This window comes from Pinus tabuliformis, chromosome 1_2 (genome assembly GCF_031772625.1).
Source record: "Pinus tabuliformis cultivar Carrire ecotype Pingquan chromosome 1_2, CPIR1, whole genome shotgun sequence".
NCBI classification, from domain to species: Eukaryota; Viridiplantae; Streptophyta; class Pinopsida; order Pinales; family Pinaceae; genus Pinus; species Pinus tabuliformis.
The window spans coordinates 375167593-375239681 of NC_142298.1; the positions used below are offsets into that span (position 1 = coordinate 375167593).

A 72089-nucleotide genomic window follows, 5' to 3' on the forward strand; every position below is an offset into this window, starting at 1 on the left:
AGTCATATCAATCTCTGTTTGCATCGCTGCTTTGAAGTGTTCTAACATCATATTGCTTATATAAAACAAATCATCAACGTAAAGGCATACAATAAGATTTTTACTTTCATGAGTTTTGGTATACAAAGTTGGCTAATGGATATTTCTACAAAAACTACTTTTTATGAGATAGGTGTTGATGTGAGTATACCAAGCTCTTGGAGATTGCTTCAAACCATACATTGATTTATTCAATATGTATAACTTACGCTCATGTCCTGGAACTTCAAAACCAAGAAGATTCTCCACATAAACTTCTTCTTGCAATATACCATTTAAGAAAGTATATTTTACATCAATTTGATAGACTTTCCGTTTGTGTTGAGTTGTTGTGGAAAAAATAGTTCTCACAGTGTTTAATCTTGCTACTAGAGTAATGGTTTCCCCATAGTCGACACCAAACAATTGTGAGAATCCTTTGGCAACCAGTCTTGCCTTATGTGTCTCAATTTCTCCTTTTTCATTCAGCTTGGTCTTATATACCCATTTTACACCAATCTTGGTTTTGCTTCTTGGGAGATCAACTAGTTCCCAAGTCTGGTTCTTCTTTATGATAACAATTTCTTGGTTCATTGCATCAACCCAATGCTTTTAGTTAATTTCTTATTAAAAATGGGTTGGTTGAGATGAAAGAAATGATTTTTTTTTTTGATAAAACTCATGCTCTTGCTCATATATTTATCTCATGCTTATTGTTTTCTTATTGTCTTTTGAAGATGTTGAATCACTGGTGGATTAACCGCTGGAAGATGTGCCATTTTCAGAGTGGTATGGCTCTTCTTCAACCTGAAGTATTCGTGGTTGTGGTGGATAAATAGGTTGATTTGAAGCGTCATCAACATGATCAGTCTAAGATTTAGTTTAAAAAAATTAACATCTCTTCTTAAAACAAACTTCTTGGTAACTGGGTTGTAAATTTTATAGGTCTTTGACTACTCACTATAGCCTAGGAAAATACATCTTTCACTCCCATCATCATGCTTCTTTATTAGTGGCTCAGGAACATGAGAAAATGCTACTGATCCAACAATTCTAAAGTGAGATACATTTACCTTTTTACCATCCCATGCTTCTTAAGGTACTGTATCTTGGACACTGATTGTTGAAAATCTGTTGAGAACATAGACTATAGTTGAAACTTCTTCAACCGAATAGTTATTTGACAAATTCTTCTCATGAAGCATACATCTGGCCATGTTCATAATTGACTTATGTTTCCTTTCTGCTACACCATTCTATTGTGGAGTATATCTTGTTTTGTTTTGCATGATGATTCCTTGTTGTTGAAAAAAAAATTGAAGTCATTGGAACTATAGTCTCCTCCTTTGTCTAACGTGAGGAATTTTAAAGGCTTTCCACTATGGTTTTCCGCATCTGCGTTGAATTCTTTGAACCTTGAGAATGTATCTAGTTTATTTTTCAGAAAATAAACCCATCTCTTCTTGTTATAATCATCAATGAAGGTCATCAAATAAATACCACCACCAATAAACTATATCTGCATTGGGCCACATATATCTATATGGATTAGCTCTAAAGGCTCTTTTGCTCTAGAGGAAGATGTCGTAAAAATATCTCTTTTGTGCTTTGCTAGAATACAAATTTCGCAGTTACAATTTGTTTTCATTCATAACAGGGAGACCAATGAAAATAGAATGTTTCTGAAGTAGAATTAGACTCTTGAATAGGATGTGGCCATATATAAAATTCCATATCTGAGACTCATCTGTTCTCGACACATTGTGGGAAAAAGACTTTGGGATATTTTGACCTCTAATAGTAAATGGAAACATCCTATTCTTGGTTTTTTCAACCTTTGCTATCATTCCTCTATTGGGTGGGTTGCCATAGATATAAGATGTGTTCCCTTGGAATATTACATTATAACCATGTTCCATCAATTGACCTACACTAATGAGGTTATGCCTCAGATGTGGAACATAATATATATCATGTATGTATTTATGATGATTCTATTTGGTAAGAACATGAACATTACCTTTCTCTTTAATTTAATGTAGGAACGATCTCCAAGAGCAATTTCTGATGTTATGGAAGCATCAAGATAAGATAGAGGATTTTTGTTAACTGGCATACAATTGTTATAGCCACTGTCCAGCAACCAAAGGTCCTCACTATGTGTGTGTTTAGAAAGATGTCATGAAATAAACATTGTCTCAAAGGATTCTCCTTCATTGTTGGAGAGATGGACATTACCTCTTTGCTGATCTAACTGTTTATTTCTGCATTCTTGTTTATAACGCCCAAATTTCTTGCAGTAATAGCATTGAACATTAGATTTTATCCATGTTTTTCTTCTCTATGTTTGGTTTTATGGAGGTCTCCATTGCTCTAATGCATGATGTTGTTCTGATCTTCCTCTACCTTGACTTCTTCCTTGCTTGTTAGTGCCTCTATACCCTCTACCTTTGTCTCTTCCAAGAGGGATTTGTTCTTCGAAATCTTGTTCCATGGAGTCTTCTGCCAAGTTGAGTCTTGTTTCATGTGCAATAAGTGATCTAGTCAAGTATTCTACTTAGAAAGTTGTAAAATATTTGGATTCCAAAATGGCTATTACAATCATGTCATATTTCTTAGTCAGACATTGAATGAATTTTTCAACAATCTTCTTATCTATAATGGTTTCACCAATGAGTTTGAGCTGATTGACTATTCCCATAACTCTAGTCATGAACTAATCAACATTCTCTGTGTGAGTCATCTTAAGAGTTTCAAACTGAGCTCTCAATGTTTGTAATTTAAGAGTCTTCACTGTATCATTACCTTGATGCACAACTTTCAATATTTCCTAAGCTTCTTTTGTTGTGGATGTGATAGTTATCTTGTCGAAGATAGAGTCATTGAATGAGTTCGGTATCCAAAATTTGGCTTTGTGCTCTTTCTTTCGGAGTTCAATATCTACATTCCTTGATTATTGGTCATGGTTGCCCATGATTCTTGGGTTAGCTCTACACAATGAATGAAGAGAAATTATGGAGCAGATATTGTTCATAGAAAATATCAACAATAAATTACGAGTGAAACTCGGCTAAATTAAAATAAAACTAAACTGATTATAACACCTATCAACTAATTAAATCAAATGTGATGACACCAACAATTACGGATGAAGGGTACATGTTCCCATGTACAACTACAAAGTGAGTTGGGAATATCTTTAATTAACTAATGCATACCAACATTGTGAATTATTCATTGTTCCTATGCTAAAAATGTGACGGTAAGGTGCTTATCGAAATAAGAAACTCTAAGTACAGTTCAACCATCTCCACATCCGCCAAAGGCATCCCATGTCCGCGAGATTAAAAGTCAGTGCTACGTTTTTAAGGGTTGATGCATCTGTAACAATGTCCATTGCCACCTAACTTTAATGGACTGTTCTTTCAATCAAAGCTTCATTTTCAACATGTATATCAAAGTAGACATTTAATGACCTCAAGGAATATCTCAAACGTATGTTAGAATATCTTGGAATCAAAAGATCCAAAGAGGGGTTAAATAATTGACTCCTTTCTCTTAATTTTTAGATTCAAGAATATTTCAGAAATCTGCAGTTGACATAAAAATATACCCAAACCAAGATGTATGCCAATCATGATTTATGATTGTAGAGAAAAACCAAAATTTCCCATGGATAGATACATGATACTTTATTGATATTATTAGAGAGAACTTGCAATGAAATGCAAATGGCATTGTTGTAAAACATTGTCATATCTAGATTGAACACACTAACATTGGTTGATCAAGATGTATATATGATTACTCATTGATAAATATATGTGTCATGTTTGTTACACCTTGTTTGTTACAGGTGTATGAGATATCAGTTTTGTAGTGTTTCTTTCACTTGTTTAATGGTTTATCATGAGTAGTTATGGGTTACAAAGGAAAATGAAGTTCATGGTATTCTCTGTGTGAGTCTTATGAGCTCGACCATTAGAATAATGTATCAAATGGCCACTAGTATCATGTTTTGACATGAATATGGATATATAAATCTCTTTTGAGTGTGGGTTTCCCATTTTGATTCACCGTAAAATTGATTTTCATATTTAATGCGCTCAATCGCTTTTGGTATTATTCTTTTTAATATTATTAACAACTTTTATTACTGCAAGGGAGGTGTCTTTGTTTTGTGAGAGGAGGATGGATTCTGATTGTGAGTGGAAATTTCATCATTGAAGAATACACATTTGATAATCAAAACTATATAAAGCATTGTCATGTGGTATGAATGTGTTATCTAGCTAGGAGTCTAATGGTTTAGTTAACGACTTTTTAGCATTTGTCATCATGTTAATTTTGTTATGTTAATTATTTACAAAATTAGGTTACGAAGAGAGATAAAGTATAGCAAAGTCCAAATGTTGTAACTGTTAAGCGTTGTCATGTGGTAAGAATGTGTTATCTAGCTAGGAGTCTAATGGTTTAGTTAATGATATTTTATGATTTGCCATTAACGGAAATTTAAAAAATAGTTGTAGTTCTTAAGAGACAATTGCAACTGCTAGGAAATATTTGCAACCGATTAGCTATATATGTCTAAGAATACTGTCAAATACCTCAGACATAGGTTTTTTAAAACATAATTTTTAGTTTTAATCTATATATATTCCTAAAGTTTCTTTCCATACATAGCCCATTTGGCACAGAAAAGTGAATGGTATTCATGCAAACAATTCTATTATTTGTTAGTCTTAATTTCTTAACAGAATCAATAAGGAAAAAGGGAATTATCATAATTTCAATCCTTTTACCTTTATGGCTAAGCCTTTTACTTTTGTGGCTAATCCTTTTAAACATTACATAATTTTTAATTGACATTTACCTACGTGAGTGGATTACCTCCCTTTATTAAGGATTTCACAACTAATACTTTTCTAGAAAATATACCTTTTATTGGTATTTGGTTTGTGAGCGCTCACCTCTAATGATGCTTTACTATACCATCTATATGTAGAAAATCCTTGTAGATTCAAACTACTTATGTAATATGATAAAAAAAAATACTTGAATCTACTCTACTCATGAGCGGAAATAATTAAAAGATCGTGAAATCATGAAGCATACAAGAGAAAAAATTCAAACAACACATTGCATAATGAATTTCTGGGGAAATCCATAGCTAAAAATCCCCACTATATCTATATTTCATTATCCAAAAAATATGAGATGATTACAATGCTTTGCTCAAACTCAAGCAACCTTTGCACTATCTCTATCTGTCTCAAAATTTCTTAGCTAATTTTCTAGACTTCCAAGATCCTACTTCCTTGTGTTGCTCAATGAAGAATTAGTGCCTATTTAATGGGGAAATTCCTCAACTATGAATTGTGCAATCTTTATAGGCCTTCCTATGATTGCATGCACCATCAGTTTAATTTAGATGATTTTACAACTCATAGTGCAATGTCCCTGAACTCCAATCTTAACTGGGTCTTTCTCTAATCTGATATGCATGAGTTAATTGTGAGTGAATCTTCACTTTACTGATCATTTTAGGTTACACCCCACTACCGCATGTTACACACCACTACAATAACTTACACCACACTACAATTAGTTACACGCCAGTAAAGTAAGTTACATTGTAGTTTAGGCAACACCACACTGTACTTCAAGAAGCACCACACTACACTTGAAGCAACACCACACTACTAGAGCTCCCACTAGTTCCTCAAAAAGTTGGAACTAATTTAACTGACTTTAAATTAGTTAGACTAAACTAATTAATTACAACTAAAAATAAACTCAATCAGGGCTCCCGTAATGTAAGACACACTCTACATGACTCTAGTTACACCCTCAACTTGAATTAAATGAGCCAACTAAGTCAAATTAGCTTAGTTAACTAATACAAGTTGTCATGAGATGTGGAATTATAATTTTATTCCCAATTTAATTCAAGGGAAAAAATAAATTAGGATCTTTCTTGATGTTATTTTTAACATTTCTTATTGTTACTTTTAACACTTCCTCTCAACAAGAAAGGGAATCACATTTATCCCTATCTAGTACCTTTAGAATGTATTGCATGCAACACTTATCACTATTGTTGTTGCTACTGTAATATTTGCAATGGAAAGGAATCCAAAAAATAAATAAAAATAATCACTAAATTAATCTGCAACTGTCTTCTGGGAAGACTGTGGTGCTGTTGACTGTGCTACTGAGCCTCCTACTCTACTGCCAACATTGTTATGCACTCCTCAATATCTGACTGACATTGATATTCCTTCTACTGAATATTTTTGGCCCCCCTGTAGCAAGGTAATGATCAATGAGACAAAACCACCTCAATGGATGCTGCCCAAATTTCTGCAACTCTTGGCACTATTGCTTCACATCGCCCAACCTGACACCAGGAGGTATAACTTCATGCAAAGTGAACTGAGATCTACTCATACAGTTGTTTCTACTATTCTGTTGTTGTTTCTTCACTGTTGGTGCAACTAGAGAAATAATGAGTATGATCTCCCCATATCCTTAAGTATTAGTTTCCATAAGGTTGCTCCCTCTGAGACTAGACTCCCTCTGAATCTTGATCTCCCTGTGCAAAATCTCTCCGCTCCTCAATCTACCAATATCAATGATCACAACTCCCTTTTGTTTCACTAAACATTGGCTCACTTATCTAACCAATAACATCTTTCTAGCTCCATTAAGAAGTCTGCACATAGGGTTTTCTCGATTTTCCCTTAACTAGAGCTTCATTAATCAGCAAGGAAAAATTCGAATTCTTCTCTTCTATTATGATTTTAGCTCTGATACCACGTATAAATTTCTACAAATATAGCTCCTATACCATGTAGAAATTTCTAAAAATTATCTATGATACCATGTAGTAATTTCTACAAATCTAGCTCTAATACCATGTAGCAATTTCTACAAATCTAGCTTCAGTATCATGTAGAAACTTCTACAAATCTAGCTCTATTACAATGTACAAATTTCTACAAATCTAGCTCTGATACTATTTAGAAATTCCTTGTAGATTCAAACTGCTTATGCAATATGCTAAAACAAAATCCTTGAATCTACTCTACTCATGAGCGCAAACAATTAAATGATCGCAAAATCATGAAGCATAGAAGAGAAAGAATTCAATCAACACATTACACAATGATTTCTTGGGGAATGCCACCACTAAAAATATTCGCTATCTCTATATTGCGTTAGTCAGAAAAATGAGAAGATTACAATGCTTTGCTCAAGCTCGAGAATCCTCTGCATTATCTCTATCTGTCCCATAGCTTCCTAGGCTGACTTTGGCCAACACTTAGCCAATTTACTAGACTTCCAAGCTCCTATTTCCTTACATTGTTCGATGAGGAATTAGCCCCTATTTAATGGGGAAATTCCTTAGTTATGAATTATGGAATCCTCATAATCCTTCCTCTGATTTCATGCGCCATTGCTTTAATTTAGATTATTTTACAACTGATAGTAGACTGTCCCTGAAATCCAATATCAACTTAGTCTTTCTATGATATGACCAGCATGATTTAATTCTGAGTGATTCTTTAGTTTAATGATCAATGTAGGTTACACCCCACTACAATAAGTTAGACCTGACTTCAGTAAGTTACATTGTCCTTCAGGAAAAACCATATTGTACTTCAGGAAACACCAAATTTCACTTTAGGTAGCACCACACTACTAGACCTCCCACTAGTTCCTCCAACAGTTGGAACTTGTTTAACTGACTTTAACTTAGCTAGACTGAATTAATTAATTACAACTCAAAATAAACTCAACCAGGGCTCCTATAATGTAGGAGACACTAGACATGACTGTAGTTGGACCCTCAACTTGAATTAACTGATCCAACTAAGTCAAATTAACTTAGTTAACTAATACAAGTTGTCATGGGATGTGGAATTACAATTTTATTCCCAATTTAATTCAAGGACAAAATTAAATTAGGATATTTCTTGATGATATTTTTAACATTTCTTGTTGTTATTTTTAACAGTATATCTCAATTTTCCATCCCTATGGGTTTATCTTAAGTGTTAAGGAAATGAGGGGGTATCACTAGCCCATCATTTAAATTATTTGTATAATTGCTATGCCCAACTGAAGGTTATATCATGGTTTTGACTCTTCTTTTGAACCTTTAACCTTTTCTGACCTCGATGCATTTGTCCTTGATTACAGTGCCCCAACCAACTTCCTCCAACTCGCCCTTGGCCACATGAATTAGCTATAGTGCCCCAACCATCTTCCTCCAGCGTGCCCATGTCCATGTGATCGAAACCAAGGTAATGAGTACTGGGTATTGGTGGATGGTCATGATGATATTCCATGATCTGACAATTTTGACGAATTCTTGCAACCATAAACCCTTGTTGGTTTCATTTTCCAACTCATTTGGACTTGCGAATGTTCTAGAGGTTTCTTCCTAAGAAGCCGTCATTGAACCTCCTTCTCATCTTCTTGTAGCTACCACTATACGGCCTCGTCACCTGCTTTCAGTTTGTCATTACCATGAGTTTAGCGTAGACCTTGTGGTAAGAGTATTTATACTTGATTCTTTCACTCAATCCTATCAATTCCATTTCAGTCTTCTTTGCTCCACGCATTGATTTTGTGCTCTTCTCTATGAGCAGTTGTAGGTATCAAGAGGTGAACAGATAGTGGAGCTTGGTAGAAAGGGTAATTTAGCACTGTAGATGATTCAACCGAGGTGAGGTTATCGGATAATTTCCCCCCTTTTAATGGTTAACATGATTAATCCATAATTTTGAAATTCATTGTTTTTTTTTTTGTTTCTTTCTTCCATTTATCCAACCTATTTACCCTTGATCTCTTATCTTTTAGGTAGCTAAGTCCAAACTATGGCTCCGTCTCGCTGTGGAAATTCTTCTTTCCAGTAGTTACCAGGGTAAGATATTCAGTGATAAAAAAATAATTTTTCCTCCCTTATAACAATTTTTTGTAAGTTTCGAGTGATAGTTTTGAGGTTTAGTTTCCTATAGAGTTCTTTTTCCTTTTCTTTAGTACTCTTGGGGTTATCTATAGATATCTTTTGGTTTTTATTTTCGTTGTTTTTCTAGTTCACTAATGATACTAACTTCCTCATGTCTTACTTGCATACGCAGGACAAAATCACCCTTAATTCTTTTCTAGGCAAGAGTTATATTCCAAAGTTCCATTATTTAGTAGGCATCGATTAGTTTATAATATTTTGGTCACATTCCGTTATTCAGACCGTGAATTTTTATTCATTTCAGTTTTTGTTCTATACGTTCTCACTATAGGTACAATGGTTTCTAACTGAGGTATATTATTGGCTGATGCATCAAATTCATGGCGTTTACCCTCTACCTCTATCTCCTTGCCAGGTTAGTGTTCTAAGCATATTCCTACAGGTTTTTTCCTTTTGTTTCCAAGATGGGGTCGTTTGTTGAAACAAAGGCAAAGCCAATTTCTTTGGATATTCCGTGAAGGAATATCTCTTCTCCTTTTGTTATTATTTATTTTTCATGTCTACTAGTTGTAATGAATATTAACTCAAAGTAAAAACCATTCGGTTTGTACCCTCAACTAATTCATTGTACTGTATTTGTAACCCTAAGAGAGCATTTACAATTTTCAGGGGATTAAATTAATATTGAACTTACAGTCTCCCTTTCAAGAGCTACCTTAATATATCTCCCCTCTATTTGATTAAGCTTGTAGATCAAAAGGAACTGAATCTTTTGAACGAAATGCTTATATTTGTTTATATCCACATGATTGTTCTAATATAGTTTAATTTTTCCAAAATCAGCTTGGTTTTTATTTTTCTGAATATTGTTATCTACTTTGATATATAGTTGGTTTCTAATATTGTGTGTTTAACGACTAGATTCATTATTCATGCAATTGAATTTAAAATTTATTTTAGTTCCTCTGTATTCAGTATGTCCATATATTTATGTCTCTTGAATACTATTTTAGCGTGTGTTGTCTAGAGAATTAATGGTTTTGTAACAATTATGCTCGTATGGGTAAATTATTCATTTAATTTAAAGTTTTATATTAATCTCTTAGCAGTTGATTGTAAACTGATACTCGCCACGATTCTATGTTTTACGAGGTGTGTTTTCTGTAGGGCCATCCATTGATCGCCGCAATTATAATCAAGAAGAACCATACTCATTTCGACAATGCATTTGATAACAAATTAGTCTCTTTCGATGATGAATCCACTTATATGGTTCTTTCATGTACTTAGAAAATCAGTTTTGGCATTTCCAAATTTGTGTGCATATTTTAAATCTTTAATTCTTCTTAGTGTTCCTCCACTATTCTAACTTGTAGTCTAATATATGTTTTTCTCTCAGCCGCAATCATTAGAAAAATGAAAGTAGTTATATGTTAACTTGAGGTTCACTGGGTGTCATGCTTTACCATTAATCGTTTGCCTAGATAATGATTTGTTAACTGGTAACCTGTGATATTCCTAGTTCTCACATAGTCACAAGAAAGTGAGTGAGACTCTCTTCCTGTCAATCTATGAAATTAGTCTGGTAATGTGTTAAAAACTTTCCCTCCTTTAGTACTTCATTATCTATAAATTTATACCTATGTTTATGACTTAATACGTTACAAGAAACTAAATCGATATAGTGCTTTAGATAATGATAATTTCTAATAATACATATCCATCACATATTATTTCATAATTCACAAGTAATCTCAGTGATACACTAGAGAAGAATCATAAGATACAATATTTTTCTTTTCCAATAAATTCGTAATTAATTAATAATTCACTAGTTAGAAGAGTTTATGTACAAAGATATTTAGTATAGTTATAAATAACCCAGTGAATTTCACCTGGTAAACTTACAGTTTCCAATCATAATTCAAAACTTAATACATGCACAAAGTTAAAAATAATAAATGTTGAACTAAATTTTCTAGGAATCACCAAAATTTCAACAGTAAAAATCTTACTCAACTATAACTGTATGAGTGTACAAATCCATTCACTAGAGAAACCCTTATAGCTTCGTTCATGCACCATTAATGCATCTTTACTAGGAAGAAACATTGTCCACCCAACCTTGAACTGATTCTTCAGTTCCCCCTGAGTAGAGATCTATGGCAAAAGGAATCAATAACCCCTTATTATTCTAGATAATGTATTTTATTCATTATTTTCCTATCATATTTTTACTTAGCGATGTCCCGCTTTTCATGGTCTACCAACCCACTAGCCTAGGATTTCCTTCTCTCCTTTTTCCTTAAAGCCCGCCTTTCTATCCTGCGACATTTTATTCCACCTTTTACTTAGTGTTTTTCTACACTTGAGTGATTTAATAGTTTTTCTCTCCCATCATATTAAATATTGCTAATCAACCACCAGGAATTTTAGGAGTGATTTATGGGAAGATTGTCTTGATCTTATCTGCCAGCGCTGGTTTTTGTATCTTGGAAAGAATCTCTTAACTAAAGTGTTTCTTTCCCAATTAATTTCTAGCTTTCCTTTTCATTAATAAAATTCATTTATTGCATCATCATACTTTATTGTTCATTTTAATTCAAGTCCACCATGCCTTTCTAGGTGTCACAGCCAAACATAGTTCAATCTAAAACCAAAAATATATTTACATAGAAACAGAGGGGTATTACATCTCCGCCCTCTTTTTAAATTAACACCATCCTCTATGTTTATTGTTCATTTTCTTCATTCTTGAAAAATGCTGGATAAGATTCCTTCATTGTTTCCTCACTCCCAACTATCCTCCTCAGGTGTAAAGTGCCTCCACTGGACTTTAACCCAAGCGATGACTCGATTCTAGAACAAGATTTATTTCCGATCTAAGATGCAGAGTGGCTTTGGTAGGAAATCCACTTCTCTAATCATGAACATATTTCTTTAATAAAGATACATGAAATACATTTTGAACTTTAATATGGATGGGAAAAGCATGTTGATATGTTGTTGGACCAATTATGTCCGAGACTTCAAAAGGCCCACAAAACTGTGGTGCTAATTTTGCACAAGTCTCTATTCTTAAGGTACTCTTCCTTGGTTTTACTCTTAATTAAACATGGTCTCCAATCTTAAATTCTTTATGGCTTCTTTTCTTGTCTGCATAGCTTTTTTTCCTGTCCTGTATAGTTTTGATGTTCTATCCAATCTTCCATACATCCTGTTCCATTTCATGCAAAGCAATTGGTCTTAATATCAATTGATCTTTTGGTTGACTCCAATTGAGTGGTGTATGAAATTTCCTGCCATATAAAGCTTCAAAATGACTCATTTTTATTGAATTTTGGTAACTATTGTTGTATGAAAATTTTAGTAAATTCATAAAATCTTCCCATTTATTAGGCCTATCCATGATGTACATTTGCATCATATCCTCCAAGATCTAATTAGTCCTTTATGGTTTTCCATCCATTTGAGGGTGATATGCACTACTGAAATTTAATTGAATTCCCATGCCCCCAAATAGAGCTTTCCAAAACTTGGAGGTAAATTTAGTATCTCCGTTTGACACTAACATTCTCGATACTTCATGTCGTCTCAAAATTTCCTTCATGGAAATATTGGCAATCTGTGTTGTTCCATAAGTATAATGTATTGATATAAAATGTGCCAATTTACTCAAAGTATCCACCACCACCATGATGGAATCATGCTATTGTTTTACCCTTGGAAGTCCTGTAATAAAATCCAATGAAACCACTTCCCATTTCCATTCAGGAAGGGGCAATGGGTTTCAAAATCCAACACAGCGTTGGTGTTCCACTTTTACTTGTTCATATTCTAAACAGTTTGCTAAGTATTTTGCAACTTCTTTTTTCATGCTCGGCCAAAAAAATTCCTTCCTTAATGTTGTTGACATATTTTGATACCTAGGATGGCCGCCATATGGTTTCTTATGGTACCCATCTAGTATCATTTGTTTTAAAGAGCTGACATTGGGAATATACAATCTATTTATGTAGGTTAGAAATTTTTCAAGATTTCAACATATTATAGAATTTCTTCTTATTGTAATTTATATTAAATTTCCAATATTTATAATCTTGTTGTATTGAATTTTTAATATGTTCCACAAAATATGTATTAATACTACTAATAGACACTCCCATCAAAGCATGTGCATATCTACTTAGAGCATATTTTATTTTGTTTTCTTTTCCTTTTATGTGTTTAATATCAAATTCAAACTCACTGGGGAAAGCTAGCCACCTTTCTTCACTAAAATTTAGATCAACGTGGCTAAAAAAATATTTCAGGATGTTGTAATTTGTCACGAAAATAATTTTTTTTCTTAACAAATATTATCTCCACATTTTTAGAGCATGTATCACTGCCACCAGCTCTAGATCATACACATCATGATTCTTTTCATGTGGTTTCAGTTTTCTAGACTCAAAGGATACTAATATATTTTCCTGCATAAAAAATCCCCAGTGCTTCCATACAAGCATTAGTACAAATAGTGAATTCGTTATTTGGGTCTGCAATTTTTAATATAGGAGCTAATGTCAGAAGTTGTTTTAACTTGTCAAAAATTTCTTGCCATTTGGCTGTCCATTCAAACTTAGTTCCTTTCTTATGTAAGGAAGTAATGGGGTAAGCCAATTTTGGGAAGCCCTTTATAAATCTTCGATAATATCATGTGATTCCCATAAATGACCAAACTACTGACACATCTTTAGGTATGGGCCAATTCATAATAGCCTTAACCTTTTTAGGATCAACGGATAGTCCCTCCTTAGAAATGACATGACCCAAATATTGTATCATGTCCTTGTAAAACTCACATTTGTTGAGTTTAGCATACAACTGATGTTCTCTTCGAGTTTTAACACAAGTTTCAAATGTTCTTTGTGCTCTTCCTTATTTTTGGAGTACACTAAAATGTCATATATGAAACTAGCACAAACCTATCAAGGTATTTGTGGAGTACATTGTTCATTAAACACATAAAGGTTTTTGGTTCATCAGTGAGACCAAAGGGTAAAACTACGAACTCATAGTGATGATACCTAGATCTAAAGTTGTCTTATGAATATATTCATATTTTATCTACAATTAGTGATAATCGGTCCTCAAAAAAACTTTGAAAATATAGTAGCTCCCCTCACTTGGTCAAACAATCAACACTTCAGGGCAATGGGTATTTATTTTTTATATTTAACTTATTCAATTGGAGATAATTGATAAGCATTCGAAATGTTCCATCATTTTTCTTCACAAATAGTATAGGGGCTCCCCCATGGTGAGACATTGGGTCTGATGTAACCTTTGTCTAATAGTTCCTGTAACTGCATTTTCAGTTCAAGAAACTCTAGTATACTCATTCCGTAAGGAGGTATAGACACTAGGGTGGCATGTGGTACTAAATCGATAGAGGATTCTATCTTATGGCAAGTTAAACGTAGGATTTTCTATGGAAAAACATCTTTGAAATCACTGATTACTGACAGAGTCTCTAAATTTTCCTTTTCTATTGTTTGTTTATTTTTTTCCACCTACACAATGTATAGTTGCCATCCTTTTCTTGCACTCTTTTTAGTTGTAAATCTGAAATTTTTCAAACTAATATTGGTTTTGGTTCACCTCTACTTACCCAGGTTTTCGCATCTTGACTCACACAACTCACTATTTTCTCCAAATAGTTTATAAGAACTCCTTGTTTCTCCAACCAGTCCATGCCTATGAGTATATCATAGGATCCCAAAGGAAGAATGTTTAAATCTACTTCTGTGGGATAACCATTTAGGTCGATGAGACATTGTATTATTTGACTGGTTACCTTCCTTTCGGTACAAATTTCTAACTGTACCAACCATGCATTATTGAATTTTTCAGATTTTAATTTACATTTATCCACAATTTGGGGACTAATGTAACTTAAGCTATCCCATGGATTAATTAAAACATAAACATATTGGTTTAAAATGGTACCTTCAATCTCAATCATGATAGATTTGTGCTTAGCCTATCTGTCCTCCAGTGTTGCACTGGTACTCGGAACATCGTTGACAACATCATTCACTTTTGTTTCTTCATGGACTGCTTGAATATTTTGAACAGATTATGGATTATGCAGACAACCCCTTAATAGGTGTGGTTTGCCACAACCCTAACACTTGAACGATTCTCTTTATTTGACCCCACTTGTTTCTTTTCTGCTAATTTCCATGGGTTTTGACCCAGTGTGAGACTGTGCAGGTTTTTTTTTTTTTTTTTCTAGTTAAGACTAACCTAAGTACCCATGGGGGATTTGAACCGGTGACCTATCGCAAGGAGTGCCTTAACATCGTACCCATTCACCGTCAATCTAAAGCCCCGTGGGCTAGTTTTGACCCAGTGTGAGACTGTGCAAGTTGATTTACATTTCCATTGCTGAATTTCATCATTTGATGATCCTTTCCAAAATTCATAAGATAAGGAGGTTTCTGTCTTTTTGTACTTGTTACAGTCTTGTTTTTGTCCTTACTTTTCCATGGTTTTAAAACTTCATTTCTATTCTTGAACTGCTGATAACACAATATGGATTTCCTTACCGCCTCATCCATTGTATTAGGATTCTCAAATTCAATCCTTTCCTTGTAAGGGGTTGGTAAATAGTTCAAATTGCTGCAACTTGGATTTCTCTTCTTTAATATAGGGAACATACTGTAATAAGTTTCTAAACTTATCTACAAACTTATCCATACTTAACTCTCCCAACCTTAACTCATGGAACTCCTTGGCATGATCATCATGGTATTGCTCACTAAGGTATTGAGACTTAAACTGTTTACGGAATTCCTCACAAGAAATTGTCTTCTCTTCCAACAAGTGTACACTTTTGACCTCTTACCACCAAAGAGTAGATTTTCCCTACAACTAGGAAATAGCCAGTAGGACCCTCAAGTTGCTCTCGTAATCGTATAATTGAAAGTATTTTATCATGTTAAGAATCCATGCTTCCACATCTTCTTCCTTTTCCCGATCAAAAGTAGGGGGTTTGATTTTCCTAAACTCTCCTTGCAACTCCATTTTCTTGTTTTCTTTCTATGATTTTGGATACGTCCTATCTGACTCTCCCCGACTTTCAAACTTCTCTGATTCTGTATCCACCTTTTTCTTTTCTAGCCCTTCTGGTTCTATACTTTTGTGGCTGGATTTTTCCATAAACTCTCTTATCATTCTTTTGTGCTCTTCACTAGGCTTCAACATGCATTCATTACTACTCCTGAGATGAGCCAACTCTTGTTGTATTTTTTTGATGAAATCCATAAACTGAGAGGTTGGTGGGGTACTACCATTTGCCAACACAACATATAGTTCTTCACCGCCTATTATGGCTAGAGGGGAATTCTCCACCATTTTGTTGTAGGCTACTTCAATCAAGTACCTTATAAACAATACAAATTGTCATTGGTATCTCACATTTAGACTACTACACACATTTAAGTTTAATATGGTGCTTCCTTTCAAGCCTAGTGTTGAAACTGAGCTCTGATACCATCTATAAAATACCTCACTTCCAAATATCTCACACTTATCTTTTTTATATACTTAAAATCTAGTTTTAATCTACATATAAATTTTCCTAAAATTTCCTGCCATTCGTAGCCCATTTGGCACATAAAAGTGAATGGTATTCATGCAAATAGTTCTATTATTTTCAAGTCTTAATCTCTTGATATAATAAATAAGGAAAAATGGAATTATCATAATTTCAATCCTTTTACCTTTGTCGGTAATCCCTTTACCTTTGTGTCTATGCTTTTTAAATATTACATAATTTTTAATTAACATTGACCCATGCGAATGGATTACCTCCCTTTACCAAGGATTTCATAAATAATACTCCTTTAGCAAATATACCTCCTACTGGTATTTGATTTGTGAGCACTCATCTCTAATGATGCTTTACTGTACCATGTATATCTTGATTTTCCATACCTATGGGTCTATGTTAAGTGCTAAGACAATGAGGGGGTATCACTAGCCTATCCTCGAAATTCTTTGTATAATTTTTATGCCCAACTGAAGGTTATATCATGGCGTTGACTCTTCTTTTGAACCTTCAAACTTTTCTAACCCCGAGGCATTGGTCCTCGATTACAGTTCCCTAACTAACTTCCTCCAACTTGCCCTTGGCCACATGAATCACCTACAGTGCACCAACCATCTTTATGCACCTCGCCCATGGCCACGTGATCAACATAGAGGGAATGTGTACTCGATATTAGTGGACAGTCATGATGATATTCTATTATCCAATCGTTTTTAATGCATTCTTTCAACCCTAAAACCTTGTTGCTTTCATTCACCAACTCATTTGGACCTGTGAATGTTCTAGAGGTGTCTTCGTGAGAAGCCACCACCAACCCTCCTTCTCTTCTACTTGCAGTTGCCATTGTACCTCCTACTCACTTGCTTGTATTTGGTCATTACCATGATCTCAGCGCAGGCCTTGTGGTAAGAGGATTTATACTTAATTCTTTCACTTAACCCTATCGATTCCATTTCAGTGTTCTTTGCTCCACACATTGATTCCGTGTTGTTCTTTGTTGGTGGTTGTAGGTTTCAAGAGGTGAATTGACCATGGAGATGGGTAAAAAGGGTAATCTAGCACTATAGATGATCTACCCAGGTGAGGTTATCAAATAATTCCCCCCTTTTTAATGGTTAATAGGCTTACTCCATAATTTTGCAATTTATTGTTTCATTTTTTTTTTCTTTCTTCCATTTATATAACAAATTTACACTTGACCTCCTATATTTTAGGTACTTGGGTCCAAATCATGCCTCCGTCTCACAATGGAAATGGTTCCTTTCAGAAGTTACCAGGGTAAGTGATTCGATGATAAAAAAATAAAATTTCCTCTCTTATAATTTTTTTTAGTTTCCAGTGATAGTTCTGAGGTTCAATTTCCTGTACAATTATGTTTCCTTTTCTTTAGTACTCTTGGGGTTATCTATGGATAACTTCTGGTTTTTACTTTCATTGTTTTTTTGGTTTCACCAATGGTACTAACTTCCTCATATATTACTTGAAATTGTGGGACAAAATCACTCTTTGTTCCTACCCAGGTAAGAGTTATATTCCAGAGTTCCCTTCTTCAATAGGAGTGGATTAGTTTATAATATTTTAGTCACATTCTGTTATTCAGACCATGAAAATTTATTCATTTTGGTTATTGTTCTATAAACTCTTGTTGTAGGTACAATGATATTTGAATGAGGTAGCTCACTCGCCAATGCAACGATTTCACGTTGTTTAACCTCTACTTCTGTCTCCTTTTAAGGTTGGTGTTCCAAGTATATTCCTACAGGCCTTTTCTTTCTAGTGCCAGGATGAAGTCGATTTTTGAAATAGAGTAAGAACCACTGCCTCTAGATATTCCGTGAAGGGATATATCTTATATTTTTATTGTTAGTTGTTTTTCCTGTATGGTTTTTGTAATGAATATTAACTCAAAGTAAAAATCGTTGGGTTTGTATCCTTAGCTAATTCGTTGTATCGTATTTGTAACCATGAGAGGGCATTTATAGTTTTCCGGGATTAAATTAATATTGAACATATAGTCTCCCTTTGGAGAGAGACCTTAAGATTTCTCCCCTCTATTTGATGAAGTTTCTAGTTCAAAAGAAATTGAAGCTTCTGAATAAAATTTTATATTTGTTTCTATCCACGTGATTGTTTTAATGCAATTTAATATTTTTCCAAAATGAGCTTGGTATTTTTTTTTTTGGAAAATTGTTATCTTCCTTCATAAATAGTTGGTTTCTATTCTTTATGTGTTTAACGACTAGCGTCATTATTCAAGGAATTGAATTTAGAATTTATTTTACTTCCTCTGTATTGGGTATGTCCTTATATGTCTGTTTCCTGAATACTATTTTAGAGTGTATTTTATAGAGAATTATTGATTTAGTAACAATTATGCTAGTATGGGTAAATTATTCATTTAATTTAAAATTCTATATTATTTTTTTAGAAGTTGATTGTAAACTCATACTCCCCTTGATTGTAATTTTTATGATCTTTGGTTTCTCTGGGATCATACATAGGTCAACCCAATTCTAATCAAGAAGAACCATACTCATTCCGATAATGCATTTGGTAAACAATAGTCTCTTTCCATGATGAATACACCAGTACGGTTCGTAACTGTACTTAGAAAATTACTTTCAACATTTCTAAATTTATGTGCATATTTTAAATATTTATTTTTTCTTAATGGTCCTCCACTGTTCTAACTTGTAGTCTAATACACATTTTTCTATCAGCCCCAATCATCAGATGAAAGCAAGTAGTTAATGTTAACTTGAGGTTCACTAGGTGTCATGCTTTACTATTAATAATTTGTCTAGACAATAACTTGTTAACTGGTAACTTGTGATATTCCTAGTTCTCACATAGTTGCAAGAAAATGAGTGTGACTCTCCTTCTCTCACTCCATGAAATTAATTTTGTATTGTGTTAAAACTTTTCTCTCCTTCAGTACTTTGTTATCTATAAATTTATACCTTTGTTTATGAATTAATAAGTTACAGCAAACTAAATCAATATATGGATTTAGATAAGGATAATTTCTAAGAATGCATATCCATCACATATTATTTTAGAATTTAGAAGTAATCCCAACGATACACCAGAGAAGAATCATAAGAGACAATTTTTTTTTTATTAGTCAGTTCATAATTAATTAAAAATACGCCAATTAAAAGAGTCTGAGTACATATACATTTAGTATAGTTATAAATAACATGATGACTTTCACCTGGTAAACTTATAGTTTCCAAACATTCTTCAAAACTTAATACATGCATAGAGTTAAAAATATTAAATGTTGAACTAAGTTTACTAGGCATCACCAAACTTTCAATAGTAAAAATTGAACTCAAACTCTAACCATATGAGCTCACAAATTTATCCACTCGAGAAACCCCTGTAGATTCATTCGTTCAAGACTAATGGAATTGTACTCAGAATAAACATTGTCCACCCAACCTTGAACTAATCCACCAGTTCCCCCCGAGAAGAGATCCATGGCCAAAGAATTTAACTACCCCTTGTGATTCTAGACAAGGTATTTTATGCCTTCCCTAGTAGGATTTTGTTTAGCGAGATTCATCTTTTTAGGGTTTTCCAATCCACTATCCTAGGAATTTTTATTTATTGTTCCTTAAATCCCACCTTTCTCTCTTGTGATGCTTTATTCCACCCTTTACTCAATGTTTCTCTGCATCTGAGTGATTTAATAGATTTTCTCTCCCATCATATTAAATATTTCTAATCAACCCCTAGTGATTTTTAGGATTTATTTAAGGGAGTATTATCTTGATCTTATCTGCCAACATTGGTTTCCGGATTTTGGCAAGAATCTATTAACTCAATTGTTTCTTTCCCAAGTAATTTCTAGCTCTCCTTTTCATTAATAAAATTCATTTATTACATCATCATACTTTATTGTTCATTTTAAGTCATGTCCACCATGGATTTCTAATCGTCACACCCAAACATAGTTCAATCTAAAAACAAAAATATATTTACATAGAAATAGAGGGGCATTACAAATACTTAGTTGAAAGACGTTTGGTAACTATTACTAATAATTAGGAGAGGAAGCCTTAGGATAATTTTGGGAGGAAAATCAATTGGTGTCATGGGATATGATTTCTATGGAGTATTTTTAGTATCCATACTATCATCATCACTCGTATAAGGCCATATGGTTCATGTGCTAACTAGTTATTTACGAGTTCATAGTTTTACATTTTAATTTCTTTTATGATATTAATGTTTTCAATTGGTAAATAAAGCTTATGAATGAATTATTATTTCAAAAAAATCTATTCAAATATATCATTATAAGTTCCCACTTTCCTCTTGACATCCAACTTGTTTGGAATAACAAAAAAGAGTTAATGGTGTGCTTTCTATTTACTTGATAAGTTTTCTCCGGGATAGGAAAGTCTATTTTCTTAATTAGTTTTCTCCTAGTTAGGATAGGTTAGAATGTTTATTTTTAAATTATAATAATATTTCTCAATGTATTATGCTAATTCAACCACCACTCCACATTCATTTTAGTAATGGATATAGGGCCAAAATATCGATGTATCTCCTATCCTAAATAATGTGAGGCGTAATTGTAACCATTTACTAGGAAATTCCCTTATCTACTGAAGGGAATTTCTATCTCATCCATAGGTTTGTAAGTGCTAGGAAGAAAAGAACACTATCATTGAGAGCTTGAGCATAGTATAATATTTCTTAGAGTATTTGAAGATTGATATGATGCCATGTTTCTGGCATCTTGGTGATATGCCTTGATTGGGAAAGTAATTTTCACGGGGGTGTGATGATGTATTTGGATTTCACTTGTGTGATAAGATTAATGAAGCAACCAATATTGGTTAGGTGTATTCTAAATTAGAGATAGGAATTAGTGGTGGACTTAGTTATTGATACTAAGCTTGCATCTACTAGCAGTACTGATGAGTATTAGTGGTGATGTTGCTAGATTTTATAAAAAAGAGGGAGTTGACCTTGATGCTACTTGCTTTTTACATTCTATCATAAAGAGGGAGTTGGTTGAAGTTGTTTCCTTATTTGTGTTAGATTTAGATGTACATTAGAGTGATTTTGATGCTCACATTTTGACTATGACCCTCTAAGGGTAGAGTTTACTCTTACCACAAGCATCATTTTTCAAAATTTGTCAAGTAAGATGTATCTACACTTTATATTTTTATTTTCATATAACTAACCAAATTCTACTAGCTTTTTTCAAACTGATATTATTTTAACAAGATTCCCTAAATAGATCTTGGTGAGATGCCAAAGGTATTGTATCCTTATGATGAATTTTGTGATGCTAAAGTTTTGACAAGTTATTGTTGATGTATTCCTTGCTCTTAGTGATATAAGATTTTAATGGAAAATTGTGATCCAAGGTTAGGTTCCTTTAGATTCATACATGGTGATTGTTCTTTTGTTTTCCCTATAAGAGGTGAAAAGGGCATGGCTTAGATTAAATGTATAAACCAACTTGTTTTTTTGTATTCTCCTCGCATGTTTAAAAATCATAGGTTGAGTTATAAATTTCTTAGTTATACTCATAGAGAGATAAACATATACTAATTGCTTCGATGTTTCATTTTGTGGACATGTACTTGTGGTTATGACCCTTCCAAATCAAGCATGGTGTTCTATCAATATGGAGGAGTGAATTATTATTCTTTTGGAACAATTGGAGTTAAATTTTATAGATTCAAAGGGAGGTTACTAATATTACAAAACACATGTTTCTTGTCAAAATTGAGTGTTAGCTTTTGGCATTACTTGATAACTGTATTCATTTTTTTTGGATATTTTTATCTTCTTTATTCCCTTAGAGATTCTTGTGCATATGCGTTGCTTGGGTTGGGTGGATTGTTAACCTTTGAGAAAGTATTGACACAACACACTTACATAGGTTATTGTTATCCTAACCAAAATGATGACTAATCCATTGGATGCAAGTAATGGGGGGATTCATTTCTTTACTAGAGGAGATACATAGCTAGGAGGAGGGTCACTAGGCACCTGGATGGCACTAAATCCTAAGAGAATTGAACCATGCGACATACACCTTGCATGTTAGATACTTGAATTGAGGATGATTACATTCAACAACTTCATGGAGGTTTCTTTCGGACACATACATATATGTTGATAAAACTATTAGATCATGATAAACACATTGACACATGTGGAAAAGTATTGGACACATGAGAGGAAATGTGGTACATAAGTGAAGGAGGAACTCCTTTCATGAGGACACTTGAAAACCACTATAGAAGTGGTAGAATTGGACTGCAATATTGTTGGAGAGATCACCATCTTGATGGAGGAATTTGAGCTCTAGGAGAATCATACCTAAAGGGAATTTCATCTATGGGTTGGATATACCCTAGTACGATAGTTTAACATCCTTTTATTGTAGATCACTCCATTAGGGGTTTCCTTGTTGTTTACTTATATGGAGATAAGTTGTTTTTTTATCTGATCTTACCTTACATCTTGCATATGTAAATGGAGGAGAGAGATTCTTTTATTGTAGGCTATCATTGTACTGAATTTTATCTTTATAATTCTGTTAGATACATCTAATAAGGAGAAAGGTGATAGGGATTATGATTTAAACCCTAAGAGAATACATGAAGAAGAGAAAGAAACCTTGAATGTCACCACATATATTTCTCATGTAATATGTTAGGTTTGAGTCTTGAAAGTAAATCATAGAGAAGATAATGATGCTAGATGAATTTACAGATTTTGTTATATAGATAATGTTGTGGATGATATTATGACACTTGGATGATTTTACAACATCTATAAAACTTCTAACTACCAAAAAACTTCCCAAATAATACCAAAAATCATTTCAAAATGTGCCAAAAACCCTTCCAAAAAGTGCCAAAAATTCATCCCATAGAAAACCTTTCCAACTTGGCTTCACCCTCACTTGGTTCATGAGGTATGAACTTCATAAGTGCTTCTCTTTCCTAGATAGACCCAAATTGGCTTGAGAAAGTGAGTCCTAGGTTCCTCCACATAACACCTATATGTAATATGTTTGACCCCGAAAAGCAGGGGCCACTTGCCTAGTAGTTGGGTCGACTTGTGCGTTAGCTAGGTTGACATGGTAGAATTTTTAATGAATATTCAAAAAATTAGTTCTTCTCAAGTGTGAGGAGTTAGAAATAGTTCCATATACCATTGGGAAGGTATCATAATAAGAATTCCAACCATATATATAATACTCCCATTTGAGCTAGGTAAATAGATTGAAAATGCATTTACAGATAGGGTATATAAATGGGGCATAAAATATATAAAAACACTATCTCCATGAGGCTGAAAATATGTTATTTCACTATATGATTTTTTCTTTCATTTGTAAATAATTTGATAGCAATAAAAGCCATTTTCACCAATCCATGACTTTGTTATTAATGGATATACTTTAATATTTTCTTCTCCCAAAAATTTCTCCCCCTACTTCATTCTCTTCATACTTCTTGTCATTTTATCCCATTGTTTGCATTCTCTCGTCCTTTATCATGAATACAAAAGGGTTCTCCCTCTCTCTACATTTTTCAAAAATTCATGATAGATGTTCCTCTTTTTGTGACATTGAGGACTTCTACCCCTAAGTGTTTGCTCCAAGATTTATCTTCATTTTGGTATTTTCAATGAATGTCGAATATGGACATCTTTCTCTGTATCTTAAAACATCAAATATGTACAAATAATGTCCAATATAGCTATGCTCCATCTATTCAACCATTTTATATATCTTTAGAGTATTTTTAAGATTGGAATGCCTAACACCATTCAAGCCAGGATAACTGTCCCATAGAGGCCTACTAAAAAATAGGTTGTTAGATCATGGATAGTTTTAGTTTATCTGGAACTTCTTCCTAATTGATGAATCCATCCTTCTCGGCATTTAAAACATCATTCTCATTAAATTCACATTCACATAGATCTATAACCATTAAACATTCACCCTCAAAGGGCAATGCTTCATTCATATTTGTATCATTTTTCCCCTGTTACTCATCCTAATTTCCATTTGGCTCAACTAGTTCTTCAAAATCACGAATCAAAGATTATTCTTCATATAAATCATCATATTATTCCTCTTTATTCTAGCCAAGAAAAAATCCAACTATGTACTCTCAAACGTTTTAATGAATGAAAATCATTTGCAAATGAAATTAGTACATAAAAATTTCTAGCATCTAGAGCAAGATCAGGGGAGTTAAAATCCATGAGCTAGTTCAAAGATAGCCAAAAATAAGGTCTAGGATCGAATGCACTTTTTATTATTTTACAATGCTTTGAATGACATGCATAATTATTGCAAGAACCTTGTTTAGAAGAGTGAATTTACTCATTCCTGGGTCTAATATACAATACTTAACCAGTAAAACCATATGTTTCTAATGGATACAATTAATGTAAAGGGAAGGCTGACATTCATTTGTTGGGATGGGAGAAAAAGAGAAATTAGCTCTAGAATTTTAAAGGCTAAACATTGTTGGACATATAATTTCATCAAGATACAAAATAAATTATCAGAAACATCATCTCCATTTAATATCCGAGATTGTTGCAACTATGATATGCGAACACCATATGCTTTGACATTCACTTGGTGGGGGGTGGGTGAATCAGTATTTTAAAATCTCACTTAAAAAATTATTTTCTTATTCAGATTTCTATACGCGACTATAATGAAGTAAACCTATGTATGTACATGTATGTTATGCATAAAACTGACGTATATCCAGTTAGCTAACTTTTTAGTTAATTCATCATCTATTTAACTTGAACCAATGTATCATTAATTCATTAGGAATTAATTAAACAATAACCATTTGCAGTAAGAACAGAATGAACAATCACAAATAAGAAACACATCAACACACATGAACACCAAGATTTTTAGGTGGAAATCCAATGTGGGAGAAAACAACCTTTGTTGTTGTCTTTGTCTTCCTCTTTTATTATAATGAAAAACTTCTTACAATGTTGTACTACCGCAGACTCATACCAGCATGCAGGAACCCACTTGTAGAAGGATACAACCTTCTCTCGTTCTCAAACACTCAATGGAAGGGAGCTCCAACTCCCTGATCAGATTTACCAGCTACTACTGGAAGGAAGCTTCGACTTCCTCACTCAAGGCTCTAACCCTCAACACCTCTGTGGAACACGTTTCATAATTTTCATATTGGATCCACCTAAACCAAAACATCAAATCTATAAACCACGTTTCATCAAATTTTCAAACTGGACCCACTACCATCATTTAAGCTGAATATTAAATAAAAAACTGAAACCAGTCACTGTATCAAATCACCAAATCAAATTAATCACCAAATCGTTGAATAAACTAATTATCAGAATGCCAGACCACTTACTATTCATCACAGAAACTAGATCCTTTCACTGCAAACCCTGGTCAATCTTATGTCATAATATATATGCTACTATTATGAAACATACCCGCATATATACACACTTTTCTCTTCTGATAACCCGTGTAAAAATCTCAAAACATTGAACTATGAACCTGAATCAATGCACTACTAAAACCAATCATTGGAACACATATTGACCTTGTCATAGATCTTTGAACTAGATACAAATCATCGCATAACAAAATTATTACTTTTCAACATTTCATACAATAATCAATTCGACCTGAACTAGCATTGTCAAACATAGATCATCATGAAAGAGACATCATTGATAGACAACAACAAATATATTAGAACAAATCAACCATAATCATCAAATCATATTGCAAAACCATAGCATATGTATGCAACCCTTATGAAACACTTCCGCGTATGTATGCACCTTTCACGAAGCATACCCGTGTATAGATTTGTCCTTACTACAGAATCAATACGAAACTACCCATAATAAGATCCACGTATGTACACGATATTTCTAAAGGAAACCTGCGTATATATGTGTAACTATAGAATCATACCTTTGTTGCACAGCAAGTCATCAATAAAACCCAAATCTCGACACGCACTGTAAAAGACACACATCATAACATCATCATTACAAATCTATCAACCCATAAGAATATTATTTAATGTGTAGTCATTTTAGATCTATATGATATGATCCATTGTCACACTCCTGGGTGCATACTTATTTCATGTCAAACAAGTCATCCATAACCCAAATCATGCACACATAACGCTTTGATCTCCATCTCCTTATATAGCTTAGGCCTGAGCTAATACCTTAGGTCAATTCCATAGTTATGTTGATGGTATTCTTTGACGAGATCAAGTATCTGTTGTTATGCTCATTATTATGGGCCAATACCATGGTAAAGTCCCATGGTATTTAGAATACCATGGTTAGGAAATTTTACATGACTTTTATTCACCATACCTACATATGTAAGTGATCTTTTTTCACAGGACCTGCATATACTTCTTCAAAAATTTATCTTTATCATTTCTCTATCTGTGAACTGATATTCAATCTATACTATCCTGAATACTCATCCTTATACCATCACGTCGACATCTTTATTAAGTAGGTTCCCATCAAGGACAACACATTTGTCATAATGCCGACAATCTCCCCCTTTGGACTTGATGGCAACCACTTTGGTGTTTGGTCTCCATCACCTATATATATCTGTACGCACATCTGTAGATATACTAAGTTTCTCCCCCAAGTCACGAAGAATTCTCCAAACACCAATATTGTCTCCCCCTTTAACATCAAGGGAAAAGGGTTGACCACTGTTGAATGAAAGCTTCTCTCCATTTTTTGACATGGGTGTTATATATCTGATCTGTTGAGTATGAACACTGAATGTTGACCATGCTCTCCCTCAGCACATGATAATTTTTTTTGGAGATATGAAAATAAGTACAAGACTCTATGACTCAAATAAACACGACCTTTCCTATCACCAATGACTCATGCTTACAATGATCACCTAACATATTGGGTTACATATTTGAATCAACATTACATAAGATGCCCAAAAAGAGTGGATTACATGACTTGACCACAATAGTCCATACATGAATGAATTTTACAATGATTTATACCATAGATATTTACATGACCTTTACATCGAAAGGGAGATACAACCTTATGTTGTGACATCGTAGCCAAGCAACTTTTATTGTTTTTTTGAAAAGAAGCCTTGAACATGGCTTGCAAATGACCATTTCATACCTTTGTGCACGCCTCCATGACATGTATGATTTAGTTCTTGCTGACCAGATTTGTTATGCAACTAGCTCACAAAGTAGAAGAAATAGATAGATCAATGAGTTAGAATGTAGCCTCTTTGAGGGGGAAAACTCCTTTATATTACACAAATGAGCAATTCTTGAATGATTCAAATGACCAAGACCTCATTTTTATATATAGGAGTCTAAGGGGTCACAATATAATCAAAGTTAATATAAAAATAATAATAGAAGGGCACAACAATAACAATAGTGGGTTTCTATGGGGCACAATAATAACAATGTGGGGACAACAGGGGAAAAAAATAATAATAACGGGCTACAATGATAATAGTAATGGTGGAATCACTAGTATTATAAGGACCTAACATGCTGCTTGCCTTCAATAAAGTGTTGTCCTCAATGCTTGAGTAGTTATGGATGCTTCTGTACAAAATTCTCATCCTCCCATGTGGAATCCTCAACGGCTAAGTTCTTCCACTTGATGAGATACTTTGAAATTGTTCGATTTCATAGTTATCGAGTTCTTGTTTCTGTGACTGCTTCAAGTTCCATTATGATTTTTCCTTCCTCACTAATTTCTGGCAATATTGTTTGAACTGGGAGCTTGTCACTTATAAACTTCTTTAAGCATGAAACATGGAAGACTAGGTGCACTCGAGAAGATGCAAGAAGCTCCAATTTGTATGCCATAGTACCAATCTTTTGCAACACCTTCTATGGACCATAATACTTTGGTGATAATTTATTATCCTTCTTAGCTTGCTTGAGGGACATTTTCTTATATGGTTGTAGTTGTAGAAATACCTAGTCACCTACATCAAAACTTCTTTCATTGGCGATGTTGATCTACCTATTGTTTCATTCTATTCTGTGCCAAAGTGAGGTTATCCTTTAAGAGTTGGAGAACCTATTATTGATGGTCGATGTGATCTTCCATTGCTTGAACATTAGAATTTTCTCTTAAAGATGTTGTGATAGACGGTGAATGATATCCATAAAGTGCCATAAATGGGGTCATTTTTGCTACAGTATGGAAGGAAGTTTTATACCACCATTGAGCTAGATGCTATCACTTGACCCATTCTATTTGTTTATCATATGCAAAGTAATGAAGATATCCTTCCAAAAATTTGTTCACTATCTCAATTTTCCCATCACATTGAGGATGATAAGATGAATTACGAGCTAACTGAGTACCCAGACAAGAAAATAATTTAGTCCAAAAATTTCCAGTGAAAATGGGATCTATGTCGCTTACAATAATCTTTGGGTTTCCATGTAGCTTTTGAATTGTTTCCATAAATGTAATAGTAGCTGTACGGGATTTAAATGGATGAGATAATGCACAAAACTGTGCATACTTGGTAAGTTTGTCAACTACCACCATGATGAAACTCTTTCCTTCGAACTTGGGTAAATCTATGATAAAATCCATTGAAAACTCCTCCCAATGTTGACTTGGAATGGATTAATATTGTAACATACCCGAGGTATTAATTGACAAAACTTTATTTTGTTGGAAAACTAAACATTCCGCCACAAACCTTTGAATACAAGATTTAAGGCCATCCCAAAAGAATTATGTCTTAACCATATGGTAATTTTTTAAAAATATTGAGTGCCTTCCTAAGGGAGAGGTGTGCAATTCGAGAAGAATCTTTTGTTTGAGTTGGGAATTCTTACAGTGGTATAAGCGATATTTGTACCATAAAGAATTATATTTCCAGCTAAATGTATTAGATGCACTGGGATCTTGCTGCAACCTTCGAATGAGTACCCACAGTTCTTTTCCATTCTTCCATTCATCCCTTGCTTCTTTTATCCAATCTGGTCAGATTATAGAGATGGCACAAAGCAATGCTTTCACATCCTCATCCTTTCTTGAGAGTGCATCTGCAACAACATTTTGCTACCCTTTTTTGTAGATGATTTCAAAGTCATAAGCCAACATATTTGTGACGCATTTTTGCTACTCTTCTGAATATAATATTTGTTCTATAAATATTTAAGAATATCATGATCCATTTTTACCTTGAAGTGTCTTCCCATTAGGTAAGGTCACCATTTCTTAAGTGCATGTAGTATTGCAAGCATTTCCTTCTCATAAATAACTTTGTGTAAATACTTTCCTTTGATTGGATGACTTTCAAAAGCAATGGGTCTTTCTTCTTGCTTTAAAATAATGTCAATCCCATTTCCTGAGGCATCACATTCCATAATAAAGGTTATTGTGAAGTCTGGCATAGCTAATACCGGTGCTTGGCACATTTCCTTTTCAAGATATTGAAAGCCCTTCATTGCTTCTGGAGTCCAAGAAAATGCATCTTTCTGGAGGTTTTTGTAGATAATTGTTTCTCCTCCAATACTTTGAGCACCCTGTCAACATGTTGAACATGATCTTTCCAAGACTTGTTGTAAATTAGTCAATCATCAAAAAATACTAACACAAATTTTCTAAGGAAGGGTTTGAAAATGGAATTCATCAAACCTTGAAATGTAGAAGGTGCATTGGTTAGGCCAAAAGGCATGACCAAAAATTTGTAATGACCCTCATGAGTTCTAAATGCTATTTTCAGAATGTCTTCAGTCTTCATTCTAATTTGATGATATCCTGAACGAAGATCCAACTCTCTGAAGTAAATTTATCCATGTAATTCATTTGATAGTTCCTCAATGACAAGAATGGGAAATTTATCTTTAATAGTGAGCTTGTTGAGCTCCCTATAATCTGGACACATGCACCATGATCCATCCTTCTTATGAACCAATACTACTGGAGCAGAGAAATTTTTTTGACTAGGATGAATTATACCAGCCTCTAGCATTTCTGCGACCATATGCTCAATTTCATTCTTTTTGGCATAGGGATATCTGTAAGGCTTGATGTTTGGAGGAACACTTCCTGGAATCCAATGAATAACATGATGATGATCATGAATAGGTGGGAGGCCTTTGGGAGTCTCAAACACCTTGTAATGATCGTCAAAGACTTTTCGAGGATCTGGAGAAATAGATGATTTCAATGTGGGAACTTCTAGTGAACACAATTGTGCAATTATGCCCCATTTTTATTTCTTTAGAAGTTTTTTCATGCCATTAGAGTAGATTATATTTCTCAGTCTCCCTACGATACCCATTAATTCAACTTATTTTCCTTCCCAACAAAATTTCATGAAACTTTCTTGAAAATTAAAAGCTATCGTACCCAAAGATTGTAGCAATTGGAGTCATAGTACAACATCAACACCACCCATTAGAGTAGAAAGAATAGGACTATTCAGTACATATTCTCCCATGGATAGCTTGATATTATCGCACTTTCCAGAGAAATTTATGGTTCCTCCATTTACAACCATCACTTGACACTCTGGTGTTGGATATAGGAAGCAATTTATTTCCTTGGCTATCTTACAATGAATAAAATTATGGGTACTACCCGAATCAATTAACACTATTACCCTTTTCTTCTCGATATGTCCTTCCATCTTGAGATTTTGAGGGATAGTAATTCCTACCAATGCATTACAAGATATGGTGGGATTCATTTCTTCTTTCTCTAGAGTTGATTCCTGATGTACATCCTCTTCTTTTGACATTTCGTGTTCCTTTTCTTCCTCCTCTTCACAATATATGTAAAATAATTTCTTCTCAGCAAACTTATGACCTTTAGCTTATTTGCTATCACAACTGTAATGAAGCCCCTTTTCTATTTTTATTCCAATTGTTATGGTGTCAACCTTATAGGTTGTGGAAGGTTAGGGGCAGAAACACTCCCATCTTTATAATTGTGAGTGGTAGGCTTCCATGTTGCCATAATTTTTCTTACTAACCTGAATGCCTTCTCCAATGAATCAAGTTCACAAAGCTGAACCTCATTTTGGATGCTATCCTTTAAATTCCTTATGAAAACATCAATCCTATGCACCTATGGAATATCATTTACCCTTATATTCAATTTTTGGAAGTCCTCAATGTGCTCCACTATTGAACCCTTTTGTTTGAGATTTATCAATTGGCTGAAGAATGTGTTTCTCTGTGTATCCTCATAATGTGATATCATTTCGTCCGTAAAAATTGACCAAGTGACAATTTTTTTACGAGAGAAAAGCCATCAATTCCATATAAACTAATAGGGTTCCAAATATAAAGTTGCAATGCATACCTTTGTTTGTTTTTCACATTATGGAGATCGAAATATTGTTTCATATATAGTATCCATGTTACGGGATCCTTTCCATCAAACTTCCTCATATCAATATTTGGAACGTGGTGGGTCTTTATTCCAATGTTAGAGTTTATGAAATCATGATTAATGTTTCTTTTGTTCTCATCATGAGTTTCCTCTACTACATTTTCACCATTATGAAGCCTTTCTTGTACCAACTTTGTCAAACCTTCCTTCAAACCTTCCACGTATTTCTTCAAATCTTCAATGTTGTCATACTTTGAATCATGATTAACATTTCTTTTATTCTCATTATGAGTTTTCTCTACTACCTTTTCGCCATTAGGAAGCCATTCTTGTAGAAAATTTGTCAAACCTTCTGCCCACCCTTCCATGTCTTTCTTCCAATATTCAATGCTTTCTTTCATACCATTAATTCCATTTTTCAAACCATCCATCTTAGCTTTTGTTACTTTTTGTGAGAGAGAAATTTGTTGCACTTGGTCTCGTAATTTTGATATATCATGTTGCATTTCTTCCTCTTCTACATGTGTCATAGTAGAGCTTTCAGGTTGCTTACTAGGCATTGCCATTTTCTTTTTTTTTTGGGGAATCAAATAATGATAATTTTCTTCATTATTCCCTTTCAATGACTTCAAGCTAGTTTTTCAAACCAAAATTATGTAAAATTTAAGAAAACGCTACACACCTTTTTTCACTTTGTAGGAGCTCGATATTGAAATTGTTGTATCCCTGTAATTGTGGATCTCCAAGATCTAAAATTTCTTCTCACAGTATCCCTCTTAGTCCTCTTTCCAACTCCATAAGTCTAATCAAGATTGGATTTTCCAAGGAATAGTTATGCCAAATCTCCCAAGATGACCTAATTATAGACTGGTTCAAAGAAAACTTGTATGAAGTTCCATGTGTCACTGTTTTGGCTTTAGGTCCTGAAACCAATACACAGAAAACTATATGTTGTCCTCTTTCTGTAACTTGTGACGAAATTTCAATTTGATGCTCCAAGAGAAATTTAGGACGATTTTTCCCAGGTCACCTCTTTGAGATATAATTGAGGAGTCTGCAAAAACCCCAATTTCCTTGGATCAGATCTCCGAAACTATAGTGAGACAAGCTTTGAAATTCACACCCAAGGTTCAAAACATTTTCAGCTCAAATGGGTTTTAATTTTAGCTTCTGAAATGCCATAGAAAAAAGTTATAGAGAAAATTCCACAATGACCTATTTGAAGCAGCGAAACCCTAGAATTCAAAGCTCTGATACAAATTGTTATGCAACCAGGTCACAAAATAGAAGAAAGAGATAGATAAACGACTTAGAACGTAGCCTGTTCAAGGGGTCAAACTCCTTTACATTACAAAAATGAACAATTTTTGTATGAATCAAATGACCAATACCTCCTTTCTATATATAGGAGTCTAAGGGGTCACAATATAACCAAAGCCTACATAAAAATAATAATTTAAAGACACAATGATAACAATAGTGGGTTTCTATGGGACACAATAATAAAAATGTGGGGAGAATACGGGCACAACAATAACAATAAGGGGCTACAATGACAATAGTAATGAGGGAATCATTAGTATTATACGGACCTAATAATATTATGCATTTTGGGTGAGCTCTTAGGGGAAACATTATTTCTAGAACAAGCGTAGAGGTGAACTCACTAATATGATCACTCAAATAGGTAGTCCTACTTTGTCCTTCATAATTAGCGCAACTTAAACCAAATGGCATGACCTGTACATGGTCATGCCTGGAAGCCCCCCATGAATTCATCTATGGTGCCTCAATGGATATTCCGCAATATAATCTAGAATCTACATCTTAAATCATAGTACATTCATTGTCGATTCACAACCTTCCTCGAAGAGGTCTTGTAAAATGGTTTCCATGGAGTAAACTACTGGTACAGGTCTTCATCTAACCATCCCTCTCCTCTTTGCTTTTAATTCTACATATACACTTGCCTCACACATTATGCTTTCTCATCTTTGTAGATATGAGTGGCAACATAGGGGCTCCGCACACATACATGTTTTCCTCTAGTTAGAAAATGCACCTGATATGGACATCCTCAATTGGCATGACCAAGTCACAGTTGACAAAGAAAAGTCCTATTTTGATTGTAATATTTCTAGTTGGAACCCTTGACCTCTTCAACAACATGAACCTTTTGTATGTCATTTTATAGAGAATGACCCATGTGTCCTCCCATCCCCATCAACATTTCCATCCTCTTGCATTTAGGACTATGAAGAGCTTATTAATTATGTTCAAATACATACAAAATGCCACCCCTCTTCATGTCTTCACAAAAAAGGTGATACTCTTACCTGTCACTATGGAGCTCCATGACATTTTCATCCCAAATCTTCTTTGATGGTTGATGACAATGTATTGAATAAATACATCCCGACATGTAATGATGATAACCTAAAGATGCACAACTATGACATGATATCCATATGGAGAGCGAACATTGACAACCAATCGATTTTGTCTCGACATGCTATTCTCAACTACATCTCGAAATATGCAATGAAACCAGAAAAAAATTAGAAAGTTATCACGAAATGTTGTCACGTCTCTCATAGAATGTCCATCTTGAAGCACCTATTGTAGTTGTTGTCTGAAGAATATTGACAAAAATAATTTCCGATAGGGACATCGGCACACACGAGACATGCCACATGTTTCAAAAGCTTCCCCTTTAACAATGTAACAACTCATTTTTTCCCTCAATGTTACTTGAACTGTAACATACATTGTAGCATACATGGATATACCTCCTTCGCTTGAAACAATACCTCATATTGAATTTTCACATCCCTGGTCCTTCATTACTCCCCAAAATCAAAATCAATGGAAACACATAAACCCTTCCAATATTGTTCATGTCCATCCCTTCTCCAACCTAGTCTTGGTACACTTATTTCTATTGCACTGAACTACTTCTATACTTCCCTTTTCGCACACTCCCATCAGACATTGCCTCCACTAATGAAGAAACCATTTCACATTGGGAACACAAAAAACATGCATATGTTGCATGACATGTTGTTTTTTTCCCCTGAAGACCCTATTTCCACTTGCTCTGATTGCAACTCCATTGATACTATTCCCACCCCCCTGCTTTCATAGAAATGGATGAATGGAAATTCCGTTCTCAACTACACCCTCGGAACATCATGGAAATTGATGACCTTGATAGGCTTGACCATCGCGACTTTAACTAAAAGAACAATTGGGCCCATATTACTATCCCTTCCACTTTGCAAGAAACAAACATATGTTTCATAGAGTTTAGTCGCCCATCCAACCTAATCCGTTCTACCCCCTCTCCAGTTCCCCGCTCCCTTGATTCCTTGTCGCACACATAACACGTTTCTCTCGACATTGTCCTTGCCTACTTTAGGACAACTTCCCATATTCCTCAACTTATAATGCTCATCCAATGTACTATTTCCATGGGGAAGTATTACTTAATTAATTTCCTAAAAGATACATTTCTTGTCGAATCTACAACTAATTGAAGCCCATTGCTCCTACTCGCCCCAATAGTCGTTGCAGAATCTAACATAAATGAACTTACAATCAATTTTCCCCTCCACATTCCTTTGGTTTCAATGCATCCTCTTGAGGGTCAAACACTTCTACATCTCCAAGAACAACTTTGTCATGTCAAATACATTTGAATTGATGAGGTGATCTTTATTGGACCTAAGCTTCTTTCATGCATAGATGATCACTTAATGGAGGTATTCCCTTTGTATCGCAATATGCCTTTCGGCAATTAGTTTATCATTCTCGTTGGTGATCTTGGGGAAATACCTCTTGTAAATCACATGCCCATGTACTTTGGCACTTCACGCAGAAATACTCTTTGGCGCAACTTTGACAGGGTTGTCACACTATCTACTACCTTTCGTCAATAAGGGGCCAAAACTACTCAGGTTTCCTTTTGACAACTTCTTGCAAATCTCAGGAATGCAACACCTACTATGGAGAAATGGAACATTCTCATGTCAAGGAAAAATTCATTTCTGTTAATGGATGAACAATAGGAATTCAACAATGCAATGCACCTATATCCAATCAATCTAGCTCTCACAATGCATAACAAACGGATGCTAAAAAAATTTAATATGCCAATTGCAATATTCTACACAGAGAAAAGGAACCACCATCTTCTTGGTACGCAAGAGGAAGATGAACAATTGGATGCAAAATTTCTTATTTCCAATGAACAATAGGTTTTCCTCACATGCAACTTGTGGGTTGAAGCAGGAGTTGTCAATGGATCCCTTGGAAAAGTTGTTTCCATTTTCTATGTACCTAGATCAAAACCCCTTGAATTGCCATAATTTACTGTTGTTGATTTCTTCTAATGCAAAGGCACACCATGGGATGCCTTCAACCCAGCTTATGATCCACTCCCCCCATTAACGTGAGGTTCTCGTCACCAAATTTTGCTTCGAATGGCATGGGGCTTGATAATACATAAATCAATACATTTCCAAAGGCGACAATGGACATTGAAAACACAGACCGACAATGCTTTAATTCACTACCATATTTAGAATCGGAATCTTTGTCAACCTTCACATCTCCCCACCATTTTCCTTTAGTCGTTGCTCCCACATGCAAGGAAATGATTATGTCAAACATAAGCAACAAGAAGAGGCCATGTTAACTTCAAAGTTCTTACAACTAGCTAGAATGTCATAGCTGCATTTAATGCTTTTTTATTCCTTTTTAGTAAGTATAGTTTCACTTGAAGTTCCCCCCATGCTCCTTAGCACAAATTCCACTTTTCCATCCATCCACCATCTATGATACTTCATCACCTCTATACTTCCATTTTAGTGTGAGGAAACATACTATCTCTCTTTTACAAATATTTGCTGCAAATATCACTCACATTTTCAATATGTTTTTCTTTTTTCAAATAAGTAAATCATCCTCCGCCACAACTTGCTATCCTTGTAATATTTTTAACATTTCATCATTTTTTTACACTTTTCTTTACTTATACTAGAAGAAAATGATTTCCACTTATGGCATTTAAATAATTGAACAACTCTTGTTTCTTTTTTCTCTTTGAGACTACCAGACTATCAATATGAATAACGAGTACCCTCCCCTACTATATGAATATTGTAAAGAGATACATGCCCAACACGTTTCTCTTCTTGACATAAACGCCAGACACCTTCCATGCCCAACCTTCATTCTCCATTGTCTACAACCAGCTATTGAACTCCTCAGTAAGTTGAAGGGCTTCTTAAAACACCTTATACGTATTCATAAAAGAGACACTGTAAGAATGTTTCGACTAGATTGGTAGTCCCATCTTGATGTTGTTGTAAATATAAACTAGTGTTTCCATTGCCATTTCTCACACTATATATATGAATAGTCTCTTAAATAACATCAACTTCATTTAAATTTTTATTGAAATTTGTTCACTTTGTGTTTTACTTAATTTTTTGGTCATTAAATGATAAGATCCATGTGCACACCATGAAGAATTGATATCACAAAATTCACTTAGTCATCTCGATAAATAAATGCTTGAAAGTTTGTTGAAATTATAATTAAGAATACATCCCAGGTCTCTTACAATATGATAATATGGAAGTCAGCATAAAGATACAGAGATTATCAAATAGGACTCCATGTAACAGTGATAGGTCATACTATATAGTAGTGAATGAGTTAACTAAAACACTACGAAATCACTTTAAAACCATATGAATGGTGTCACATAAGATATTGGGATAAAGATACCAGAGAGAATTTAAACTAACTTACGAGATTGAAATAATCTGATATGTCAAGAAAACCAAAGAAAATCAAATATGAATAATTTATGGTTTCGAGACCAGTAAAATCACATTTAAATCCATTAAGTGAAATGATGGGAAGCCACGTGAATATTGCCACATTAGATTTCAGGATGGAAATATCAGAGAGTAATTTAAAATGGAATTATGATATTGAAATACTCTGATATGTAAAAATCCAATGTATGATGTGCCGAAGGTGAGAGCTTCGATAAACAAGGCTTCTGAAATAAACAATTCCCTGATAGACAAAACTATGATACACAAAACCTTTGTTATTAAAACGTTTTTGGCAAAATTGTTTTTTGGAGGTTTAATTGAATCTCACATACGATATCAGAAGTCTCGATATATAAATATTTCTCGTAAAGTATTTTAGTAGGGTTACGATAAAAAGGAAGCCCAAGATTAAAAGTGGATAAAATCATAATATTGGAAACTCGGAGACAATAATAATTAAATATAACTTGATGATATTCCGAGACCGAACAATTGGGGGGGGGGAAATAGAATAGGCCACATGGATCTCAAGGAGGAAAATTTCATAATGTGGTTTAAAATGCTTCCGATATAATACAAACAAGAGAGTACAATAAGATTGAAGGTCTAAAGTCTTGAGGGAAATAATCTCAGAAGAACTATTTTTAGAAATGAGACGAGAAGAAAAGATCCAAGATGATGAGATTTGAAAGTAAGAAGGCTCTGAACCATCTCGGAATAAGGAAATGTAACTAAAGTGGATGTAACATGAACGAGTGTAGTGCGGAGACTCAAATATGCTTAACAAATGTAAGATTCCAAATGGTCAAATGTGGATAGGAGCACTTTTACAACTGTTGCAAGAATTTTTGTAATGTACTTTGCTTGTAGGATCTTTAATTTATTATTTGAAATGTAGGAAGCTATAGGCCCATGTCAAACTTAAACAAGAAGAAGCCAAGCATTCAATTTCAACTGCATAAAGGATAAATAGAAAAATGATTATTGACTCATCTAGTGAATTTATAAAGGAAAAGAATTATAAATAAAAACATTACTACAAAGGACAAAAATCAGAAGTATTTCTAATGAGAAAGGATATGCAATACACTGTTTAGAACATAAATTAAAATCAATTAGAAAAATTATGACAATATATGATTAACCTACAATCCAATCAAGAGTGCATTGGAATGTAAATTGATTGAAACCATACCAGAATATCAATACATAATTTGAAGTACCTAAGAAGCTTCGTCTATTTGAAGAAATTGCCTACATTATTGTAAAACAATGTTCTCTTTCAGAACTCAAAATACTCAGTCTTCCATAACTCATCTCACGGTGCATTACAAAAGTGCATATGCACAACAAAAAAAATAATAGAATTTTTCGTTAACACCTCAAATCTTAAGTTTTCCTCTCATCTACAGTTATAATATCCTATACAATAGTTCCCTCAGAACATCTAGTTACAGATAATAGGAACCCCTTCCTCATTCTAAAAAATTACATCTAATAATTACAAGAATCTCCAACAATGAAGAACTGTTGAGAGTTGTTTTCCAAATCCTGAATTAGAGTTGTAAATTTCCCATTTTTCTCTTTGCTGGTCTTTTTCCATTGCCCCAAAATGTCTCATATCTGAACTTCTTCAACTGATCTCCTACTACAAACCAATGAAACCCGAAAATAGAAATAAATTAAATTGCATATTAGAAATCAGAAAATCAAACTGTAGTGAATTTTCTAAATTAAAATAAATAAAATACAAAGAAATTCCATTTTATGATTGCTTCAAATGGATTTGATTAGTGTTTTGAACAATGGTGGAGGATGGATTAGTGATGGTTGTTTTCTCAAGCCAATGAAATTTAGCCAAATCAAATTAGGAAAAACCAATTGTTATTGCAAATTCGTCACATTGTCTTTTGCTGAAATTTTGGGTCGTTAAATGACTAAATCTATTGAATTTAACATTCCCATATTATTCTCCTCAGTCTTAACATTCTAGCAAACTATTGTGAGTTTCATTGCGGTGAGATAAATCTTGAAATATGCCTCTCGAAAGGCAAGATGTTAAAATTACCAAAATTATGGATGCTGGGGCCAAACTTAGGCAGTTTTAATTAAAACTTCTAATCCTACTTAACTGTACTATTAAAGATAAAAAAGTATTAATTAATTACAATTATTATATTAATTATATAAAAATTGATTAAACTTAAATTAATTGCAAATTATTTATTTTCAAATTGATTAAAAAAATAAATTAAGTAAATTAAATTATTAATTAAAAATTGGAAATTATAATGTAAACAAATATTAATAGAATATTATAATGTAGGTGAGTGACTTTGGATCTTGTAAATGAGCCCATAGAAATTTAATGGAGGAACAGAGGTGGTTTGGGAGTTATAAGGGTATCAAAAGTATGTATTTCAGGAGATGAATTAAAAAGGAGTTATGAGAAGTACGAGCTCCAAAGTCAGGTGGGTCTGAGGTAAGGACGAGGGCTGAAGTAAGAGAAGAGGGAGGTGAGGTATTTTTCAAAGAGAATTTTAGAGGTGGACATTTTAGAGGGTTTTCGAATGAGCTACAAAGTGTGCAAGAGCCCGAAATCTCGAGGAAGAGGGAGGATTTCAGAGCATGGAGGAACAAGGGTTTCAGGGAATGATTTTAAAAATAATTGTGAAATATGAGGAAGCTGAGATGGCGTGAGAGGAAGGACATAATGTGAGGCGACCTGCACGTGGAGTGGGACCTCCCTCCCTAGTATAAATTTCAACCACTTTGAAAAATATGTCCTGATCACCAAAAACTATGACCACTTTGTAATTTCGGGATCTCGGATCTCGTAAATTTTTGAAATTGAAATAAACTTTTGAGATTGGGTTTAGATAGTTTTATAATATATATATATATATATATATATATATATATATATATATATATATATATATATATATATATATATATATATATAGATATATTTATATTATATATTAGTTTCATATGCGGTGGTTTGTGAAACGATTAAAATAAAATTAATTAAAGATTAATAGAAAATAATTTAAAATTGAAATAAACTTTTGAGATTGGGTTCGGATATTTTGAATACACACACACATATTAGTTTCATCTGTGGTGGTTCTGTGAAACAGTTAAAAAAATTAATTAAAGATTAATAGAAAATAAATTAAAATTAATATAAAATCAATATTTACATTTTGAAACTAATTTATTTACAAAGATTAAAATAATATAGATTTTGTGCATTTATAGCCCATCTAGTGAAAAACATCAAACTTCAAATAAGCACCATTAAGAAACCGTGAATCCAAATGAGATGAAACGAGAACTGATCAAAAGGTAACGAAAAATTGGACTCATTGAACCAATCAAAAGCCAACTCGAAAAAAAAAATCTCTCACATAAATTGTCACACACTTTCCTAATAGAAAATGTTAAAGAGTGATTTAGCCAAAATTCATGTAAACGGTCCCCCTTATGATTATAATGATAATAAGTTAAAAAGAGGGGGGTTGTGATTTAACCACAATAGGAAGGTAAATGATACCATAGAGATTTGTGAAACAAGATTTCATCACTTGAGGAAGTATCTTAACTCTTAAAACCTTTTCCCATATGGTTTTGATGAAAATGTGTGAATGCATGCCTCGACCAGAATTAGGCTATTTTAATTAAACCTTCTAATCCTACTTAACTGTATAATTAAACTTAAATAATTATTAATTAATTACAATGATTAAATTAATAATATACAAATAAATTAAAATTAAATCAATTCCAAATTATTGATATTAAAAATGAATTAAAAAAATAACTTAACTAAATTAGATTATTAATTAAATATTGGAAATTCACTACAATAAAACCCTGTGATTAGCATCCCTTTTCTCTTCCCTTTTTGTGTCTAGAGCCCATTTTTGGTGCTATTTGTGTCCACTTATCAAATATGGTGCAAAAACTGATGCAAAGTTTGCACCGAGTTTTTCACCAAGTCTTACACCAAGTTTAGCACCAAGTATTGTAATAGGTTTTGCATCAGGTTTTACACTAGGTTTTATGCCAGGTTTTATGCCAAGTTTTATGCCATCATTTGCACCATGTTTTGCATCAAGTTTGGCACCTAATTTTCTTTCGCCAACTTTTGTATCATTTATTGCATCCACTTTTTGCGCGTACACTTGCATCAACTTTTTCATCATCTCTTGCATCCTCTTTTGCATCATTTTTTAAATCATTTTTTGCATCCATTTTTACATCATTTTTTGCATCCCCTTTGCGTCAAGATTTGCATAAGGTTTTGTGTCTCATATTGCGTCTACTTTTGCATCAAATTTTGTTGCATCAACTTTTGCATCATATTTTTCATCCACTGTTGCACCCATGTTTACGTCCACTTTTGCATCCCTTTTTGCATCTTATTTTTCATCTTCATTTGCTTCTTTTTTTGCATCTATCATTACATCCACTTTTATTGTGACACTACTTGTACCATGTTTTGTACTTACTGTTGTACCCACGTTTTCTTCCAATTTTGCATCCATCTTCACATCAACTTTTGCATTAAAATATTGCATCTATTTTTGCATCCACTTTTGTGTTGGGTTTTGCATCTCATTTTGTATCTTCTTTTGCATCTACTTCCATTGCATCCATATGTTTCATCGAAATTTGTTTTTGCTGTTGCACCCATGTTTGCATCCACTTTTGCATCCCTTATTGCATCTTGTCTTGCATCCAAGTTTGCATCTTTTTTTTGTGTTTTTTATTACATCCACTTTCTCATCCACTTTTTTTGTGCCATATCTTGTGCCTATCATTGAAACCCACATTTTCTTCCAATTTTGCATCCACATTTGCGTCCTCTTTTATGTCCAAGTTTGCACCAAATAATTTTTATGTTTTTTGCATTTCATTTTGCATCTACTTTTACATCCACTTCTGATGCGCCCAATTTTGAATTTAATTTTGTGTCCACTATTTCACCCATGTTTGTTCCATGTTTACATCCATTTTTTAATCCAATTTTCCCTCCTTTTTTCATCCAAGTTTGTGTTTTTCTTTTTGGTTCATTGTTGTATCAACATTTATTTCACAACAATTCATGCTAAGTTTTATGCCTACTATTACACCCATGTTTTCTTCCACTTTTTCATCCATGTTTGCATCCTATTTTGTGTCCAATTTTTCATCAACTATTGCATCTACTTTTTCATCCACTTTTGTGTCAATTTTTCTGTCTTGTTTTGCATCTACTTATGTTGTGTCCACTCTTCATCCAATTTTACATCTATTGTTGCCCCCATTTATTTTTTGACTTTTGCATCCATTTTCCAATAGTGATATATGTTTTTCATTGATGATATTTCTTATGACATTAACAATTATGAACTAATGACAATGTCAATAATTATGACGATGATGATAATGAAGATGATGATGATGAAATGAATTTTGATTAATATTATGATAATCAAAATGATAATAAAGATGATGGGGGTTATAATGAAAATGATGATGGCGATGCTAATGACCTTGGACAATCTTCCCATTTTTTAAATGTTGTCATGGTCATAATCATAATCATTATCTTTAGAGTCATCTTCCAAGTCATCATCATTCGATCATCATTATCATTATTTTCATCTTGGTCATCATCAACAACAATAATGGCATGAATGATTATTATGATGTTCATGACGAAGTTGACAATAATGATGATAGAAATTACAGTAATTATGATGATAGGGATGATGAAAATTATAATGACGATGATAATGGTAGTGATGATGATGATCATCGATCATCTCTAAAAAATAAAGTTGTCATTTATCTTGCATATATCATGTGTCCTAACAACCCTTTTTGAGCACTCGTAATATTTTTTAGGATGATGATATTTCTTACGACACCTGTAATTATGAACAATTGACGATAATGTCCATAATCATGATGATGATGATGACATGAATGGTGATTATGACGATAATGCAATGATGAGATTGATGGTGGTGATGATGATGATGATAATGAAGATGATGACACTCCCTCTAAACTAGGGAGATACTCATAATGAGACAAAAAAGTACTCTCAAGTTGAAATATTCATATAAGAAGGGATCTGGATTGATAAGAATCAACGATGATTTACATCATCGCAGCCAACATTGTCAAAATAGAAAGGCCTTGACTAACAAGTTATATCTCTCCATTAGATCATAGCACAATGTTGGGAGGCATAAATTTGGACACCACTGCCTCTTTAGGCACTTACCGCACTAGGATGTTCATCAAGCATGTCCTCGCATGATCATTTCCTAATCCACTGTCATAATATTTGACACCAGGAAATGTCGATCCTCATGACTATTCTTATCTTGGATTAATGTACTTGACTTATGGCGGTTAGTCCTAGTCAAAGCACAAATTCTCAAAGAATATTGGTCCCATATGTTTATCTAATCCACCATTCTCCCTACTGGTGTCTTTAGTAGGCTTACGACTATTAGTCTTAGCTGTAGTACATGAAAAATGGATAATATGGTGTCAATGCTCACTCCCTCTCAACTAGGGAGGAGACATCCACAAACATAAGCATTTCTCAAGAATACCCATCATTTTCATAGGGAATAACATCATTAATTTGTTTTCATCGCATGATGCCTTTATGATTAAGAATTCATAGATTTATGGCAAAATATTTCCCCTTTTGTAATTTGTGATGAAAGAAAATCAAAAATTGAAAGCCAAAATCATTAAAGATACACTATATTGATTTATCTAAGTCTAAACTCTAAGGTTAAAGTGAAAATTTATGTAAATATTATATCTATGAGTCGTTCAAAACTTATGAAAACCTTATTCCCTAAGTCCTATATATAAGAAAAATCAAAAGAAAGAAAAATAAGGCCCAATGAATGGTAACTCATGTGTTCACACCCTCTTTGGAAAACATATAAATATATACACTGCTAGTCACACTTGATCACATGTTTGTGATGGCTAAATCATGAAGTCCTCTTTTCCCCTTCCATTTTCACTTCATCATTTAAGAACCTAATTGAGGATCGAGGGAATTTTTCTTGCCTAAGGGTTTCATGTCTACTCTTGGTTTACTTATGTGACACTACGGTAAATCATGTGATGGAGTGAAATACTTAAGTTTGTGGAGTTATTAGAATAGTGTATTAAGTTAGGCACCACACACACATGTATTACATGTCACTGATCCACATGTGTGGGTTGGAGACTCATTGCTTGATAACTTTAATGGATACTACTTTAGGGCCTTGATGGTATATCTTACAAAATCTCTTGGTAAACATTGTGATTCATTCTTTCTATTCCTCGAGACACTTGATAATATTGAAGTCACTCCCAATAATCCACGAAGATGGGGAGTATAAACTACTCGTGCTGGAAATAGAATTGAGAAATAGAGGTTTTCCATTTGCGATATTGGAGTCACAGACATTGGATACATGGTAGTAGTCCTCAATGTCAATTAACTAAAATTATATTATCATAATGCAAAAAGAGGTAAACATATTGATAACCTTGATGTCCTGATCATTCCAAATAATAGCCATTCCACCCAAGTATATCTAATCATCAATCACTACTACTTGGAAATTCCTCCCCCATTTTCTAATTATATGAGGTAGAACCTCACTTAATATTTGTATTTCTTATATCAACATTATTGATGGGTGCTTTGCAGACCATTTTTCTTTTAGGAGTATTTGTTTTCCTTTACTATTGAGGTCCCTCATGTTCCATGAGACTATTTTCATGGAGAATTTACACAGAAAGGAAGTATAGTGTGACTAAAAAAAACATGTTCCAAGATTTAAGTTATTGGACAATGCCACTTCATGACTCCTATATTTCCTTAACCTAGGATTGAATGGTGAACTTGATAGCCTTAAGGGAAATTAACCAATGAAAATCTCAAAAAGAGGTGACTTTTGACTTTATCACATACAAGTTAATATACTAAAAAAAATATCCATAAAAATTTCATCAGTCAATGAATCTTTAAAAAAAATATCCAAAACAATTTCATCAAACAATGAAGCATTACATTATAAATTACAATCTATAAACCTTTTGGGAACTTTTTGCTAAACCATGTTCAAAACCAACATATTTAATATTAATATTTAACAATAACATGGAAAATAACACATTTTCATAAATTAAATAACATGTTATCAATCCTAAGAAATGTCACTAACATAAAACTAAAAAGCATGCAACTAATGGGAGTGACCACTCAAGGCCACCATAAGACAATTAATCTATTAAAACAAGGATTTATGGGGAAAGAAATCTACAAAGGGCAAAGGCAAACCTATTTTAACTTTATTGTTTTATTAGGTGCAAGTTGAACATCTCAAGATATAATGAAGAGAAGAATTAATTTTATTGGATTAAGAAAACCCAAGCACATTCTATAACTTAGCAAGGAAGAGATGTATAATACCCATCTTAGCGACACAACGCATGGCATTAAGTTACTTTTTTTATATAATTTAAACTTATATTATAGAATCACAAATTTTGCATGAATGGATGTTTAAAACCCATTTTTATAAAAAGAAAATATAATTTTTGTTATAAAAAAAAAACCAGAAACTAAATATATTTTTTTAGAAAATAAAAAAATACTAAACTGAATATATATCAAAAAAAAAAACTAAAATTATATATATATATATATATATATATATATATATATATATATATATATATATATATATATATATATATATATATATATATATATATATATATATATATATATATATATATATTAAATTTAAAATATTTTTTAGATTTTTTTTAAACACTTCCCTCCATTCTAAGAAGCTAAAATAATAATAGAAATAAGGAAAGACCAAAAATATTCCTTTCCTTGGTAAGTGTTTCCCACCATTCATTCCACTTACTCAAGTTATTTCATAAAACAGAGATAAGTTTTATTTCACACTCTTTTCACAAAGCCTATTGAGCTTCTCTTATGATATATCTATCCCTTGATGGATTCCTTGATATATTGATCAAGTTTTGATTCCTTGGAGATTAGTTAGAGCAAAGAAAACATGAGTACTCTTAATTCCAAGTTCAATGCCTCTAATGGTGGAAAAAAGGCAAGGGAGGGGTTGCTATTGTGGTCGTAACTCCGAGTTCATTGTCTCTGATGGTGGACGAGGCAAGGGAGGGGGCTGTGGTCATGGTCTTGGTCGTGGACTTTTCTCTTTTACATTATATTTAGGGTGTTCAAAGCAATTTGAATGGAATCATTGTTGTCACTAGGTATAATGGATTAAGTGTGATAATGGATAAAATGAAGTAATTATTTTTGAGAATTTGTTCTTGAACAAACATTAGGATCCATCTTATTACAGAGAAAAGTACATGCATTAAAAACAACTCAATATTTCATGTGACATTCATATTGTATGCGACTTATTTTTCATTAAAAACAATTTACTTTTTCATGTGACATTCTTTTTTTGTTAAAATTTCTTCTATTTCTAATTTGAATTATAATTGTAATTTCAAATAAAGATTCCAATAAATATTAATTTAGCAATTCTGCATGGAAATCATAAGAAACATTCACAATATAATATGAAGAACAAATGGGTACCTACTTCATATGGATTAAAAATGCTTCTACTACTTAATGTGAATTACAAATGTAATCTTAGTTGTATCTCCAATATATCTTAAGCCATATTTTCATTTTATTTTAAGTAGTATTAAATGTTATTATTTCCTAACTCATTTTATTATTAGCATTGTAATAAAAATATGCATTTTGCTATAGAATTAGTACTAACATGTAATATTGATTTTTTTCCAGAAAGTTATAGGTAATGACCACGAAGATGATGTTATAAACTATGTTTAGATTACATCATATATCAGAGATGATGATGATGAGGATGGCGATGGCATTGGTGATGATTATGTGGATGATATTATTAGGATGGTCAAGATGATGATCACGGAAATGATCATGAGGATGAGCTTGACTATGATTTTTGTGGTGCTAGCTATTCATGCATTATTTTTTATAGTTAGTTGGATGTCTTAATATGTTAATCATACATTTGAATTTTAGTTTCTTTGAATAATGATGATGATACTATCGATACTATGTTTTTACCTTATGAATATGTTGAAAATTTTTAAAATTTTTTTTATGAAGAATTATTGTGTATGATGAGATTCCGATTTTTTTATGGATGTTGTGAATTTACATTAGCATAATGATATCTATGAAACATTTTCATTTGGTAATATTACATTTAATTTTAGTTGATTTGATTAAATATGATGATGATATTATCATTTTTATCTTGTTATTTTATGTATATATTGAAAATTATCAACATTATTTTGATGGAGAATTATTATGTATGATGATATTACTATCTTTTGATGGGTGTTGTGAATTTACCTTAGAATAATGGTGTTCATGAAATATTTTGATATGATAATCACACATTTGAATCTTAGTTGATTTGATTAAAGATGATGAGGATATTATTAGTATTATCTTGTTACTTTATATATGTGTTGAAACCTGTCAATGTTTTTTTATGGGGAATGATTATGTATGATGATAAGACTATTTTTTGATGTAATGTTGTGAATTTACCTTGGAATAATGATATCTGCGATAAATGTTGGTTTAGTAGTAATATATGTATATTGAAAATTGTCAATGATTTTTTGATGGAAAATTGTTATATATGAGGATACTGCTATATTTTTTATGAACGTTGTCAATTACTCTTAAATTTGTTTACAAATACTAAGTTATGAATTTGAATTGTGATATATTCTTAAATGTGTTATACATGAAAATACCTCCTGATCATCTTGGAGGAGAATACTATGATGTTGGTTGAAATACCCCTTTCTCCTAAACTATATAAGCCTATAATACAAGTTATGTACCATGAGAACCACGGTATCCTAGTCTATAACAAGTTGTCCCTTTCATCTAACTTTTGTTACCAAAATTCTCACATTAGAGGAATTTTCAACTCAAAAAATAACCACGTAAGAAAAAAATAAGAAACTAATAAATTAATGCCATGTAGACAATTTTTCAATCTATCATTTTTATTATTCTTTTACCAAAATTACCCAAATAAATGTCACATTTATCAAAATAATTTTATATGTATTTTATATTTAAATTAATATATTAGCACAAGATTTAATAAAATTTAAATTAAAAAAGTAAATTTAAATTAAAAAGGAAAATTTAAATTAAAAAAGCAAATTCAAAATTTAAAGGAAATTTAAATTTAAATTTAAATTACCCAGAAAAACGTCACTTTTATAAAAAATAACCATCTACATGTATTTTATATTGAAATTAATTTATTAACACAAGATTTAAGAAAATATAAATTTAAGTTAAGTTTAAATTTAAGTTACCCAAATAAATGCACTTTTATCAAAATAACCATATATTTATGTTTATATTTAAATTAATTTATCAATACAAGATTTAATAAAATAAATTAAGAAAGTAAATTTAAAATTTAAATTAAATCTAGGATTTAGGATTTTATATTTAAATTTATTTATTTAACACCCCATGATTTACCCTTCATTAAAAATATTCTCGATATTCTAACTTTTATAGATTATGATATTAATTTTATTTTTAATATTTAATATAGTTTTGGGTCACTTGGGCACCATTCACAGTTAAATTAGGTAAGTTATATTATTAAAAAAAAATCCACTGCCTAGTCACACATGTATGTCTTTTAAATTTTAAAGGATTTTGATTGGCTTACACATTATGACATGGAAATTCAATGTTAACATTTTAAAATGAAAATTCCTCTAATGCGAGGAAAAAAGCTCGAGTTAACTAGAATTTGACACTCTTGTTCACTTTCGGAAACTCATATGGTGGAATGTGATCTCTTTATCCTCATCTTTAGATTTTTCCTAAAAAATAAAAGCATACAAAAGTGGGAAGGAGCCATAAAGCACGGGGAAGCTTTTTCCTAAGCACAAAAGCATCTAAAAAGTGGAAAATGCCATCTTTATATGAGGAAACATTATTCACCCAAAAGATTTTGCCAAAATTTAACTAATGAGGAATTTGGGAAATCTTCATAGCCTTCACTTTCCTATATATTGGAGGCTTGGCCATTGAGGAAATGATGGGAATTCGTGTATTGTCATGCTGCTGATATCTATCTTGAGAGGAAGAGTTTTGGAGCTAGGAGTTGGGGAGGTGTTGTTGCAACTACATCTGATGGTTGTAACTTTCCTCCAAATCCTTTATTAATATAGATTATTTGTTCTTCCTTCCATATGCTACTATTCATTCTTTACTTATCCTATTTAACTAATGAATGTATGGGATTTTGGTTTATATTTATTTATTCAGTAATATATATGTTTATTATAGTTGCAATTATCAAGATATTATGTTGTGAAGTTTTCTTTGTTCTCTCTCTTGTGTGTAGGACCAAGATTGGGAGCTATCTAGGAGTGCTTCCCAGGTACACTAAAAACTCCAATAAGACTTGCATGCGAGGACTCACATGAATTCATTCTTCTTTTCTTAATCTATACTCTACATCTTGATCTACTAAGAATATTGAACCTTAGAACAACCATTATCTTAATCAGTCTATCTTAGGTTTTTGGGATAAAATAAGAGGGTTTTATGTTCATCCAACTGTGCATTAAATCCTACAGTAAAATGATATTTAGAAACTGTAATATATTTCACTATGTAATAAAATTAGTAAAATGGAAGTAAAATTAAAACTCTAAACAAGAAGCCAAAGGTGGATGTGACCATCGATGCAAAATTGGGAGTAAAATTGGATGTTAAACTAACCATCAAAACAAGATGCAAACAATGAGACAAAAAGGGTTTTAAAGTAGAATTAAAAAGGGGTGCAAAACTAGACACAAAGAAGGGAACAAAATAGGGCATACAAAAAGATACCAAATTGGGCGCAAACAATGATGAAAAAATGGACACCAAAATGAGGATGAAAAGAATGGTGTAAAATTAGGATGCAAAATTGGGTGCAAAAAGGATGTAAGAAAAGACACAAAACAAGAAGCAAAATGGGACTAAAAAAGGGTGAAACTAAGGATGCCAAAAATTATGCATAACTAGATGAAAATTCAAACTAAAATCTAGGTGAAAAATGAGATGCAAATGTGGACAAAAAATGTGGCAGAAAAAAGGATGCAAATTTGGATGCCAAAAAGGATGCAAAATTAAACACCAAAAAGGTTGCAAAATTGGACATAAAAAATGGTGAAAATTTGGACACAAAAGTAGAAAAATGGTGCAAAAATGGGCATAAAAATGGCTCAAACTTGGATACAACATTGGATGCAAAATGAGGTGCAACAAATGATTCAAAACTTGGTGCAAAAACAAATGCAAAAGTAGACGAAAAACATGGTTCAAAATTGAACGTAACTTTAGACACAAAATGGGATTCAGAGGTGGACGCAATGCATGGTCCAACATAGGGTGAAAATTTAGATGCTCAAAAGGATACAAAATTGGATGCAAGAAATGTTGTTAAAAATGATGCTAAATTGGATGCAACAAATGATGCAAAATTAGGTGCAAAATAAGATGCAAAAAAGGGAGACAAATGAAATGAAAAAGTGGATGAAAAAAATGGTTCAAAAATGGATGAAAAATTTGGCACTAAATCAGATTCAATGTATGGTGCAAAATTAGATGCAAAAATGGTGTTAAAAAAGGCAGAAAAATTGATTCAAAAATAGATGTAAAAATAAGTACAAAATTAGAAGCAAAAAATGGCATAAGACTAGATGCAAAAATTGGCACAAACTCGATGCAAAAAAGGCACTAAATCAGATGCAAAAGATGGTGTAAAACTCGATGCAAATATCGACACAAAAATAGAAGAAAAGAATGGCACAAAACTAGAAGCAAAAAATGATGCAAAAATAGATGCAAAAAATGGCACAAAACTAGAAGCAAAACCTATTGTAAAACCAAATGCAAATCTTGATGCAAAATATGATGCAAAAAATGATGCAAAATTTGGCGCAAAAAAGGACGCTTTAAAAATTGTAGAATAGAGCCAAATTTAATGCGAAGCTGCTCATCCCAATGGAGAGAAAAATACACTATAATATGGTGCTAAATCTGGCGTAAATTTCTGTTTTGTTGTAGTGATTATAATATAAACAAATATAAATAAAATATTATAATGTGGGTGAGTGGCTCTGGGTCTCATAGATGATCCCATAGCAATTTAATTGAATAAGAGAGGCAGTTTCAGACTTATAAGGGTATCGGAAGTATGGACTTCAAAGGAGGAATATTTCGAGAGTTGAATTCAAAAGGAGTTATGAGAAGTACGAGCTCCAAAGTGAGGTGGGTTTGAGGTAAGGAGGAAAATGAGGTAAGAGAAGATGGAGGTGACGTATTTCAGAGGGATAATTTTCGAGGTGGACATTTTAGATAGTTTTCAAATAAGTTACGATGTTTATGAGAGTATGAAATCTTGACGAAGAGGGAGGAGAGATAAAGGAGCATTTCAGAGATCGAAGCGATAAGGGTTTCGAGGAATGGTTTTAAAAATAGTTATGAAATATGAGGGAGCCAAGATGAGGTGAGAGAAATGAGATGAGTTGAGGTGAGGCCCATGTGGGGAGGGACCTCCCTCTCTCATATAAATTACAACCAATTTGAATAATAGGTCTTGATCACCAAAAAATACAATCACTTTGTAATTTTGTGATCTTGTATCTCATAAATTTTTTCAATTGAAATTGAAATAAAATTTTGAGATTTGATAATTTTGTGATCTTGTATCTCATAAATTTTTTCAATTGAAATTGAAATAAAATTTTGAGATTTGGTTCCTATATATATATATATATATATATATATATTAGTTTCTCCTGCGGTAGTTCTGTAGAACGATTAAAATAAAATTAGTTAAAATCTAATAGAAGATTAATCGAAAATAATTAAAAGTTAATATAAAATCTATATTTACATTTTGAAAGTAATTTATTTATAAATATTGAAGTAATATAAATTTTGTACTTTTTTAGCCCATGTGGTGAAAGGCATCAAAATTCGGATGAGCACCATTTGCAATTCGGGCATCCAAATGGGATGAAATGAAAACTGATGGAAAGGTAGTAAAAAATCAAACGCAATGAAGCAATCATATTGGACTTTTGAAAAAAAAATCACATAACTTGTCGCACACTTGGCCAACAAAAAATATTAAAGAAAAAATGCATGAATGCATGTCTCAGCCAAAATTAGGCAATTTTAATTAAAAATTGTAATCCTACTTAACTGTGCAATTGAATTTAAATACTTATTACTTAATTGCAATTATTAAATTAATTATATACAAATCAATTAAAATTAAATTAATTGAAAATATTTTATATTACAAAATAATTAAAAAAATTAAATTTACTAAATTAACTTATTGGTGGTAGGCTAAATTGCTTTTTAACCCCTTTTCCACTTCAAAATCATAAGCTTAGACCTTTGTCTTGCAAGCTCCTTATTCCTGCATTATTCCAAGGATCGTGCCTTTTCCTACACTAGCTTTATATTTCATTTTTAAGGGTTACAAACGTGCTTAATTAATTGCTTTTGTAGATTTTATACCTTCAATATTTTGGATCGTGCAAGCATGCATTCCTGCACTAGTGCATTTACAGTTTCACATATTGATTCCTTCGGTTCATTATAGTAAGAGTCTTTTGTTCTTATATGACATATAAGTCATGATGTGTTTCTACAGTGTGTGATTATCATTCTGAAGTTTTCTTGATATCTTGAACTAAATATGCTTTGGTAATTAGAGAATGAATGTTGTTATAACACATTAACATGTACATGCAATTCATAACTTTTAGGGAAGGATCGAACTTCATATTTAATTATTTTAAAGGGAATCTTTCTGAGCTAAGAAAGTTACAAATGTAGATCGGATTTGTGTGAATAACTATTACAAGGTTGAAGCCTACTGTCATAATTAAATGATTTTTTTAATTGCACGAAGGACTCCCTTGATTGAAGAAAAGTGTGCTTTGATTTTAGAAATTAATTATTATTTTAAAGATTGAGATTGGTTGAAGCATATCTTCATCTGAGGAAGCTATTTCGAAGTCCTGTTCACCTTTGAAAACTCTTTCTCTAAGTTAACACAACCTTTATTTTCTTATAATACGAATTTGAAAACTGGGTGTAGGAATCTTTGTTCCAATAGAGGAATTGATATGCTGATACAGGAACAGAGTGCTCTATTCTTGAGGCTTAGAGTCCCTGCATAAGGACATAAATCTTCAATACATGTGTGGAGTATATTTCCAGCATCTAAACTTTGTTTTGGTACTAGTGCAAGCATATTGCAGGAGTAGAGGAATAACAACTCAGTGCAGGGAGAAAGATCTGTAAATAAGTCAGACATCTTCAAGGGGCCAATTATTAACCTGACATACAACTATATTGAAGATAAACATCAATTTACATTTCCATTAGTCAAGATTTCTTACAAGAGGTTTGAGAATTCCTTTCATTTATTTTTCTGCAGAAGTACTTTCTTTCACATTCCAGCTCTACAATTTCTTTGGTGTAAATTGTCGAGTGATCTTTTCTTTTCAATTATACAAGATTGCAATTAAGGAAATAGGAATACACTAGTATAAAATGGGCAATTAGTGACTAGGTGACTAAAAACATTAGCCACCACAGCTTTTCCAAGTGAAATACTACCAAAAATGAACAATCTTAAGTGATCGAACTAAAAATGACTAAGATAAATCACTAATTTAGTTGCGGGTTAAAATATGTGACTAGCTAATAAGTAATACAACTAAAAATGACTAACATGAATGGATGATTTAGTCTAAGAACAATAATGCAACTACCTAACAAATACTACAATAATATAAATCAATTCCTTATGTTAGTCATCTTAATTGTGTCAAGCAATCTAATCTTACAAGTGATAGGGGATTAAAAGTTTGTTAAAGATTGGTTCAAAGGTTATCCTTCCTTAAAAATTTCTTCATCCTCACATGGTGTATAGATAAGCCAACTTTTCATTATTTATCTCTAATAATTTGTAATTTAAAAATATATTTTTTAAAAATCTATTCATTGAATCTAATTGGATCTAGTTCCAATTTGAAAATAATTTGAAGGGAAATTTTAATTTCTAAGACTATTATATCAAATAAAAATTACTTTAATTTCATATTAACTGACCTAGATCCATCTTAACCCCGGATCCGTCAAGTGCCTAGAGGGGTCCAATCTTTCGAGGTGCAAACTTTTTTTCTAGTGAAAAACTTGAGGAAATGTTTGCACCTCAAGAGATTGGATCTCTCTGGCACTTGATAGTTACAGGGTTAGTATGGATCTAGGTTGGTTATATAATACTATATAATATCTATATTTGTATTTCTGTCTCTTTGTTATTCTCTCTCTCTATCTCTCTATCTCCTTCTCTATTGGATTCTAGTGATGCAACATCACACATCGGTTTATGTAGATCCCAGTCCCGGCAATGCAACCATTTGTTGGCTTGATGGGCCCTGACCCAGCGTCAGCATTAATTAGCCAAGAAAATCCCTACACTACTGGTCCTTTCGGCATCAATCCACGGAGTGTGGACTAAAGTCTCACCCAAAGCACTATGGGGGGATGTAGGGACCAAGTTACCACACCCAGAGATGGTAGTGATGTCGTTTTATACCCTAAACCTTCCTTCGCACATGTTGATAAGCCTTTTAGGGCTTATTGATATAATCCTCTTAGTTGTCTTCTAGACCTCCACAAAGGTCTACGATTGTCCTTCGTGTACCCTAAATCGGCGGACTAGACACTTACATGCCTCTATAATTACTCTGACTTCTATATTTACCCAGATTAGCTTAAGTATCTGATAACTTCAACATGCATTAAGATGATCTTCACGTAAATAGATATTCTTACTTGCGTTCATATAACAAAGCAAAGCATATGGATTCGCGCATCAATGTATCATTAAAACATAAACCTAGTATTCATCATAGCATAATCATATGCATTTATAACAGAAGTAAAATAGATCATACACAGATAAATCTAGAATAATTTTCTTTATTGATGCTTCAGATCTTCCTTATAGACTCTAACTGCCCTATGCACACAGATGCAGGGGTCTGCGCACTCAGCTATGAACTTCTACCCTAGGCCTCTATGCACATAGTTGCAGAGCCTCTTTCCTATGCTAAGACTCTTCGCTCTTAGCTCTCATAGACCCATTACATCCCTCAATGACTCAAAACATACCAAGAACTGAATTGCCTTAGACTCTTCTAAGACTTCCGTTTTTATAAAATCCCATGGTCCGTGGTTCATGGGTAGATCTCCTAAATACGACATGACTTACATAAACTAAGGTTGGAAACCCTTTATGACACTTCACATCGTCGCGCTCTGCGACCACAAAATGCGGAGACTTTACACTTATTATACAAAAACTTGGACTTTATCCCCCAAAAATTGGGATTTTGACCCCAAAAATCACCTTAGGGGATCCATTCCCAGGGAAAAGAAGCAGAAGGATGAAATAAGGATATGCGTAGATCTTAGGAAGTTGAATGACGCCTATGTACATGATCCCTTTCCAACTTCATTCATCGAAAAAGTGTTGGATAATGTAGGAGGACATGAAGAATATTCGTTCACTGATGGGTTCTCGGGGTACCATCAGATCAAGATCACGCTTGAGGATAGAAGTAAGATGACCTTCACCACTGAGTGGGGGTGCTTTCAGTATAATTTAATGCCTTTTGGACTGAAGAATGCACTGATAATATTTTTGTGTGTAGTCATCGCGACATTTAAGGACATCATTCACAAGTTTCTGGAGGTATACTTTGATGATTGGATGGTGTTTGGGATGGTGAAATGCCATGTAGCCAGCCTACAATTGATGTTGGATGCATGTCGGAGGTATCAGATTGTGCTCAATTTGAAGAAATGTTTATTCTATGTTCCTTTCGAAATCTTCCTAGGACATGTGGCATGAAGACACGGATTAATGGTCGACCCAACTAAGATAGCAATTATAATTAATTTAGATGTACCAAGAAGTGTGAAATATCTATGCGCAATGTTGGGGCATACGTGATACTAGAGAAATTTCATTAAAATTTATGTTGAGATTAACGCATCGATGGAGAAGTTTCTAAAGAAGGATGCTACATTATGTTGGAATGAAGAATGTCAACAAAACCTAGATGTGTTAAAGGAAAATATGGTTACCACACCAATCCTAGTCTTCCCAGATTGGAAGAAGGAATTTCATGTGCATGTGGATTCATCATGTATTGCACGAGGGGCAGTAATGACACAGGCCGGTGAGCGAGAGATGGATCACCCTATAGCATCTGTGAGTAGGAAGTTCTCTAAAGCTGAGGAAAAAGCCAGAGCAGAACACATTGCAAAGGAGGAGGCCGCAGAGAAGGAAGGCTAGGAAGAGCATGACTCTGAAAAAAGTCAGAGGTCCCCTTCCCTGTAGACAGAGGATGATGAGCAGCAATCAGAACAAGGTGGTGGGGACAAGGAGAGTACTCCATTCTAGATAAAGTGCACTGAGGAGTAGGAAAAAGAAGGGTCGTGGAAGAAGTCCAAGGCTAGTAAATCATTGCTTGACCCGATCACCTTGACAGAAGGTGACTTCTAAGACATCAGAGATAAAGTATGGGATGCGACCATGGAGTTGCTGCAGCAGTTTGAGTAGCAACAGAATCAAGCCTTAGTTTCCATTCATACGGGTCTGTGCGAGTTGCAGATCCAAACTACTCAACTGTAGACCAGTGTCAGGTGGGGCAACGCGACGTAGACTAGTTTGGCACCAGGGTCTCCTCAAGCAGCAGAGATGGTCTGCTCCTTGGATCCCCAAGCCATTGCGCTGCTGAATGAAGGTTTGACTACAGATGCAGAAGCTAAAAGGGCTACTGTCAGTGCTCTCAAAAAGGTTGGGTTGAACTTGGCCATGCTTCCAAGTGAAGCCCTTCACACCTTGTAGGTAGTTGTGATCACAGAACTTCAGGCTCGAGAGTAGCGTGTGCTGAGTGTGATCAGTGAATAAAAGGTGAACAATGCATAGATGTTTGTGAAGAAGACTTCAACAATTGTCACATGGAAGAAGGTGCAACAAAAGAATGAGCACACTGCAGTAGTAGTTGCTGAAGCATGCAAAACTATTTCGGAGCTACATATCCTAGAAGAAGCATTGGTGGAGGCCAAAATTTGGAAGCTCGCGGGAGGTGTGCACGACGCAAAGATAGAGATAGCCAAGGTTCAGTTTTATTTGAACCTTAGGATCATAGAGCTTGAGTTGAAGGCCCAACCTTCAACTCCACTAGAGGTCAAAGAGTAACGTGAGGCAGCTGTCAAGGATGCAGTTGTTGCAGTAGATGTTGCGACAACAGATTGCACTGCACTCTTTGAGCAGTCGTTGAAGGTCCTTACTAGTCTGCAAGAAGATCCCAACTTGCAGAGGTTAGCAAAATAGGTGAGGGAATTATAGCAGCAGTACGACAAGGTTAGAGCGATGAAGAGCACTGTCTCCATCACATAGAGGTTGGCCAAGCTACAAGAAGCAAAGAGACTAAAGGAACAGGTGGACACAACACAATGAAGAGAGGTAGTACTAAAGACCAGATTAGGGCCTTTGCTCGATGAGGCCTATGTGGTCACTGCCACCATTGAGGGAAAATTGGCTAGCCTGCATGCAACACAATAGCAAATCAAGGTAGATAGCGTAGGACTAGCAACAGAGCAGCTGGTGGAGCAGGTTAAGGAGGCGGCGACTCAGTGTACCGCCGAAGTTGCAGTGGTACAAGTGGAGCTAGGAGGTCTTTGCGACAAGCTCTCCATGCCAACAGAGTGACTCAGGGGCAAGTCACCATATTTGTGTTGGGGACCTGTTGGGAACGGGTCCCCTGGGTCATTTTCAGGGTTAAAAGCCCAAGTTTTTGGGCAGAAAGCGCAAGTTTTTGTATAAGAAGTGTAAAGTCTCTGCATTTTGTGGTCACAGAGCGTGAATATGTGAAGTGTGATAAAGGGTTTTCGCCCTTATTTTATGTAAGAAATGTTAGCTTTAGGAGATCTAGAATGGTTTGCGGACCATGGGATTCTATAAAAAGGAATGTCTTAGAAGAGTCTAAGGTAGTTCAATTCTTGGTATGTTTTGAGTCATTTAGGGATGTAATCGGTCTGTGAGAGCTAAGAGCGAAGAGTCTTAGCATAGGAAAGAGGCTCTATAGTTGTGTGTGGAGAGGCCTCGGGTAGAAGTCCGCAACTTATTGCGTGGATCCTTGCAGCTATGTGCGCATGGTGGTTAGAGTCTGTAAAGAAGATCTGAAGAATCAATAAAGAGAATTATTCTGGATTTATCTATGTATGATGTATTTTACTTTTGTTATAAATGCATATGATTATGTTATGATGAATACTAGGTTTATGTTTTAATGTTGTATTGATGTGCGAATCTATATGCTTTGCTTTGTTATATGAACGCAAGTAAGAATATCTGTTTACGCGAAGATCATGTTAATGCATGTTGAAGTTATCATATACTTAAGATAATATGGGTAAATATAGAAGTAAGAGTAATTATAGAGGCACACAAGTGTCTAATCTATCTGTTTAGGGTACACGTACGATAGTCGTATACCTTCGCAAAGGTCTATAGGACAACTAAGAGGAGTATATCAATAAGCCTAAAAGGCTTATCGACGTACATGATGGAAGGTTTAGGATATAAAACGACATCAGTACCATCTCTAGGTGCGGAAACTTGGTTCCTACATCCCCCCCATACTGCTTCGGGTGAGACTTCAGTCTACACTCTGTGGATTGATTCCAAAGGGATAGTAGTGTAGGGATTTTCTTGGCTAATTAACGTTGAACCTAGGTTAGGGCCCATCAAGCCAAAAAGGTGCAAATTTTATTTTCTAGTGCAAAAGTTGAGGAAATGTTTTCATCTCGAGAGATTGGATCTCTCTCGACACTTGATAGTTATAGGGTTAGTATGGATCTAGGTTGGTTATATAATACTATATAATATCTATATTTGTATTTGTGTCTCTTTTTAATTCCTTCTCTTTCTCAACCCCCAAACATACATGCACTCTCTCCCTTTCTTCCCCTTCTCTGCCTCTCTATCTATATCCTTCTCCCTATTCCCTCCTGCTGTCCTCTCTCCGCCACTCTTTCTCCATGACTCTATTTTCACCCCTTCTCTCTCTCTCCACCTTTATCCCTCTATGTTTTTATTGTTCCCTCGCTCTCCTACCCCTTCCAATTCCATCTCTCTCTCCTTGTATATATCTTCCTTCCCCTCTATCCCTAATTTCCCACCTCCCTCTATCTCTCTCCCCAAATCACTCTCTCTCTCTCTCTTTTCCTTCTAACTCTATCACTATCTCCCCCCTCCCTGTCCTTCTCCATATCTATGTATCCATCTCTCTCCCTTCCCCTTCTCTCCCTATCTCTATCCTCTCTTCTTCCTTCTCTTCCCTCCTCTCCTCTTTCACTCGCTCTCTCTCCATCTCTCCCTTCTCACTCCTCCCTCTCTCCACCTCTATCTCTCTATGTACTTTTTATTTCCTCCCTCTCTCCCCCAGTCCAACTCTATTTCTCTCTCTCTCTCCTCTCTCTTCCTTCCTCTCATTCCCTCTCTCCCACCTCACACTCTCTCCCCCCATCACTCTCACTTTCTCTCTCTCTCCCTCTGTCCTCCAACTTTTTCACTATCTTCCTCCCTCCCTCCGCCCCATCCCCAACTCTCTCTTAAATTTGATCACATTGGATTGTGTTTAAGAAATTATCTAAATTAAAAAAACCTAATTGGTTGTAAAATATTAAACCTATATATTGGATCAATCATGTCAAAGAAAAAAAAATAATGAAAAACTTTAAAAAATCATGCACTATATTTAATCTATTATAATTAGTCAATTTGCATGCTCTCATCCCTTGGATCTTTAGCTAAGATGGATCTATGCAGGTTCTTTATATATATATATATATATATATATATATATATATATATATATATATATATATATATATATATATATATATATATCCATCTTAGCTTAATTTTATCAAAACCTTAATTTAATTACTATGGGAATATTTTTAGTAGTTGTGAGGATAGAGTGTTTAGATGTATCTCAAATTGTATCATTTTTCCTTTTAGATTCAATTAAAAAAATGTTTTAAAATTAGATTAAAACAAAATATTTTTACTATGAAATAAGTTATGGTTTTTTGGCATGTGGTATTGATAAGGCATGGTATTGGCCCATTGTATTGGAGCAAATCCTATTTACAAGTTAATATCCATGGTAAAGTGAGGGTGAATATCCATGGTTAACAATCTTGCCATATTGTTATATAATATTTTGATTGTGAAATAATATTTCTTTTTGGGCATGTGGTATTGATAATCCATGATATTTAGCCATGGTATTGTAACAAATACTACTTTTTACAAGTTAATAATATCTACCATAATGTGGGGGAAATCTTGTCATATTATTATAAAATATTTTGGTTGTGAAATAAGTTATGGTTTTTGGACTTGTAGTATTGATAAGCCATCGTATTGGCCCATGGTATTGTAACAAAGACTATTCACAAGTTAATAACAAAATCAAAATATAACAAATTGAATTTTATTATTTTTATCAATTTAACTTTTTTTATTATTAATTGAGTTCATATTTAAATGTTTACACTCATCCCAATATCAATTTTATTATTTTTAATTTAGGCAAAAATAACAAATTCTTATTAAAAATAAATCATTTAACCCAATTTCAATTTATATATTTTATTTTATATTCACATAGGAATGAAGTGGGAGAGTTGAAAGGGAGAAGCTCTGCAACTTGATCTAGGGTTGGCGTTAGGTTTTGACATTGGGCACCATGGTGGGATATGCAGGGGGGAGTGTTGCTCCCTCCTACAGTTAAGTAGTTATAGATAGAAGCAAGGACATGGGAAATCAGCGTTTCAAGAAACCTCTGAAGAAGGCAACAGAGGCAAGTAACACAGAAATATTGGGCAGAAACAAACCTCATCAATAGGAAGGGGATCAACAGGAAGCTAATAAGAAGAAGGAAAAAGGGGGTACCAGTCAAAAACCTACTTCCATAAGGACAAATGTGGTCTACAAACCCAAGTCGAACATCATTCCTTGGGTCATATTAAGCGACCCAGCGCTACAAGCGCATAGGGATCATATGATGGAATATGCGGTCATATGAAAATTCATGGGGATATGGTCGACAGAGAGGGCGCTGCATGTATGGATAAGAAGGCATTGGAAGCAAAAGGGGGAAATACACCTTCATCTGGGATCTATGGGATTCTTCACAATAGTATTCACAAGCCTAGAGGATAAAGACAAAGTATTCGAAGGAGGACCATATTTATATGCTATTACAGGCCTCTACATGCGGTCATGGATGATGAACTTTGTCTCGGAACACGAGACATTCACATCGGTACCAGTATGGATTAGACTATACTCCCTTCCTCTGGATTGTTGGCTACCAGAATCTCTGAAAACAATAGGAAACAAACTGGGGCATTTTCTAAAGATCTTAGATGTGACTCGGAAAGGAAAATACACCTCCTTCACCCAGATATATCTGGAAATGGACTTATCTCGAGCACTTCCGGACGTGATAATTTTAGAAGTATATGATGAAGAATGGGTGTAGGTGATGGACTATGAGCACATCCCTTTAGATGCCACAAATGCCATGAGCATGGGCATCTATATAGAGACTGCCCAACAAACAACATGGAGAGAAATGTGAAAACTACCGTGGATAAAAATCTCGAGGGAAGGTTGGGGGAAAAGGGAAAGGCGAAAAGTGGCTACAAAAGAAGATCAACGAGGGAAGAAAATCGAGCCACAATAGCTTTAAGATCCTAGAATAAGAAGAAGGAAACAAAGAAACAAACCAGGAAATGGAGAACATTATCACTGAGAAGGAAAGGGATGACAACATGGAAGACATCATAGAAAACAACTAGCAAAAGGATGATCTGCCAAGCATTATGGAGATAAATAATGACAATGAGATGACTCCAAGTGAGGCGGGAACAGAGGACCATGAATTGCAGGAGATTCTAGATAGGGAAAATCTAGATCTAGAGAAATTTCTGGAACAAGGAACGACCAAAGGACTGGACTCCCTGCCAAAAGAGGAGTATGATAGGGTTCAACAGCTCTTCCCATGGAGATCACAATCGAAGGGATCTGGAGTCAAAAGAAATCGTGAAATCTAGGAGCATAGAGGGGTCAGAATGATGGAGGAGACACAAGCACAATCTCCAAAGAACCCAACTAGGAAAAGAGGAAGAAAAGGACAAAATGAGTTGTTGAACGAATGTGGGAAACTATTGATTAACTCAAGTAAGATGAAAGATCTCACCAGTTACTCCTTTACAAACCTTTCTTAATGAAGCTCACAACCTGGAATATTAGAGGCATAGGAAATAGAAGGAAACGAATAAATCTCAGTAATAGAATAAAAGAAGAAAAACCAGATATGGTTTTTATTCAGGAGAAAAAATGTTCGATGGATAAGATTATATAAATTCATAATAAATGTCTAATCAAATATGAGTATCTAGAGGTTGAAGCAAAAAACTCAGTGGCAGGGGTTCTCACGCTGTGTGATCCCCATAAATTTGGAATGCTAGATGGTGAGGCATCTAGGAACTACCTTTCTTCGATATGTCAACCTTTAGGTGATAAGGAGATATACATGATCACAAATGTCTATGTACCTAAAAAGCAAGAAGACAAGCTCATGCTTCTCACCTCCCTTGAGGAACTAAGAGCAAGACACCCTAATATGCCTTGGATCGTTGTAGGAGATTTCAATATGATAAGATCTCTTACAGAGAAGAAAGATGGTATCAGATAGCTAGGCAGAGACTCCATGGCCTTCCAGAACTTCATAATCAACATGGGGTTATTGGACACTGAAATAATAAATGGGACCTTCACCTGGAACAACAAGAGGGGAGGGGATTCACAAGTCGCCTCTAAACTATATAGATTTATTATTTCTGAGGAGCTCTTTCTCTGAGGCCCTACCATGACAGCTTCTACTCTTCGCTTTAGAAGTTCAGACCATTTTCTTGTACAACTGGAAACCACTTTTATGGGTACATCAAGAAACAGACCTTTCAGGTTTGAAAATGCCTGGCTATCTCACCCTGAATTCACCAGTAATATTAACAAATGGTGGAGAGAGGATCTGAACATTCAAGGCAATAGAATGTTGATGCTCCAACAGAAACTTAAACATATCGAATCCAGGCTTAAAGATTGGAACAAAAAGGAATTTGGCAATATCTTCAAAGCCAAAAGAGAATGTGAGCAGAAACTCTAGGAGATCAATCAATTAGAATCACATAGGCTTTACCGAGGAGTAGAAAAAGCTAGCTGATTCTTTACAGGAAGAATGGGAAGGTCCATGCTTGCAAGAGGATATTTTCTGGAGACAGAAATCAAGGATACAGTGGATTAGAGAGGGAGAAAGAAACATGAAGTTCTTTCATAAATCCACCATGGATCACAAGGCACACAACAAAATCACAAAGCTCAAAGATTCTCAAGGGAGAGAACTTGTCTCTCACAAAGACATGGAATATGTCCTTGTAAAACATTTCCTTAGTATAACAGAGGAACCTTTAGAGGATAGATCCAGGTTCATTAACCATTTCACTCAGTATATCCCTCAGCTGGTTACCAGAGAGGACAATCACAATCTTAACAGGCCAGTGTCAAAAGAGGAGGTCAGTGAAGTGATCAATGAAATGCAAAATGGAAAAGCTCTAGGCCCGGATGGGTTCAATGTAGACTTCTTCAAAGCCTACTAGAAAACAATCAAACAGGATATCCTTGAGGTGGTGGAAGACTCAAGAAGATCCAAAAAGCTTCTAAAGGATTTTAATGCTTCCTTCATAGCTTTGATCCCAAAACAGGAAAAAGCCATGGCTCTGGATGGTTTTATACCCATAGCTTTATGTAGTGTGGTGTATAAAATTATTTCCAAGGTGATCGCCAATAGACTCAAGCCCCTTTTACCAGCTGTCATCTCAAAGGCTCAAATGAGCTATATGGAAGGAAGACAAATCCTCAATAACATCATCCAAGCTCATGTGGTGGTACACTCTCTCAAAAGCAACAAACAAGCTAGTATGATCATTCAGCTGGACCTAGCGAAAGCTTATGAAAAGCTAAGTTGGTCTTATATAAGGGCAGTTCTAAGAGCCTATGGCTTTGACCAAAACTGGATAAGATGGGTTATGGCACTAGTTACCATGACCAATTATTCCATCCTACTTAATGGCACTCCCTGAAGACTCTTCACCCCCTCCAGAGGTCTCAGACACGGGGATTCGCTCTCACCTTTCCTCTTTGTTCTCATGATGGAAGGGTTAGGCACAACGATTAAAATGGAAAATGTTGAAGGAAGAATCCAGGGTATCAAACTCACCTTGGATGGAGTGGCAAACACTCATCAAAAATTTGTGGATGACACAATGCTACAAGGCATACCCATAGTCAAGGAAGCCAGAACAATAAAACATATCTTAAATGACTTTGCTATGGATGCTGGCATAAAGTTAAGCCTAAAAAAATCAAAAGTTTTTTTCTTTAACAATGACATTGCTATTTAGAGAAACATCACTAGAATTCTTGGGTTTCAAAGGGACCAACTACCTTCCAAGTATCTGGGCATACCTCTCACAGATAAAACTATAAGAAAGGAAGTGTGCGAGCCAATAATAAATAAACTTCAAGACAAGATCAAAAAATGGACATGCGGGTCTTTAAATTTTGCGAGGCGCCTTGTGCTCACACAGGCTGTCCTGCAGAAAATTCCCATGTTCATGTTCTTAGCTCTTCCTGCTCCTAAAGGAATTAAGAAACGGATGAGGAGCATACAAAGGGATTTTCTATGGGGCAAAGGAGAAGAGAAAAATAAATGGGCTTTAGTAGCCTGGGACAATATCTGCAAACCCAAGAGCCATGGTGGCTTGGGGCTTCATGATCCTAAAACCCTAAACAGAGTTTGGGAGCTAAACTCTGGTGGAGGTGGATCAAGTAATCAGCAACTCCCTGGGATAAGCTTTGGAAACAAAAATATGCCAAGAATTGGTAGGAGAAGGATCACATTAGAATGTCAAGGCATATTAAGGGCTCCCACATTTGGAACCTTTCCTGGGAAAATAAAGGTATTGTTCAACAAGATAGTTTTTAGGAGATTCGAGATGGGAATATAGCATGATTTTGGGAGGATAACTAGCAACAGGAACCTAACTTTTATAACGATGAATTAGTAGCTCTCAAGAATGACACAGACAACAAATGTCTACTTATGGTAAATGAATTTTGATACCAGGTGAGGAACAATGGAAAATGGAGAATTTGGAAGGATCTAGGCCATAATGAAGAGAGCCCTCTGAAGGTCCAAATAGACTCTCTTGCTCAAGATCTAGAGCATAGGAGGATTCTGGTATCCTCCTTGCCTGACCAACTAAGATGGGGAAAGAACACAGAAGGAAACATTAACCTCAAAGAAGCTAAACAGGTAGTAACCAGATTTAACTACCTAAACCCTGATCAAGTTTGGAAGAATCTTTGGGAGAGCCCCACTGGATGAAAATAAAGTTATTTATTTGGCTAGTTCATCAAAGGAAAATTTTAACTTGGGAGAATCTCCTGAAAAAAGGCTTCATTGGACCATCCAAATGTTACCTTTGTGTCTCACAAGAGGAGACGATGGATCACCTTCTCAACCTTTGCCCATTCACCTCTACCATGTGGGAATGGGTGGCCTCAAACTTTAGCCACATTGATAGGGACAGACTCAACATCTCCAACACTTTGAAGAATTGGAGGAAAAACTTCTCAGGGAATGAAATCATTAATAAAGCCTAGACTCTGGTTCCAGGATTTATCATCTGGGATATTTGGAAAAAACGCAATAGTCAGATCTTCAAGAACAAAACAAGCAAGCCCCAACACATAATTGACCAAATTTTAAGGCAGCTCAAAGACACAGTCATAAGCTTATTGAGGAAACTTTTTAAGGACCCTCCTCTACCGCAAGATGTGTGTATTATACTGCATTTGGGTCTCCAGTCTATAGGCCCACAGAGCATAATCAAGGTTTTGAGCCAAACAAATGCAGATATAAATATTTGGAAACCTCCTCCACATGGTTCCTTAAAGGTCAATATAGACGGAGCATCTAAGGGCAACCCAGGATTAGTTGGTTTTGGGGGTGTTATAAGAGATGAACAGGGTAAAATAAAGAATATCTTTCATGGCCACTTGGGGAAGGCCACTAATAACATAGTAGAACTCATGGCCTTAGAGCAATGCTTGGAAATCTTGGTGGATTCATATTCACACAATGTCATCATTGAAGTAGATTTGGAATTGATTATTAAAGCAGCCAAGAAAATATGCAATGGTACATCACCAGATAAAGTGTTGAAACATTGGAGGATATCGAAGGTCTTTCACCGTATCTATACCCACCTGCAAACCTTAAAACCTGTAAGATTTGTCCATGTGAAAAGAAAAGCTAACATGTTAGCTAATTGTCTGGCGAATGAAGCAGTGATTAATAAGGAAATGGATACTCCGCACATTTGGGAGTTGTTACCCCCAGGCAAACTGTTAGAGGATTGTCTCATAGGGATTGATGGAATGACAGGATGGATCGAAGAGGCTCAGGAGACAGGTAGGAGGATAGGGAATCCTAAACTGTTTGCTTGTTGTTTGGCAACAGTTCGCAGATTGTATTGGCATTAGTATTCCATTGGATTTGAGTGGATGGTTGAGATCAGCAGAGGAAGACCAAGGATGCAGTGGCGTGAGGATTGATTCTGGAATGATAGGTCTCGGTTGAGATAGATCTATGGTGTTCGAGTAATGAAGTTACCCTACAGTTAACGAGCAGAAGCAGGTTGGAGAAAACCAAAAGTGGATTTTGGGTGGAGGAAAGGCTGTAAACAGTATTTCCATGTTGGCTGTGATTCCACTCACACAGTGACAAGTAGTAGCGAGGTGAGAGAGGGAAACTACTTTTTTAGGGCCAACTTCGAGTGCACAAGTTAACCGTGTGAAATACATGTGAGCCATTAGATCTAGGCGAACGAAATCGACGGTTGACAAACGAGGAGAAAGTCTCAAAGTCGGGAAGTGTTGTGACCATTGGATCTTGAATATATCAACGTTGGAGAAGAGTCGGTGTTTCTTTGGTGGGGTGGATTTCAAACTTTGTTGAGAACTATGGTTTGTGTTTTTGTCAGTTCCGAGTTAGTAGTAGTGGGTTAGGGAAACCCACGAGTGGATTTCCAGCGAAGGAAAGGCAGTAAGTGGTAATTCCCTTTTGGCTCTGTTTCCACTCATACAGTGACACGTAGTAGCAAGGTGAGAGAGGGAAACTAATTTTCGGGCGGATTTGGGGTGCGCAAGTTAATTGTGAGAAAAACGTGTGAGCCGTTAGATCTGGTGGACCGAGATCGATGATTGATAGAAGAGGGAAAGTTTCGAAGTTGAGAAGTGATGGGACCGTTGGATCTTGAAAAGATCAATGTCGTAGAAGAGTCAACATTTTTTAGAAGGGCGGACTTCAAAATTTTTAACTGAGGTTTGTGTTATCATCGGGTCTGGAGTAATGGTCTGGAGCTTAGCGGATGCCATTCAGTTGTCTGTGGATGATAGAGAGCCCTTGGGAGTTTAACACTCCTTCCTGTTTAATAGGTTTTGAAAGTCCCGGGAATTTGGTTTGTTTCCTGTTGTTGGCATTCCCACCACAAGCTAGTTCTTGTTTTGGTCTTTGCACTTGCATAGACGTGTAACATATGTAATGTACTAGTTCGGTTAATAGAATGCTCCATTCTTACTAGACCAAAAAAAATTATATATTTTATTTTATATTATAAATATTTCTTTTATTTTTTTCATTATAAATATTTCTTTTGTCTTTCATTTCCAATTTAGCATTGGGTTGAAATAAAATATTGACAGATTACAACATCACATTGTAGCACTGCATTTTTCTCTCCCTTGTCTATATTTGCATGGAAATGCCAGAAGAAGGAATACCATCAACGTGATGTATGGATTTCATGGGATTCGAACCCTAGATGGAGTTTGCATGGGAAACACCCTAGGAGACCATCAACGATTCGATGGAGGAAGGGCAAGGTCATTTGGCATGGAGGTTGTGTAATTTTTACATGGGTATGAATTTGGACACTGGAGAGTTCTTACTTTTTACTAAAGATGATATTTTATTATGGGTAAACAATTTGGAGGAAGGGCAAGGTCAACATGAAGGTTTTGGTAATTTTTACATGGGTATGAATTTGGACTCTTGAGAGTTCTTCCCTTTTACTAAAGATGACTTTTTTTCTTATGGGTAAACAATTTAGAGGGTTTATATGATCAAAGCATACATTTTATCTAGAGTTGAGGGTTTAATGATTATGATAATGCAGATCTTGATTGTTTCCAAAAATTCATGAAAAGACAATGCACAAGTAAGAATTTTTCATGTCCTTATTGAGATTTTGTTAATTTTTACATGGGTATGAATTTCGACTATCGAGAGTTTTTTCGTTTTTACTAAAGATGATTTTTGTTCTTAGGGGTAAACAATTTCGAGGGTTTATATGATCAAAGCATAAATTTTATCTATAGTTGAAGGTTTAATGATTATGATAATTCAGATCTTGATTGAGGCCAGCAATTCAACAAAAGACAATGCACAAGTAAGTCTAGAGTTGAAGGTTTAATGATTATGATAATGCAGATCTTGATTGCGGCGAAAAATTCAACAAAATACAATGCACAAGTAATAATTTTGCATGTCCTTATTGTACAAAGGTTTTAATGATTATGATAATGCAGATCTGGCCAGAAATTCATCAAAGGACAATGGACAAGTAAGAATTTTGCATCTCCTTATTGTATAGATCAGTTCACTCCTCGCAACCTTTCTAGGGTCAGAATGCATGAAATTTCTTTTTTCCTTTACCTTTTTTTAGTGTTTTATTTTTTGTGTAATGGACTCTACCATGTGCAAATTAAAAGGGCTCGAGTGATGCAAGAAAATTTTCTAGTAGGATGCAAATGCTAGACCTTCCTCAAACTTTGTTACATGAAATCAAAATTTCTTGTAATCATGAACATAAAATCTTTTATGTTTCATCCTTAGATTTTGATCCCAATGCCCATAGTTTTAAACCATTTTACTATATTTTTAGTAGAATATACTTAGATCCATTAAACCATACAACTCTCCAAATCTTAGGTTAATTTTAGCTAAAAAGAATGTGTATAAATTTTGAATAATTTAACACATATTCAATGGAGATTATCCTAATCATGTACTATTGCAGAATACATACACAATACATAAGCTCCTCTACGTTGATCATCAATAGAGCAGCATCAATAACAATAAAACATCAAGAGCATTCACACATTAACATAGTATGTAACCCGGGGAAAGCATCTCGCTAAAAAACCCAACTATCTGTATATTAATGATTGAGACCATGTTACATTACAAAGTACAATGCTTATTACAAGCAATCCAGTACCAGCTCCACCTGTTACACACAATACAACTAAGATCTGATCTCCAAATCTATTCCACTTCTTGCCTGCCTCCACTGCTCAAAACCTGCTCAAGAATGAATGAGAATGGTTTACCAAACTCGTATTTCACCTCCAAAGAATCACTCATGCTGTGTAAGATGTGAGCAGAGGCTATAATACTGGGCAAATACATGAGCAAACTTATTGGCATACTCAATCCCTTGATTGTGCAAATCCTCATGCACAACTATAGTCACAACTGATAGCAATCTGATCCTCTAACACCTGTCCCTGTTGAACTGAACATGCACTGACATGCAACTAAGTTAACTAATGTATTCGATAGTTGTATTATGGGTTAATAATTAGTTTCACAACTCATCATTAGTCTATTTGCATTTAGACTAATTACAACTAGTTTAACCAAGTCAAACTGAACACAACTCCATCAACTCCACAATCAAATCCACCAAACTCAACTGATTGAGTTCTAACTAAAGTTATGCATGCAACAACTCAACTAACTCATAAGAAAAGCGTACTTCCTTCTGACAGCTGCATGGGCCACATCTGTAGCTCAAACTGAAGTGCTCCGAGAGAATAAGATCAAGTTTATAGTCCAAATATTATTATGAGACAATAATATTTGACTTTTCTATTTTGGACAGCCAGTCTAAAAATAGACTTTGATCACTCCTGCTATGATCACTCCTGCTGTGGTCACTCCTACTGTGATCACTCCTGCTATGGTCACTCCTGCTGTGAGCATCCCTACCGTGGTCACTCCTGCTGGGATCCAAAAATAGAACTTGCACCATAATTTTCCTGCGGGCCCACTTAGTGAAGGCGACTCTTTTCACTAAGCTCCATCATCTTGTTGCAATCTCAGCACTCCCTCTCGACAAGATATGGATTATCAGCAACCCCTATCCTGCCTCGGTGGTATTCGAATTTTCTCCTAGTGAGAGCCTTCGTGAGAATATCAACATCGTGATCCTTCGTTGGAATGTATGAAAGCAACATGATCCTCCGCTGCACACAATCTCTGATATGATGGTACCTAATTTCAATATGCTTAGATCTATCATGAAATACAAGATTAGCCTAGAGTGTAATGCAACTCTGGTTATCACAGTAAATCACAGTATGATCCAAATGAGAATCGAACAAACCAACCAATATCTTCCTCATCCATATAGCCTCGCATGCAGCCAAACTTGCTGCCATATACTCAGCCTCTACTGAACTGAGTGCCACGGATCTCTGTTTCCTGCTGTACCAAGAAACTACTGTCGATCCAATACTGAAGACCCCTCCTGATGTGCTCTTTCTGTCCGTTGGGCTCCCTGCCCAATCCGTATCCGTGAAGCCACATAGCTTCACCTAATCCTCCTGTCTGTACCACAAACCATATCCCGATGTGCCTCTCAACTTGCGCAATACATGCTTGCCCACCTTCC

General features: G+C 34.3%; 1 non-coding gene across 1 annotated transcript; it reads left to right on the plus strand.

Annotated features, from left to right (window-relative positions):
• The first annotated feature begins 27455 nt into the window (after positions 1-27455).
• Positions 27456-27550, plus strand: LOC149205937 (small nucleolar RNA SNORD83). The gene has a single exon (XR_016253154.1). It is a non-coding gene; the product is annotated as a small nucleolar RNA SNORD83 (small nucleolar RNA).
• The last annotated feature ends 44539 nt before the right edge of the window (positions 27551-72089 follow it).